The sequence below is a fragment of the Pan troglodytes genome, chromosome 1, assembly GCF_028858775.2.
Source record: "Pan troglodytes isolate AG18354 chromosome 1, NHGRI_mPanTro3-v2.0_pri, whole genome shotgun sequence".
NCBI lineage: Eukaryota > Metazoa > Chordata > Mammalia > Primates > Hominidae > Pan > Pan troglodytes.
Window position 1 is genome coordinate 195,849,979 of NC_072398.2, and position 60,948 is coordinate 195,910,926.

Genomic DNA, 60,948 nt, shown 5'->3' on the forward strand with positions numbered 1-60,948 from the left:
AGCGGATGTGTGGTGGTATTGTGGTGGACCTTTACTGGGCACTCTGCCAAATAACTGGAGTGGCACTTGTACTTTAGTCCAATTGGCTTTCCCTTTCACCCTGGCATTTCATCAACCAGAAGGAAAAAAATAAAGCATCGTAAAGCGAGAGAAGCCCCTTATGGGTCTTTCGACTCTCACATCTATTTAGATGCAATTGGAGTCCCATGAGGAATACCAGATCAATTTAAAGCTTGAAATCAAATAGCTGCAAGATTTGAGTCAATATTTTGGTAGGTGACAGTCAATAAAAATGTAGATTAGATAAACTACATCTATTACAACCAACAGCAATGAGATTTTCATGAGTTAAAAAAAAACTCACGTTGGCCCCAGCCCTGAGGCTACCTGACCTGACAAAACTCTTTACACTCTATGTGTCAGAAAAAGAAAAAATGGCAGAGTTTTAACTCAGACTGTGGGGCCCTGGCCAAGGCCAGTGGCCTATCTCTCAAAACAACCAGACAAGGTTTCCAAAGGCTGGCCCCCAGGTCTAAGGGCCCTAGCAGCAGTGACCCTGTTAGCACAAAGCACAAGAAGCAGATAAACTAACCATTAGGCAAAACCTGAATATAAATGTCCCCCATGCTGTGGTAAATTTAATGACTACCAAAGGACATCATTGGTTAACAAATGCTAGATTAACAAGTACCAAAGCTTGCTATGTGAAAATCCCCACATAATCATTGAAGTTTGCAACACCCTAAGCCCCACCACCTTGCTCCCGGTATCAGAGAGCCCAGGTGAACATAACTGTGTAGAGGTGTTGGACTCAGTTTATTCTAGCAGGCCCAACCTCTGAGACCATCCTTAAACATCAGTAGACTGTGAGTGGTACATGGACAGGAGCAGCTTCGCCAACCCCTGCAAAGTGACTCTGAAGAAGACGACAAGCCCTGCTCCAGTCACACCCGGACGCACGACCGAAGCATGAGAAAACTCATCGCGGGACTCATTTTCCTTAAAATTTGAACTTTTACAGTAAGGACTTCAACTGACCTTCCTCAGACTGAGGACTGTTCCCAGTGTATACATCAAGTCACTGAGGTAGGACAAAAGGTTGCTATGGTCCTATGATATTATGGTTATTATAAGTGTACTGGAACTCTGAAAAGAACTTGTTTGTATAATGTTATTCTATACAAGGCATGTAGCCCAGGAAATGACCAACCTGATGTATGTTATGACCCATCTGAGCCTCCCATGACCACAGTTTTAAAAATAAGATTAAAGACTGAGGACTGGTGGGGGCTCAAAAACGATATGAATAAAGTGTTAGGCAAAACAGAAGAAAAAGGGGTGCCCAAACAAATCACCTTAAAATTTGATGCCTGTGCTGTCATTAATAGTAATAAGTTAGGAATAAGGCGTGGTTCTCCTAATTAGAAAAGAGGCTATATGGCAGAAAATAAGTACATCTGTCATAAATTAGGACTGTGTGGAAATAAATGTAAATACTGGTTTTGTGTCATTTAGGCCACTTAGATTAAAAAAAAAAAAATGAAAAGGATCCAGTCCACCTTCAGAAAGGAAAAAAAGGCCCTTCCTGTACTAAGGAACAATGTAACCGTCAGGCCTCTGAGCCCAAGCTAAGCCATCATATCCCTTGTGACCTGCACATACACATCCAGATGGCCGGTTCCTGCCTTAAATGATGACATCCCACCACAAAAGAAATGAAAATAGCCTGTTCCTACCTTAACTGATGACATTATCTTGTGAAATTCCTTCTCCTGGCTCATCCTGGCTCAAAAGCTCCCCTACTGAGCACCTTGTGACCCCCTCACTCCTGCCTGCCAGAGAACCCCCCTTTGACTGTAATTTTCCTTTACCTACCCATATCTTATAAAACAGCCCCACCCCTATCTCCCTCCACTGACTCTCTTTTCAGACTCAGCCTGCCTGCACCCAGGTGATTAAAAGCTTTATTGCTCACACAAATCCTGTTTGGTAGTCTCTTCACATGGACGTGCATGAAATTTGGTGCCGTGACTCGGATCAGGGGACCTCCCTTGGGAGAACAATCCCCTGTCCTCCTGCTCTTTGCTCCGTGAAAAAGATCCACCTAAGACATCGGGTCCTCAGACCCACCAGCCCAAGGAACATCTCACCAATTTTAAATCGGGTAAGTGGCCTCTTCTTACTCTCTTCTCCAACCTCCCTCACTATCCCTCAACCATTTTCTCCTTTCAATCTTGGTGTCAGCCTTCAATCTCTCCCTTCTCTTAATTTCAATTCCTTTCATTTTCTGGTACAGACAAAGGAGACACGTTTTATCTGTGGACCCAAAACTCCGACGCCGGTCACGCACTCGGGAAGGCAGCCTTCCCTTGGTGTTTATTCATTGCAGGGATGCCTCTCTGTTTATTCACCCGCATTTCAGAGGTGTCTGACCACGCAGGGACGCCTGCCTTGGTCCTTCACCCTTAGCGGCAAGTACCGCTTTTCTGGGGGGCAAGGACCCCCCAACTCCTCTCCATGCCTCTACCCCTTCTCCACTTTTCTGGGAGGCAAGAACCCCCAACCCCTTATCTCTGCACACCGATCCCTTATTTCCATGCCCTGACCCCTTATCTCTGCACCCCAATCCCTTATTTCCATGCCCCAACCTCTTATCTCTTTGCCCCAACCCCTTATTTCCACACCCCAACCTCTTATCTCTGTGCTCCAACCCCTTATTTCCATGACCCAACCCCTTTCCCACTTTTCTAGAGGATAAGAACCCCCGAACCCCTGCCCTCTGTGTCTCTACTCTCTCTTTTCTCTCGGCTTGCCTCCTTCACTATGGGCAACCTTCCACCCTCCATTCCTCTCTCTTTTCCCTTCGCCTGTGTTCTCAAGAACTTAAAACCTCTTCAACTCACACCTGACCTAAAACCTAAATGCCTTATTTTCTTCTACAATGCCGCTTGACCCCAATACAAACTTGACAGTAGTTCCAAATAGCCAGAAAACAGCACTTTCGATTTTTCCATCCTACAAGATCTAGATAATTCTTATCATAAAATGGGCAAATGGTCTGAGGTGCCTGACATCCAGGCATTCTTTTACACATTGTTCCCTCCCTAGTCTCTGTTCCCAATGCGACTCATCCCAAATCCTCCTTCTTTCCCTCCCGCCTGTCCCCTCAGTCCCAACCCCAAGCATTGCTGAGTCTTTCTAATCTTCCTTTTCTACAGACCCATCTGACCTCTCCCCTCCTCGCCAGGCTGAGCCACGTCCCAATTCTTCCTCAGCCTCTGCTCCCCCACCCTATAATCCTTTTATCACCTCCCCTCCTCACACCTGGTCCAGCTTACAGTTTCCTTCCTCAACTAGCCTTCTCCCACCTGCCTAGCAATTTCTTCTTAAAAAGGTGGCTGGAGCTAAAGGCATAGTCAAGGTTAATGCTCCTCTTTCTTTATCCAACCTCTCCGAAAATCAGTTAGCGTTTAGGCTCTTTTTCATCAAGTATGAAAAACCCAGCCCAGTTCATGGCTCATTTGGCAGCAACCCTGAGACGCTTTACAGCTCTAGACCCTAAAAGGTCAAAAGGCCGTCTTATCCTCAATATACATTTTATTACCCAATCCACTCCCGACTTTAAATAAAGCTCCAAAAATTAAATTCCAGCCCTCAAACACCACAACAGGACTTAATTAACCTCGCCTTCAAGTTGTACAATAATAGAAAAAAGTTGCAATTCCTTGCCTCCACTGTGAGACAAACCCCAGCCACATCTCCAGCACACAAGAACTTCCAAACACCTGAACCACAGCAGCCAGGCATTCCTCCAGAACCTCCTCCCCCAGGAGCTTGCTACAAGTGCCAGAAATCTGGCCACCAGGCCAAGGAATGCCCGCAGCCCGGGATTCCTCCTAAGCCATGTCCCATCTGTGTGGGACCCCACTGAAAATCAGACTGTTCAACTCACCTGTCAGCCACTCCCAGAGCCCCTGGAACTCTGGCCCAAGGCTCTCTGACTGACTCCTTCCCAGATCTTCTCAGCTAAGCTGCTGAAGACTGACACTGCCTGATTTCCTCAGAAGCCCCCTAAACCAGCACGGATGCCGAGCTTCGGGTAACTCTCACATGGAGGGTAAGTCCGTCCCCTTCTTAATCAATATGGAGGCTACCCACTCCACATTACCTTCTTTTCAAGGGCCTGTTTCTCTTGCCTCCATAACTGTTGTGGGTATTGACGGCCAGGCCTCTAAACCTCTTAAAACTCTCCAACTCTGGTGCCAACTTAGACAATACTCTTTTAAGCACTCCTTTTAATTATCCCCACCTGCCCAGTTCCCTTATTAGGCCGAGACACTTTAACTAAATTATCTGCTTCCCTGACTGTTCCTAGGCTACAGCCACACCTCATTGCCGCCTTTTCCCCCAGTTCAAAGCCTCCTTCACATCCTCCCCTTGTATCTCCCCACCTTAACCCACAAGTATAAGACATCTCTACTCCCTCCTTAGCAACTGATCATGCACCCCTTACCATCCCATTAAAACCTAATCATGCTTACCTCGCTCAATGCCAATATCCCATCCCATAGCATGCTTTAAAAGGATTAAAGCCTGTTATCACTCGCCTGCTACAGCATGGGCTTCTAAAACCTGTAAACTCTCCTTACAATTCCCCTATTTTACCTGTCCAAAAACCGGACAAGTCTTACAGATTAGTTCAGGATCTGCGCCTTATCAACCAAATTGTTTTGCCTATCTACCCTGTGGTGCCCAACCCGTACACTCTTTTGTCCTCAATACCTTCCTCCACTACTCACTATTCTGTTCTTGATCTTAAAGATGCTTTTTTCACTATTCCCCTACACCCCTCATCCCAGCCTTTCTTTGCTTTCACTTGGACTGACCCTGACACCCATCAGGCTCAGCAAATTACCTGGGCTGTACTGCCGCAAGTCCTCACAGACAGCCCCCATTACTTCAATCAAGCCCAAATTTCTTCCTCATCTGTTACCTATCTTGGCATAATTCTCATAAAAACACACGTGCTCTCCCTGCTGATCATGTCCAACTGATCTCTCAAACCCCAACCCCTTCTACAAAACAACAACTCCTTTCCTTCCTGGGCATGGTTGGATACTTTCACCTTTGGACACCTGGTTTTGCCATCCTAACAAAACCATTATATAAACTCACAAAAGGAAACCTAGCTGACCCCATAGATCCTAAATCCTTTTCCCACTCCTCTTTCCATTCCATGAAGACAGCTTTAGAGACTGCCCCCACCCTAGCTCTCCCTGACTCATCCCAACCCTTTTCATTACACACAGCTGAAGTGCAGGGCTGTGCAGTCGGAATTCTTACACAAGGACTGGGATCGCGTCCTGTAGCCTTTTTGTCCAAACAACTTGACCCTACTGTTTTAGGCTGGCCATCATGTCTCCGTGCATCAGCTGCTGCTGCCCTAATACTTTTAGAGGCCCTCAAAATCACAAACTATGCTCAACTCATTCTCTACAGTTCTCATAACTCCAAAAATCTATTTTCTTCCTCACACCTGACACATATACTTTCTGCTCCCCGGCTCCTTCAGCTGTACTCACTCTTTGTTGAGTCTCTCACAATTACCATTGTTCCTGGCCTGGACTTCAATCCGGCCTCCCACATTATTCTGGATACCACACCTGACCCTCATGACTGTATCTCTCTGATCCACCTGACATTCACCCCATTTCCCCATATTTCCTTCTTTCCTGTTCCTCACCCTGATCACATTTAGTTTATTGATGGCAGTTCTGCTAGGCCTAATCGCCACTCACCAGCAAAGGCAGGCTGTGCTATAGTATCTTCCACATCTATCATTGAGGCTACCACTCTGCCCCCCTCCACTACCTCTCAGCAAGCCGAACTAGTTGCCTTAACTCAAGCCCTCACTCTTGCAAAAGGACTACGTGTCAATATTTATAGCGACTCTAAATATGCCTTTCATATTCTGCACCAGCATGCTGTTATATAGGCTGAAAGAGGTTTCCTCACTACTCAAGGGTCCTCCATCATTAATGCCTCTTTAATAAAAACTCTGCTCAATGCCACTTTACTTCCAAAGGAAGCTGGAGTCATTCACTGCAAAGGCCATCAAAAGGCATCAGATCCCATTGCTCTAGACAACGCTTATGTTGGTAAGGTGGCTAGACAAGCAGCTAGCTTTCCAACTTCTGTCCCTCATGCCAGTTTTTCTCCTTCACCTCAGTCACTCCCACCTACTCCCCCGCTGAAACTTCCACCTATCAGTCTCTTCCCACACAAGGCAAATGGTTCTTAGACCAAGGAAAATATCTCCTTCCAGCCTCACAGTCCCATTCTATTCTGTTGCCATTTCATAACCTCTTCCATGTAGGTTATGAGCCGCTAGCCCATCTCTTAGAACCTCTCATTTCCTTTCCATCCTGGAAATCTATCCTCAAGGAAATCACTTCTCAGTGTTCCATTTGCTATTCTACTACCCCTCAGGGATTGTTCAGGCCTCCTCCCTTTCCTACACATCAAGCTCTGGGATTTGCCCCTGCCCAGGACTGGCATATTGAGTTTACTCACATGCCTCGAGTCAGAAAACTAAAACACCTCTTAGTCTGGGTAGACACTTTCACTGGATGGGTAGAGGCCTTTCCTACAGGGTCTAAGAAGACCACCGCAGTCATTTCTTCCCTTTTGTCAGACATAATTCCTCGGTTTGGCCTTCCCACCTCTATACAGTCTGATAGCAGACCGGCCTTTATTAGTCAAATCAGCCAGGCATTTTTTCAGGCTCTTAGTATTCAGTGAAACCTTTATATCCCTTACGGTCTTCAGTCTTCAGGGAAGGTAGAACGGACTAATGGTCTTTTAAAAACACACCTCACCAAGCTCAGCCACCAACTTAAAAAGGACTGGACAATACTTTTACCACTTTCCCTTCTCAGAATTCAGGCCTGTCCTTGGAATGCTACAGGGTACAGCCCATTTGAGTTCCTGTATAGACGCTCCTTTTTATTAAGCCCCAGTCTCATTCCAGACACCAGACCAACTTGGACTGTGCCCCCAAAAACTTGTCATCCCTACTATCTTCTGTCTAGTCATATTCCTATTCACTCTTCTCAACTACTCATACATGCCCTGCTCTTGTTTACACTGCCGGTTTACACTATTTCTCCAAGCCATCACAGCTGATATCTCCTGGTGCTATCCCCAAACTGCCACTCTTAACTCTTGAAGTAAATAAATAATCTTTGCTGGCAGGACTATGCTGAATCTCCTTAGGCACTCTAATTAGATGTCCTGGGTCCTCCCAATTCTTAGACCTTTAATACCTGTTTTTCTTCTTCTCTTATTGTGTTTAGTTTTTCAGTTCATACAAAACCATATCCAGGCCATCACCAATAATTCTAAATGACAAATGTTTCTTCTAACAGTCCCACAATATCACCCCTTACCACAAAATCTTCCTTCAGCTTAATCTCTCCCACTCTAAGTTCCCATGCTGCCCCTAATCCCGCTTGAAGCAGCCCTGAGAAACATTGCCCATTATCTCTCCATACAACCCCCCAAAATTTTTGTCATCCCAACACTTTACCACGATCATATCACACGGGATATGATGGCTTAGCTTGGGCTCAGAGGCTTGACAGTTACAAGCTGTCTTAAAAATAATCACTAATAAAACCAGCAGAGCTTTGACTATTCTGGCCCTGTAAGAAACTCAGATGAGAAACGCTATCTATCAAAATAGATTAGCTCTCAACTACTTGTTAGCAGCTGAAGGAGAGGTCTGTAGGAAATATAACCTTACTAATTGCTGCCTACACATAGATAATCAAAGGCAAGTAGTTGAAGACATAGTTAGAGAGATGACAAAACTGGCTCATGTGCCCGTGCAAGTGTGGCATGGATTTGATCCTAGGGCCAAGTTTAGAAAATGGTTCCCAGCACTAAAAAAAAATTTTAAACTCTTATAAAAAAGAGTTATAATAGTAATAGAAACCTGCTTACTGCTCCCTTGTTTGCTACCTGTACTTCTTCAAATGATAAAAGGCTTCATCGCTACCTTAGTTCACCAAAATGCTTCAGCACAAGTGTACTATATGAATCACTATCAATCTGTCTTGCAAGAAGACATAGGTAGTAAAAATGAAAGTGAGAACTCCCACTGTTGAGTGAGAGTCTCAAAGGGGGGGAATAAGGGAGGAGACCACCCCTCATATTGTCTTATGCCCAATTTCTGCCTCCAAAGAAAGAAAAAGTAAAAACTAAAAGGCAGAAATGAAATCCACAAGCAGACAGCCCGGAGCCACACCCTGGTCTTGGTAGTTAAAGATCGACCCCTGACCTAATCGGTTATGTTATCTATAGATTACATTGTATAGAAAAGCACTGTGAAAATCCCTATCCTGTTTTGTTCCCATCTAATTACTGGTGCATGCAGCCCCCAGTCTTGTACCCCCTGCTTGCTCAATCGATCACGACCCTCTCACGTGCACCCTCTTAGAGTTGTGAGCTCTTAAAAGGGACAGGAATTGCTCACTTGGGGAGCTTGGCTCTTGATACAGGAGTCTTGCTGATGCCCCTGGCCGAATAAACCCCTTCCTTCTTTAACTCGGTGTCTGAGGAGTTTTGTTTGCGGCTTGTCCTGCTTCAGACAAATTCATAGAGACAGAAAGACGAGACATTATCAGATGTTGCGGTAGGTATGAATGGGAGATTTCTGTTTGGGGTGATAAAAAAATGTGTAAATGGATTGAAGTGATGGTTGGATAATATTGTGAATGTAATTAATGCCACTGAACTGTATACTTCAAATGGTTAAAGTGGCAAGTTAAAAAAAAAACATTCAATAAAAGAAGAGCTCCCCCAACACCTTAAGGAGATTAGAGGGCAGGCATACATGCAAATAATTACAATACAACGTGCTAATGTTATAATTGTGATGTATACAGAGTGTGAAGAGTTATAGGAGAGAGCTCATATGTTTGTGGGTGTTGGGAATTTGGAATAACCATGGTGGGTGCCGGAACCTCTCTCAGCTCAGTGTTAACAGGGTGTGGAAGGAAAATATCTTGGGTCCCCAAAATCACTGAGCTACAGGGAAAAGTCAAGCTGGGAGCTGCTGAGGGCAAACCTGCCTCCCATTCTATTCAAAGTCACCCCTCTGCTCACTGAGATAAATGCATATCTAACTGCCTCTTTTGGAGAGGCTGATCAGAAACTCAAAGGAATGCAACCATTTGTCTCTTATCTACCTATGACCTGGAAGGCCCCTCCCCACATCGAGTTGTCCTGCTTTTGCTTTGAGTTGTCGCACCTTTCTGACCCAAACCAATATTCATTTTACATATGTTGATTGCTGTCTCTTGTCTCCCTAAAATGTATAAAACCAAGCTGTGCTCTGACCACCTTGGGCACATGTCATCAGGACTTCCTGAGGCTGTGTCACAGGCATGCGTCCTCAACTTTGGCAAAATAAACTTTCGAAATTAACTGAGATCTGTCTCAGATTTTCAGGGTTCACATTTTGGTAACCATGAAGGGATTCTGAGTGGAGGTGCCCCTGACCTTGACAAACCTCCTATCGGTGCTTGGTACCAGCTTGAGCTATCTTTATGGCTCAAACAAATAGGACAACTTGCTGAGGCCTGGATCACCCCCTCCAGAGAATCCCTGATTTCCCAAGATTTGGTTGAGATCTAAAGTTGATTTTGCTGTACAACTTCCTTTTTTTTTTTTTTTTTCCAGTTTCACTTGCTTCCAACAAGGAAGGCAAGTTTTCCAGCTTCCATGATGATGGAAAGCAGGTTAACTCCTTTGCCGGGTTTGAGCTTGCTTCCAATAGGGAAGGTGAGTTTTTTTTTTTTTTTTTTTCCTGCTTCTAGGATGGTAGAGAGCAGTCTTCAGCCTGAGACCCATCCCTAAGTAAGTAGCTGAATTGGGATTTTGTCTAGGCTAAAGTTAACAACCAGCTGGTCTTAATTTCTCTTTACTATTAGAGCACTCAGTAATCCATGTAAGTTGTGGGGTTGTTTGTTTTGCTTAACTGTTTTTTGTTGTTGTTTGTGTCCATTTTTGTTGGTGCTTTGGTCCTTTTCCCATTGGGTTTGACCAACTTTATCTGACTTGATCAAATCCAAAGGAAAGTTCCAAATTATGGGGAACAAGGCCCTGAAATGGTTAAATTCTCCCCCACCCCCCCACACAAAGGTGGTATCGTGGGGGAGAAAAAACAGCCAGCAAAAGGAAAAAAAAAAAAGAGGAAAGATTTTTTTCTTTTGACTACTAAGGGGTTTATTTACATAACAAGGTCATGTTTTTGCCAGCCAGGCCAAACTGAAAGAGCAATAGCTGTACTTCTGAAATAGCAGCAAGTTGTCCTAGCTGAAATATGGTAACGAGGTTAAAAAAATTTTTTTTTAAAGGAGCTCAATGGTTAAAAGTCAGCTTAATTAAAAGCTAACATCCAAGATGTGTGTGTGATGGCTGGGTGCATTGGCTCACACCCGTAATCCCAGCAGGAGAATCTCTTGAAACTGGAAGGTGGAGGTTGCAGTGAGCCGAGATTGTGCCACTGCACTCTAGCCTGGGCAATAAGAGCAAAACTTCGCCTCAAAAACGAAAAACAAAAAACAAAAAAAACCAACCAAACAAAAAACGTTGCTGATTCTTTTTTTTTTTTCATAGTAGTAAAATTTTTCTTTTAAGCTATTTACAGCTTTTAACAATCGAGTAAAGTATACTCCTATGAACAAAATTAGGAGCATATTTGTTTCTCTCTACCTGATTTCTACAGAATTTGGAAACTATTTGTGAGTATTCTTAACTTATGACAATACAATTGTTTGCATAAGTGCAATAAGAATCTGTTTTTGACTGGGTGTGGTGGCTCATGCCTGTAATCCCAGCACTTTGGGAGGCTGAGGCGGGCAAATCATGAGGTCAGAAGATCGAGACCATCCTGGCTATGGTGAAACCCTGTCTCTACTAAAAATACAAAAAATTAGCCGGGTGCAGTGGCGGGTGACTGTAGTCCCAGCTACTTGGGAGGCTGAGGCAGGAGGATGGCATGAACCCGGGAGGTGGAGCTTGCAGTGAGCCGAGATCGTGCCACTGCACTCCAGCCTGGGCGACAGTGCAAGACTCCATCTCAAAAAAAAAAAAAAATCTGTTTTCATTTGTAACAGGACACAGTTGGAGAAACTGGATATTTTACCAAGGCTTTGACTTGAATGGTGTGCTTTCCTTTAAGGAATTGAACGTGACTTATGTAGCCAATAAAAGCCCCTTGGAAAAAACTGGCCTCATACTTTCATCTACACAGTCCCTGTACAGGGTTCCTGACCTGTGGTAAGTAAAGAATGTCACTTTCTGACAGGCCCAGGAGCCCCAGATATATCTTGGAACCTCAGAGGAGACGAATTCACCCAACTTGTAGGTATTTGATGATACAAATGCATGGCTGGGCTCACCTTTAAAAAAGTCTTATCTGAGATTCCTTCTACTGAACAAAGTTCCATCAAAGCCACTTTAAAAGCCTATGGAAAAAAATAATTATTCTTGCTGCAGTGTATACAAATAATCAGGCCAAGCATAATAAAGCAAATCAGTCCTACCATGATTTGTCTTTAGTAAAAATGGGAAACTGGAGACAGAAAAATTATGTTTCAAAAACTTTAGTACACCTGTTGTTAGATTCTAGTCTTGCCTAATGTTTACCAATTTTTATTTTTTTCTACACTTTGGACCGAATTCTAATTGTCTTGGCTACGAGCCTGCAAAATATTATTTTCAATTTTTTTTCTCCTCCTTTTTCTCCATTTTCCCTAATTTGGAGTCACTGAAAATCAAGCTGTGCTTTCTTTTCTTTTCTTTTCTTTTTTGAGAGAGTTTCGCTCTTGTTGCCCAGGCTGGAGTGCAATGGCACGATCTCGGCTCACCGCAACCTCCGCCTCCCAAGTTCAAACGATTCTCCTGCCTTAGCCTCCCGAGTAACTGGGATTACAGGCATGCAACACCATGCCCAGCTAATTTTGTATTTTTAGTAGAGATGGAGTTTCTCCATGTTGGTCAGGCTGGTCGTGAACTCCCAACCTTAGGTGATCTGCCCACCTCAACCTCCCAAAGTGCTAGGATTACAGACGTGAGTCACTGAGCCTGGCCTAAGCTGTGCTTTCTTAAAGCCCTGCGAACTGAAGCTAGACAACTTAAATTTCAGAAGAAAATAACAACAACCTATTTACATAGATAAGCAGCTTTCATACCTGCCTACTGATGTATTGACTTCAGAGTATTGTGGCCTATATTGATTTTTCAGGATTGTTCTTTGTTTGTTGTTTTCTCCCTTCCTCCTCTATTTTGTCTTTATAGTACATGAGACTTCACAACCTTCTAAAAATGAGCTTTCTGGCCAGGTGCAGTGGCTCATGCCTGTAATCCCAGCACTTTGGGAGGTCTAGCAGGGTGGATCACTTGAGGTCAGGAGTTCAAGACCAGCCTAGGCAACATGGCAAAACCCTGTCTCTACTAAAAATATAAAAATTAGCCAGGTGTTGTGGCATGAGCCTATAGTCCCAGCTACTTGGAAGGCTGAGGCATGAGAATTGCTTGAGCTTGGGAGGCAGAGGTTGCAATAAGCCAAGATTGCACCACGGCACTCCAGCCTGGGTGACAGAGCAAGACTCTGTTTCCAAAAACAGGTTGGGGGGAAATGGAATTGTCATTTTATTTCTGAAAGGATATTATATTAAACAAAGAAAAGGGGATACAGAACTGCTGTACAGCCTCCTTAGAGGACTGAACAATAAGAAATATCATAGGCAACAGGAAGAGCTGAGATTTAAACAAAGAAAGAACTTCCCCAGGCCCTGGAACCAGTGGACAGGGAGATTTGAAGCATCTACTTCCCCAGGACATTTCAGTTCTTCTTTTACATACTATGAATGGAAACGGTATTTTTTTAATAAGCAGCCAGATGGATCATCTGAGGTCAGGAGCTCAAGACCAGCCTGGCCAACATGGTGAAACCCTGTCTCTACTAAAAATACAAAATTAGCCAGGTGTGGTGGCTAGCACCTGTCATCCCAGCTACTTGGGAGGCTGAGGCAGGAGAATCGCTTGAACCTGGGAGGCAGAGGTTGCAGTGAGCCAATATCGTGCTATTGTACTCTAGCCTGGGCGATAAGAGCAAAACTCCGTTTCCAAAAAAAAAAAAAAAAAAAAAAAGAAATAGAAAAAGCAGACAGAGAAAAAAGACACAGCATGTAGAGAATAAAGATAAGAATGACAGCCAAGTTCTTGAAGAAAATAATGCAAGCAGAGGTAGTAAACTCCTTCAAAGTACTGAAAGAAAAGAAAACAACTATTAACCTCTAATTCTATACCCAGCAAAAATATCTTTCAAAACAAAATGCAGGCCATTTGCAGTGGCTCAAGCCTGTAATCCTAGCACTTTGGGAGGCCGAGGCGGGCAGATAACCTGAGGTCAGGAGTTCAAGACCAGCCTGACCAATATGGCAAAACTCTGTCTCTACTAAAAATACAAAAAGTAGCTGAGCGTGGTAGCTCATGATTGTAATCCTAGTTACTCAGGAGGCTGAGGCAGGAGAATTGCTTGAATCTGGGAGGCAGAGGTTGCAGTGAGCTGAGATCACGCCACTGCACTGCAGCCTGGTGACAGAGTGGGACTCCATCTCAAAAAAAAAAAAAAAAATTAGCCCAGCATGGTGGCACATGCCTATAGTCCCAGCTACTTGGGAGGCTGAGGCAGGAGGATCACTTGAGCCCAGGAAATGGAGGTTGCAGTGAGCTGAGATTGAGCCACTGCACTCCAGCCTGGGGAACAGAGTGAGACTGTCTCAATTTAAAAACAAAAGTAACTATGAGGGTTAACATAAAAGACTATTTAAAAAATTATTTACATGTCTTTAAAAGATAATTGCTTAAAGCAAAAAAAATGAGTTATGGGAGTTAAAACATATGTAGAAGTATTGTATGATGAGTTCAAAAGTTGGGATGGCAGAAGTAGAAGTATATTGGTACAGGATTCTCATCCTATACGTGAAGTAGTGTAATATCAATTGAAGGTGAATATGTATACTACATACCTGAAAGCAACCACTTATAAAACAAACAAACAAACAAAATGAAGTGTTATACTAATGGTAAGTCAAGAAAGGCGATAAATATATTTATTTATTTATTCATTTTTGGAGATGGAGTCTTGCTCTGTCACTAGGCTGGAGTACAGTGCCACAATCTCAGCTCACTGCAACCTCCGTCTCCCGGGTTCAAGTGATTCTCCTGCCTCAGCCTCCCGAGTAGCTGGGACTACAGGCACACGCCACCACGCCCAGCTAATTTTTTGTATTTTTAGTAGAGACGGGGGGTTTCACCATGTTGGCCAGGATGGTCTTGATCTCTTGACCTCGTGATCCACCCGCCTCAGCCTCCGAAAGTGCTGGGATTACAGGCTTGAGCCATCGTGCCCGGCCAGAAAGGAGATAAAATGTATTTTTAAATACTTATTCCAAAGAAGCAAAAAAAAAAAAAAAAAAAAAAAAAAAAAAAAAAAAAAGAGAGAGAGAAAGGGGAACAAAGACAGATTGGTCGAATAGAAAACAAATAGTAAAATGGTAGATTTGAGCCAGGTGCAGTGGCTTACGCCTGTAATCTCAGCACTTTGGGAGGCTGAGGCAGGCAGATCACCTGAGGTCAGGAGTTCAAGTCCAGACTGGCCAACATGGTGAAACCCCATCTCTACTAAAAAACCACAAAATTAGCTGGGATTTGTGGTGCATGCCTATAATCCCAGCTACTCAGGAGGCTGAGGCAGAGGATGCAGTGAGCCGAGACCACACCATTGCACTCCAGCTTGGGTGATAAGAGTGAAACTCCATCTCAAAAAAAAAAAAAGATGGTAGATTTGAACTTGATCATATTAATAACCACATTTTTTTTTTGGGACAGCATCTTGCTCTGTCACCCAGGCTGGAGTGCAGTGACACAACCTTGGCTCACTGCAGCCTTGACCTCCCAATCTCAAGCGACCCTCCCACCTCAGCCTCCCAAGTAGGTGGGACTACAGTGCATGCCACCACACCCAGATAATTTTTTGCTTATTTTTTTTGCAGAGACTAGATCTCACTATGTTGCCCAGGACAGTCTTGAACTCCTGAGCTCAAGGGATCTGCCCACCTTGGCCTCCTGAAGTCCTGGGATTACAGGCATGAGCCACCACGCCTGGCCACATTAGATATAAATGGTCTAAATACCCCAATGAAAAACCAAAGATTGTCAGATCATACTGAATAAAAAAAGACCCAATCATATGCCACCTACATAAAGGCCACCTTAAATATAAAAATAGACATAAATTAAAATAGGCTTATATTTTGATAATATAATAATTAGGTGTGTACCGTTATAATAGGGGACAGTGGCTCATACCTATAATCCCATGTTTTGGGAGGCCAAGGTGGGAGGATTACGTGAGGCCAGGATTTTGAGGCTAGCCGACGCAACCCAGTGAGACCCCGTCGTTACAAAAGTTTAAAAATTAGCCAGGCATGGTGGCACATGCCTATAGACCTAGATAGGAGGCTGAGAAGGGAGGATCACTTGAGTCCAGAAGGTTGAGGCTGCAGTGAGCCATGATCATGCCTCTGTACTCCAGGCTGGGTGACAGAGCAAGACCCTGTCTCCAAATAATAATAATAATGTTGGCTGGGCGCAGTGGCTCACGCCTGTTATCCCAGCATTTGGGAGGCTGAGGTGGGTGGGTGGATCACCTGAGGTCAGGAGTTCGAGACCAACCTAGCCAACATGGTGAAACCCCATCTCTACTAAAAATACAAAATTTAGCTGGGCGTGACGGTACGTGCCTGTAATCCCAGCTACTCAGGAAGCTGAGGCAGGAGAATCGCTTGAATCCAGGAGGTGGAGGTTGCAGTGAGCCAAGATTGTGCCACTGCACTCCAGCGTGGGCGATAGAGTGAGACTCCGTCTCAAAAAACAAATAAACAAAAAGACATACCTGTTCTAAACACTGCACACTTAATAAAGATTCAAAATACACAAAGCCAAAACTGCTAGAACTGCAGGAAAAATAGAGAAGTTCATAATTAAGTTTGGAGATTTCAGTATCCCTTCATAATCAATATACATTTAAATAACTCATAAAGGAGGAATCAAAAGGAAAATTAGAATTTTTTATTTTTTTGAGATGGAGAAATGGACAATTAAAAAAATTTTATGGTTAAATATTACTTTTATGTTTTAATTAATGAATTAATTTTTTTAAATTGAGATGGAGTCTTGCTCTGTCACCCAGGCTGGAGTGCAGTGGCGTGATCTCGGCTCACTGCCAAACTCTGCCGCTGGGTTCAAGCAATTCTCGTGCCTCAGCCTCTGGAGTATCTGGGATTACAGGTACATGCCACCAGGCCTGGCTAATTTTTTTAATTTTTAGTAGATGAGGGTTTTGCCCTGTTGGCCAGGCTGGTCTCAAACTCCTGACCTTGGGTGATCTGCCCACCTCGGCCTGCCAAAGTGCTGGGATTACAGGCGTGAGCCACCATGCCCAGATACTTTTATTTTTCTACCTATTTTGGTTTAGGACAGATGCCTCTGACTTGAACAGACCATCAGAGATGTGTAACATTAATTTTAGAAAACCACTCAGAGAGCTCCCTTAGGAAACAACACAAGTTTCTGCTTTCCCACCACCCATGCTTCTGGACCTGTGCTCGCAGAGAAGTCCTCTGTTATCAGGCTGGCTTCATAAGTCAGTCCCAGAATCTTTGAAGGCATGTTGATGCTGAAATGGAAAGGGTTTCAGTGCAATCTCTTCCAGCTTCATAGATGAAGCCCTAGGACAGAAGTAAACTTTCCTATTTACAGCAGGTCCTTGAATAATGTTTTGTTCAACGTCATTTGGTTATAACATTGATGAGAAAAAAATCTGACTCCTGGCCGGGCCACTGTCTGTTTGCATGTTCTCCCCATGTTGGCGTGGGTTTTCTCCAGGTACTCCCACATCACAAAACTGTGCATGTTTGGTTAGTTGGCATGCGTAAATGGTCCCAGTCTGAGTGTGAGCGTGTGTATGAGTAAGCCCTGCGATGGGATGGCTTCCTGTCCAGGATTGGTTCCCGCTTTGCACTCTACGCTGCCAGGATAGGCTCTGGCCACTCATGACCCGACCCTGCACTGCTTATTCATTTCCGTGATGTTTATCCAGACTTTGTTCAAACTCATCTCTCCAGATTCAATCTTCTCAAGTTTTTTTGCTTGCTGAATAGTTCTTCATTAAGTTTGGGGATTTCCTGGAATGAGCTTTTCTGATTAGATTCCATTGTTCGAAATTTTTCCTTGAGGGCATCCAGATCCTCCTTGAGAGCAACCTGCATCCACACCAAGCCAACACAGGCCACAACACAGGCAGCGAGGGTGACAAAACCACAGAGCGGATAGCAGATCTTGCAGCATCGTCAATAGCCTCCCTTGGCAAAGCGAGAGCGATTTCCAACCACACCGAATTCCTCTTCCTCCTTGGAGCTGGACTCAGAGTCTAAGTCAGGAGGCTCAGGGCGAAGCAGGCGGTGACTGCTTGGGCTTCTTTCTCCGGCTGTCCCCAGCCAAACCAATCAATACATTGAGCTCTTTGGGCATTTTCATCTTCTTGTGTGGGGTGAGTGGAGCCCCGACTCCTGAGCTGCCAGGTGCGCACCCGACGCCCAATTCTCTTCCTGCGTTGGAGCTGCCTTCCAGGGTTGGGGATCCTGGGCCAGAGCCCCCTGGTCACTCTGCCAGGGACTAGAGATTGGAGCCCAGAGGAAGCTGGAACTCAGATGGGTGGGGGAAGTCACATAGAAATGGCCAAGGAGCTGATGACCCCAAGGATAAGGGCTTGTGGGCAGAGCGTTAGTAAAGAGGGTGGAAAGGGACCTTTATCTCCCAAAGGGCGAAAAAAGCCAAGTCAAAAATGAAGGATTCTCAGCCCTGATGAGTAGGCAATACTTCTAAGGGTGCTGCTCCAGGAGCTGGGGAAGGGCACACAAAATAGATGTTTTGGACCTCCGGGGCAGAATTTTCAATGGGGAGGGAAGAGAAACTTATTTATTTATTTATTTTTTCTTTGAGACGGAGTCTCGCTCTGTCGCCCAGGCTGGAGTGCAGTGGCACGATCTCCACTCACTGCAAGCTCCGCCTCCCTGGTTCACACCATTCTCCTGCCTCAGCCTCCTGAGTAGCTGGGACTACAGGCGCCTGCCACCACGCCCGGCTAATGTTTTTGTATTTTTAGTAGAGACGGGGTTTCACTGTGTTGGCCAGTATGGTCTCGATCTCCTGACCTCGTGATTCGCCTGCCTCGGCCTCCCAAAGTGCTGGGATTACAGGTGTGAGCCACCGCGCCCGGCCGAGAAACTTATTCTTGAGTGGGAAGAGTGGGGAGGTGCAGAGCAAGAACGTGGGAACGCGTCAGTCTCTTCCTAGCAGAAGAGGTGGCGGCAGGAGGGAGCTCCCAGCAGCTACAACCCCAACACTGCTTGGCCGCGGAGAAAATGCCCAGGCCAGGAAGCCGGCTGGGGTGTGTGATGATCACCGTTCTCTGGCCTCTGTCCTGAAAGTGAAAGGGGCCCGAGGCTGAGGAAGATCCGGAGCCCGGCTCTAAGGGCTCATCCTGAGAGAAGCCAGTCCCGCGCCTGCGAGACCTCCGCCCCGCTGTCTGGGCCTGGGGGTCGCCGTGCCGCGGGCGACGGGTGCTCAGCCAACCGATAGCGCTTCCGCCTGGAGTTTGAGGTCTCAGGCAGGGGCAACTCTCAGCCTCTCAAACGCGCAGGCCCTACTCTAGCCCCAACTCTGGCTCCTGCTCCGGCTCTGGCAGCGGCTGCTCCCTACACGTTGTTGTTATTGTGGGCGGTGGAGGCCGCGGGCTCCAGACCCAGGCCATCGCTCCGGCCCCGTATTTTTAAAAATTTATTTATTGAGACAGTGTCTTACTCTATCATCCAGGCTGGAGTGCAGTGGTACAGTCACAGCTCACTACAGCCTCGACCTCCTGGGCTCAAGCAATCCTCCCACGTTTGCCTTCTAAGTAGCTGGGACTACAGGTGCGAGCCACCACGTCCAGCTTTTTTTATTTTTTGCAGAGACGGGGTCTCACTATGTTGCCCAGGCGCTTTTAGCTTGTTTTGAAACATCATGTTAATTTTCACCTGTTTGGTAGGGATTTACTTTGCTGTTTTCTATGCAATTTTGTATTATATTTCATAAATCCTTTTCTGTTGCTTACTTTCACGTGAAATGCATTTTCCTGTACTTATTGGGAGAGACAGGACAGAATAGCTTTTCTAGCCTCAAGGCTCATGAAGTTCTATTATTTTCAGAAAGTGACTAAAATAGCCTAATACTTTGAGATGTTTCCTCTGCTTCTCTCTGTCTATACCTTTTCTTTTACCTCTTATTGTTACTGTCCTGCTCAATTTGGAATCTACAACCTCAGAGGGGTTTTGTTTTGGAATGAAGCTCAAATTTGTTAGTTTCAAGAGTTCATGAGAACCTAGACCACTACATCTTCAGAACTTAGCACCATCCCCACAAACTCACGGGCAAATTGGAGTCTATAGAAACCTTCTGTGTTTTGACTGTTGCTAGAATTTTTTTTTTTTTTTTTTTGAGATGGGAGTCTCATTGGTTCTGTTGCCCAGGCTGGAGGGCAGTGGCAGGATCTCAGCTCACTCCAGCCTTCACCTCCTGGGTTCAAGCGATTCTCCTGCCTCAGCCTCCCAAGTAACTTGGATTACAGGTGCCTGCCACCACCACGACTGGCTCATTTTTGTATTATTAGTAGAGATGGGGTTTCACCAGTTGGCCTGGCTGGTTTCAAACTCCTGACCTCAGGTGATTCACTGTCTCTGCCTCCCAAACAGCTGGGATTACAGGCGTGAGCTACCACACCTGGTTCCAATTTTTTAAATTTTATTTTTGGCCTACCATGCTTTCCAGTGAAAACATGTTGAGTTGAGGGCTCTCCTATTCTTAATGCCATTAGATGTCCCATTGCCTTTCCTCCATGGCTTTCCACACAGATGTCCCAAGCAGATCTTATAGCTGCTTTTGAGTTTGTCACTATCTGATCATATTTTGGGACTGTGGAGATACCTTGTCACAAAGATTAGCAGTAGATGCTGTGCATGGATTTCTGCTTTAACTCTCCTAGTTGCTGTTTTTATGAAGGGATTTGGGGAGATTAACAAAAATGACACAACTATTTCTGACTTTTTTTTTTTTTTTCTGTGACAGAGTCTCACTCTGTCACCTAGGCTGGAGTGCAGTAGCACAATCTTGGCTCACTGCAACCTCTGCCTCTCACGTTCAAGCGATTCCCGTCTCAGCCTCCCAAGTAGCTGGGAATACAGGTGTGCACCACCATGCCTGGCTCATTTTTTTGTATTTTTAGTAGAGATGGGGTCTCACCATATTGGTCAGACTGGTCTCGAACTCGTGGCCTCAGGTGATCCACCTGCCTCGGCCTCCCAAAGTATTGGGATTACAGGTGTGAGCCACCATGCCCAGCCATCTATTTTTTAATGGACTTCTGATAATCTTTTATTTAGGAATATTTATAAGTGATAATGGTTGTCTAAGAGGTAGTAGAGCATGGTGATTGACAGCATGGGCTTTGGAGTCAGACTACCTGGGTACAAATCCAGTTTCACCCCTATTAGTTGTGTAATCCATAATGTGTTTTTTTAGTTTCTTCTGTAAAATAATAGGTTGTTGTGAGAACTAAATGAAATAATATATGTAAAACACTGAGGGAAGTACTAGGTTACTTAATAGGCTAATAGGCATTCAACAAAGATAGCTGTTATACTTAATGTAAGTTTATTTTTTACATTATTGGCTGTATAATAGACTACAAGAATAGAAAACACTTGAAAATGAAAACAAGAACACCAACCTCGATTTTTTTTTTTTTGAGATGGAGTCTTGCTCTGTGGCCCAGGCTGGAGTGCTGTGGTGCGATCTCGGCTCACTGCAAGCTCCGCCTCCCAGGTTCACGCCATTCTCCTGCCTCAGCCTCCCCAGTAGCTGGGACTACAGGCACCCACCACTGCGCCCGGCTAATTTTCTTAGTAGAGACGGGGTTTCACCATGGTCTCGATCTCCTGACCTCGTGATCCGCCCACCTCGGCCTCCCAAAGTGCTGGGATTACAGGCGTGAGCCACCGTGCCTGGCCCAACTTCTTGATTTTATGACAAGATAGAAACTACAACTAAAAACAGCTAGAAAATGATGAAAATGAAAAAACACATGGTTGACCAAGCTGACTTTAGAGGAAAGTTCATAGCCTTAAGCACTTCCATTAAAAGAATGAAAATACATGCAACACACATTCAATACTAGAGTTAACTTCTATTTTCTTTTTTTTTGAGACGGAGTTTCACTCTTGTCTCCCAGGCTGGAGTGCAATGGCACGATCTTGGCTCACTGCAACCTCTGCCTCCTAGGTTCAAGTGATTCTCCTGCCTTAGCCTCCTGAGTAGCTGGAATTACAGGCACCCACCACCACACCTGGCTCATTTTTTTGTATTTTTAGTAGAGATGGGGTTTCACCATGTTGGCCAGGCTGGTCTTGAACTCTTGACCTTGTGATCCGCCTGCCTTAGCCTCCCAAAGTGTTGGGATTATAGGCGTGAGCCACCGTCCCCAGCCTATTTTCTCTCTTTTTTGAAACGGAGTTTCTCTCTTGTTGCCCAGATTAGAGTGCAATTGTGCGATCTCAGCTCACCGCAACCACAGCCTTTGGGGTTCAAGCTATTCTCCCGTCTCAGCCTCCCGAGTAGCTGGTATTACAGGCATGTGCCACCACGCCCGGCTAATTTTATATTTTTAGTAGAGATGGGGTTTCTCCATGTTAGTCAGGCTGGTCTTGAACTCCCGACCTCAAGTGATCTGCCCTCCTCGGCCTCCCAAAGTACTGTGATTACAAGTGTGAGCCACTGCGCCAGGCCTGTTTTCTCTTTTTTAAGGTGGAAATCAATTAATTAGGGCCGGGCATGGTGGCTTATGCCTGTAATCCCAGCACTTTGGGAGGCCAAGGTGGGTGGATCACCTGAGGTCAGGAGTTCGAGACCAGCCTGGCCAACATGGTGAAACCCCATCTCTACTAAAAATACAAAAAAATGAGCCAGGCGTGGTGGTGGGCACCTGTAATCCCATATACTTGGGAAGCTGAGGCAGGAGAATCACCTGAATCCGGGAGGTGGAGGTTGCAGTGAGCCGATATCACGCCACCGTACACTCCAGCCTGGGCAACAGAGCGAGACTCCATCTTAAAAAATGAAAGAAAGAAAGTAAAACAGGTATATAGAAGATACTGAGAATATTTTCTACAACTCTAGGCAAATGCATTTGAAAGAAAGCCTCAATGAAATGGATGTTCTCCTAGAAAAAGTACAAGTTATCAAAATTGATGAGAGGGTAAGGGAGAAACAGCTGGAGAAAAGTGCCAGAGAAATAGTCTTTAAAAAAAAAAAAAATTCCAGGCCTAGATATATATACCACTTAATTCTTTCAAATCTTTGAATATCACATTTTCTTTGTTATTTAAACTTTTCTGGCTGGGCGTGGTGGCTTATGCCATAATCCCAGCACTTTGGGAGGCCCAGGCGGGCGTATTACCTGAGGTCAGGAGTTCAAGACCAGCCTGGCCAACATGGTGAAACCCCATCTCTACTAAAAATACAAAAATTAGCCAGGCATGGTGGCGTGCGCCTGTCATCCCAGCTACTTGGGAGGCTGAGGCAGGACAATCACTTGAACCTGGGAGGCGGAGGTTGCAGTGAGCCGAGATCATACCATTGCATTCCAGCCTGGGCAACAAGAGCAAAACTCCATCTCAAAACAAAAACAAAACTTTTTTGAAGTATAAAGAAATAGTCTTTTCTTTGCAGGTTACTTAAATATAGTTATATTTTCATAACATGGCTTAATAATTTATTGTGCCATCCAGCTGAGATGTATAAATCAAAAACACAGCAGTGATTTTAACGTTTAAAGAGGACAGTCTACAAAAAAGGAAATACAAATGGCTCAAACAAATAAACAGATACCTAACTTCATTCTTGTTTGTTTTAAAGAGATAAGGTCTCACTCTGTTGCCTAGACTCTGGAGCATAGTGGTGCAATCATGGCTCACTGCAGCCTCAAATTTCTGGGCTTAAGCAATCCTCCTGCCTCAGCCTCCCAAGTAGCTGGGACTTCGGGTGTGCAGTACCACACTTCGCTAATTAAAAAAAAAAATTGTAGTGATGAGGTCTTACTATGTTGCCAACCTCATCTTGAACTCATGGCCTCAAGTGATCTTTCTTCCTGCGTAGGCCCTCAAAGGGCTGAGATTATAGGTGTGAACCACCATGCCCAGTCCCCAACCTTATTCTTAAGTGAATATACAAAATTGTACTGAGATTAAAACGCCATTTTTAAAGTAAGAGATTAGGAAAGATCAAAACATTTGATAACACAAAGATTTAATAGGCACTCTCATGCATTGTGGGTGGGACTGTAAACTGGCACAATCCTTATAGACGGCAACTTGCCAATATCTATCAAAAGTAAAAATGCACATATCTTAACCTAGTAATTCTAACTTTAGATTTCCAGCTTACAGTAACTCACTCATGTGCAATGTGACCTATATAAAAGGTTATAAAATGAATCATTATTTATAATAGCAAAAGGTTAGGAAAAAAATGTCAGCAGGGACTGCTCAAATATATTATGGTACATTCATACAATAACATCTGCAGTTATAGACCAAGAATCAAGAAACTCTTCATGTAACGACATGGGACAATCTCAAAAATATGTTACACAGAGAAGACAAGCTGAAGAACAGTATACACCATACAATACCACTTAGGAAAAACATCTCTAGAGGGATATTTAAGGAAAAGATAACACTTTTTGGGAAGAGAAAATGAGTTCTAAAGGAGGGAAGGAGACTTCACTGTTTATCATTATGTGTCTTTTGAATTTTGAACAATTTTGAAATGAAAACATCCCAATGGAAATACAAGTCTTTTAGGTAAGTTCAAATGAGCATGTATTATATTTCTTTCATCTGACTGATAAACTTTTCCACAATTTCATTGAGTCTTTCAGGCTCCATTAGTTTATTTACCAACTCCTGCTCAACAGCCATTAGGGCTGGGCCAGTAAGCTTCTCTTGTCCCATGGTATTACATAAATATGTCTTAAGACGAGGCAGGGTAGAAAATGAGTTCTCAGTACTTGCTGAAGTAATTGGCCAAGACAAAGCAATATATAATAGCTTTGAGAGACAAGGAATATTACTGTGAAGACCATGCTGAATAAACAAACAGCCGAGACTGACGAAGTTTATGCAACTATCATCTATGACAAAGTTAAGCTTTGCATAATGTCGATAAAATCTAAGTTCTGGGATAATGTCCTCATCAAGTTTATAAAATTCCTGAACATGTTTTGCTGTTGTTTCATTTAATGGTTCATTCCATTTAAATAACAGTTCTGAAATTTGCTTTATTTTGCAATAATCAAACTCCGAAAAACATAACTTTAAATTTTGTAATATAGTATCTAATCCTTGGTAATAGATATTAATTTTATATTGTTCTTCTGTTGAAGTAGGAAAAAACATATTATCTGAATTGCCAAGATCTACTGATTTCTGAATTTTTCTTCTTTTCTGAAGAGAAGGTTTTTCAACTTTAAAACCTTTACAGGTTATTTTTTGACATATTTCCTCTGTTCCATCCCAGATTGTTTTAAAGTATACGTCATTTCTTTCAGATGATAAACATTCCAAAATTGCTTCTATTTTTGAAGACAAAGAAAAAATGTCTATGGTTTTATTTTGAAGCTCTTTGGAAAGAATTCCTGTAACACTCAGCACTCGATACAGGAATTTCAAACAAAAGACAAATTCAAATTTGGAAACCAATGTCAGCAAATGACTCAATTCATCGGCAAAACTTGTATTTGAAGAATGGCTTGCTATAACTTCCAATGTTTCAATAATCTCTGGAAGACTGTCAATCACAGATAGTAATGTACGATCATGGACTGTCCAACATGATTGTGATATATGTTTCTTGCATGTTTTGTTTTGACTTAGCCTATAAATGTTTCGAAAATTTGCCAACATTTCCCCAGACATACAAATAGTGTTGAACAAAGAACTGAGAGTTTTTAGAGCACTTCGGAGTTCTTTTACTTCTTTACAAAACCTAATTATTGATAAATCCAAAAAGTGTGCATAACAATGTATGTATAAAGCTCTTGGTTCTTCTTTCTTGAATTCTGCTGCTACTTTATTAAATTTTATCCTCAAATTAGTGGTGCTATCATAGGCCTGGCCATGTATTTTATCCATATCAACTCCAATTTGCTGCAGATAAGTTTTGATAGTCCTATGTAAGTGGGTCCCAGTCATCTCCTCAGTATCAACAAAACCCAAGAATCTTTCCTTAATTAAGATAGCCTTTGATGATTTTTGTGGGTATCTTACACAAATTGAAAGCTGTTCTTTCATGGCACTATTGATTGTCTCATCACATATGATTGAAAATGCTGAGGAGTCATTGATCTCATTCACAATATCCTGCAACATTTCAGTCTTTATTATTTCGATAATATCACTTTGAATTTGTGTACTGTTATAGAAGTCAACTTGTGAATTCATAAGTCGAAATGTTTCTTCTCCTTTATCTTTTGCTCTCATTTCTAACAATTCTAAAAAATTGCCTTTATTCACAGATGAAACTGACTGGTCGTTTCCTCTTAAGGGTAAACACTGCTTTCCAAGAAATAAAATATTTTCAATTATAAGCTTTAGGTACTTTTTATTTCCCTCAATCTGTTTCGAATGAATAGATAAATCGTCACTGACAGCTCCGTCACAAAATTGGTATTCTCTCCAAAATTCCAATGACTTCAAATGCATTTCACTTTTTTCATGCTTTCTGAATTTTTCCAGGGTTTTTTTCCAATTAGAAGTTCCGTGGGTTGCAAATGACTCTCTTCCACAGCTAAAATATTTTTGGCAGAACAACTGGCATGAATAACAGAATACCACATCTTTTTTACTGTTTTCCAAACACTCAAAATCTGCACAACAAGATTTTTTAATACTTCGTGATTTACCTTTAACTTTTTGTACTTTGGATGTACATTTTGGGTGACATAGTTCATCACTTATTTTCATAGATTTCATATTGTCTTTTTGTACTTCTATACTGGAACCAATTGCATGCTGACTAAATACTGATGAAGATGGTGAAACGCTTGGCTGTTCCGTACTACTACTAGCAACAGCATTACTGGGTTCACTAGGTGAACTCTTAGAAAGCTTTGGGAGAAAATGAGAAAAGAACATTTAACAGTTTTCAAAAATTAATTAAAATATCAAATATATCTACTCTAATAACATAGTAAAATAAATGGCTGAGTTACAGTATGAGCTCCACTAGGGGGAAACGTTAACAATTACGTATAACTTATTTATTTGCAATCTAGATTCAGCATTAAATGTTTGAAGGACCTTTTGGTATGTAATTGTTATAAAAATAATTTTTATTGCTCAGATGACTCAAATTGTGTAGTATTTTTTTAAAAGAAGAACCCAGAGGAAAAAAATACTTCTGTTTAAACAATCTACAAACACACACACACACACCATATATGAATACATAATACATAAAATATATATTAAATATATAAATATAATATATAATAAATAATATACAATATATTATATTTATATTATATACAATATATTATAATATATTTATATTATATATTATATATTTATATTTTTATATATTATAGTATATATATTATATATATATATAAAATCTGGGCCAGGTGTGGTGGCTCATGCCTGTAATCCCAGCACTTTGGGAGGCCAAGGTGGGCAGATCACCTGAGGCCAGCAGTTTGAGACCAGGTTGGCCAACATGGTGAAACCCCTCCTCTACTAAAAATACAAAAATTAACTGGGCATGGTAGCAGGCGCTGGTAATCCCAGCTACTCAGGAGGCTGAGGCAGGAGAATCGCTTGAACCCAGGAGGCAAAGGTTGCAGTGAGCTGAGATCACGCCACTGCACTCCAGCTTGGGTGGCAGAGCGAGACTCTGTCTCAACAACAACAACAAAAATCTGCTTATTAAAAAAAGACAGTGGTAAAAAAAGTTAAAACTTACATCCACAATGACATCTGCTGTTGCTGTTACTGAAGAAACTGTATCTGTTAAAATAGAGCATAAATTCAAGATCTTATATACTATAACTTATAAAATAGCATCATAAACTATATTTGCTTATTTCATATAAGAAACAAAAAGAAAATTTAGCATATAGACAGATTTATCAAGTATGACAAAACAATATTTATGTCAAATATCTTAACATCAACTTTTACCTTGTAAGACATCAGTATTCATGATGGGCAAGGCAACATCGGTGTCTGCCAATGACACTATATTGCTTATAACTGGAGTCGTATCTTTCTTTGGAGAAAGAAGCTCTGTTGAAGTATCATGCACCACAGAAACAACACTTACTGACAAAAATAAAAAGATTTCTTATAAACAAGGCAAAATCAATAATCAGAAAGTACTGTTTAGTAATACTGTTTCAAGAAATAATGCAAGCATCTAATAGCTTAAGGAATTGGTAGGTACTGAAGTAATTTTTATTAGGGCTTAGGAATAGCCAGGTTCTTTAGTATCGTATTTATAATTACAACACTACACTGAAAATTTACACTTCTCCAACATTTTATGTCTTTTACCTTTGTACACAATTTCCCAGTCCTTTTAAAGAATTTGTTTAAAATTATGAGCAAATTTTTCTGTGAAATTACTCATGAAGAAAAGAGATTCTCATCGAATCTCCTAATGGGCATCTATTTCAAACTCTTCCAGGATTCATAAACCTTAACATCAATGGAGCGCTAGGTTGCTGCCCAAGCTACTATTGCAGAAATTTCTGTAACAAGCCAGTTTGTATGACTTACAAATCCCAGAGGCATTAGTCACTCTATGGTCTATGTAAATAGCACCACTGGTCCTACATGAGGCTTTTTGATGGAATACTTAGTTGGCTCAGATTATTTGTGCTTTTTTATTATTGAGTCTTAAAGCATTTACAATCACTTCTATTTCATGTGAAAAATGTAATGAAAACTTGTTTTTACAAAACAGGGCTAAGTAAAACATTCTATATTCTAATAAAAGCAGTCTTGTAAATGTATTAAACTCTATATTGATCAAGTGCCTCCTATGTACCATGTTTTGCAGTAGGTGCTCAATATATATTGATGTAAACATACATATATTCATTTACTAAATAATCTAAAAAAAGACATGTATCTTTTAATTTTTATTATTATTATTTTTGAGATGGAGTCTCACTCTGTCGCCCAGACTGGAGTGCAATGGTGCGATCTCGGCTCACTGCAACCTCCACCACCCAGGTTCAAATGATTCTCCTGTCTCAGCCTCCTGAGTAGCTGGGACTACAGGGACCCACCAACACGCCCAGCTAATTTTTTTTGTATTTTTAGTAGAGACGGGGTTTCACCATATTGGCCAGGCTGGTCTCAAACTCCTGACCTCAGGTGATCTGCCCACTTTGGCCTCCCAAAGTGCTGGGAATACAGGCACGAGCCACCATGCTTGGCCTACAAATATTAAATCTCTGGTGGTAAAGTAGCCTTCCTTTTATACAAAAATACTGAAAAATAGTTCTTTGCAACAAGTTTAGATTGTTTTGACTTTTAAAAGTCAGTTTAATTTGAAAATGAATCAAGGTTATAAATTAAAGTCAAATAATATTATTTATTAATAATTACTAAACCCCTACAATTGCTAAACAAACATTACCTGAAGAAGATTCCATCTTAGCTTTACTGTATGCAGAGAAACAATTAATAGAGCAGAAAAGCTCTGTCTTCCCCAAATCACTTGTAGTCTCAATCATTTCATCTGAGGGCTTCAATGGTTTGCAAGGAACAGATATAAGTGGTTTGGCAGGTTTCTGTTTAGAGATTAAAATAATATTCATATTCCTGGTATATGATATGTTGTTAATGAAGAAGAACCTATCTATTACCACTGCTTTTAGTTGGAATATTAAAAAGAATAACAATTAAGACAGTTTTTACATTTTCTTAAAAAGACACTACAGATTGCAATAACTAAAAGAATACTGGCAAATTTGAAAATGATTTTTATTATTTATCAGATATATTTAACAGCAATAATAATAATACCTATGAAAGCAATAAGGCCAGGTGCAGTGGCTCATGCATGTAATCCCAGCACTTTGGGAGGCCAAAGCAGGCAGATCACCTGAGGTCAGGAGTTCGAGACCAGCCTGGCCAACATAGTGAAATCCCGTCTCTACTAAAAATACAAAAAATTAGCTAGGTGTAGTGGCGAGCGCCTGTAATCACAGTTACTCAGGAGGCTGAGGCAGGAGAATCACTTGAACCTGGGTGGCAGAGGTTGCAGTGAGCTGAGATTGTGACACTGCACTCCAGCCTGGGCAACAAGAGTGAAACTCCTTTTCAAGGGAAAAAAAAAAAAAAAGCAATGAAGAAAGTGGTCACAGAAGTTCATTTCAGGCAGTCAAAGCCTACTGGATAAACAAAGGCCTTATATAGTTATAGATCTGTCCTCAATGGTAGCTTGGGAATTAACTTGTGAAGATGTCTACTGATGCTGAGGAGGAGCCAGGAAGGAGTGCTTAACTTAAATACCTTACAAGATACTGTGGGAATCACTGTTTTTCTAGGCTAACTTCATGGTAAAAATTACAAGCATATTGTAAGAAAGCAGCATACAAGCAATAGAAAGTATAGAGTACTGTGAGTTCAGTAAGTAGTAACCGTGCAAAAGAAAGGATATAAACTTTGAAAGGCAGGCATTACTGTAAAGATTATGCTCACCACCTATTCTTTCTAGTCAAACAGGAACCAATATTCCTGGATTTCAGAATATGTCAGAGCCTAGGCACAGTGGCTCACGCCTGTAATCTCAACTTTCAGAGGTTGAGGCGGGGGGATCACTTGAACCCAGGAGTTTCAGACCAGACTGGTAAAATAGTGATACCTCATCTCTAATAAATAAATAAATAAAAATAAAAAATTAGCCTAGTGTGGTGGCGTGCGCCTGTAGTCCCATTTACTTGTGAGGCTGAGGTGGGAAGGATCACTTGAGCCCAGGAAGACAGAGGTTGCAGTGAGCCGAGATCATGCCACTGCACTCCAGCCTGGGTGACAGAGTAAGACTCTGTCTCAAAAAAAGAAAGAAAAAATAATACATCAGGCTCAGTGTGGTGGCTCTTGCCCGTAATCCCAGCACTTTGGGAGGCTAAGGCAGGAAGATCACTTGAGCCCAGGAGTTCGAGACCAGCCTAGGCAGCAAAGTGAGACCCATCTCTACAAAAAACACAAACATTAACCAGGTGTGGTGGCGCATGCCTGTGGTCCCAGCTACATGGGAGGCTGAGGCAGGAGGACTGCTTGAACACCTGAGGTTGGGCCTCCAGTGAGCTTTGCTCACATCATGCACTCCAGCCTCCATCCTGGGTGGAAAAGCAAGACTCAGTCTAAAATTAAAAAAAAAAAAAAATCACCGATGGAACAAAACTGCTTTTGGAGATGCAAAGTACACAGACAGGCTGGGCACGGTGGCTCACACCTGTAATCCCAGCACTTTGGCAGGTCGAGGCGGGCAGATCATCTGAGGTCAGGAGTTCAAGACCAGCCTGGCCAACATGGTGGAACCCCGTCTCTACAAAAATACAAAAATTAGCTGGGTGTGGTGGTGTGCACCCAAGTAACCCCAGCTACTTGGGAGGCTGAGATGCAAGAATTGCTTGAACCTGGGAGGCGGAGGTTGCAGTGAGCTGAGATCGTGCCATTGCACGCCAGCCTGGGCAACAGAGCAAGACTGTGTCTCAAAAAAACAAAAACAAAACAAAATAAAACCCACCAAAGTACAAAGACAAAAAAATACATATACGTTTTATTTTTCTGTGAGAGAACAGGATATTGGCAAAGGCACAACAAAACAAAAAGGATAATTTCAAAAATTTCTATTTTTATCCTTTATTAGTATGAAAAACTTTTATATTTTGAGAAATCTTAACAATTCACTAATCTTTAACGTTAAGCAACAATAGTGGCATAATTTATTTTTATTTCTTTATTTATTTTTGAGACAGAGTCTTGCTCTGTTGTCCAGGCTGGAGTGCAGTGGTATGATCTTGGCTCACTACAACCTTTACCTTCCCCAGGTTCAAGCAATTCTCCTGCCTCAGCCTCCCGGGTAGCTGGGATTATTAGGTGTGTGCCACTATGCCCGGCTAATTTTTGTATTTTTAGTAGAGATGGAGTTTCACCATGTTGGCCAGGCTGGTCTTGAACTCCTGACCTCAAGTGATCCTCCCGTTTGGCCTCCCAAAGTGCTGGGATTACAGGCGTGAGCCACCGCACCTGGCCCAATAGTGGTACCATTTATAATTAAGTTAGTTTAATATTCATAAGGGAAGGCTAACTTAATATATTCTATTAACATATGGCCAAAATAATTACAATTACATCTAATAATCCACTTTTTAAAAATAAAAAGCTACCCCATTTTTAGATTCACATATTTGGACATTTTTCTAATTCTGGATTATAGTTCACTAACATTGTAGATTTACTCCATTATCACTGTCACATGATGTCTTACATTCAGATGCAAGGGGAAAGTGTTAGGCTGTGCTTGTTAACTAACTCGTTTACCCAAATCAGTCTTGCCCCATCACATAAGCTGAACAACTGGGTACTCAATACAGGTTTTTTTTTTTTTTTTTCTGAGACAGAGTCTCGCTCTGTCGCCCAGGCTGGAGTGCAGTGGCACGATCTCGGCTCACTGCAAGCTCTGCCTCCCGGGTTCACGCCATTCTCCTGCCTCAGCCTCCCGAGTAGCTGCGACTACAGGCGCCCGCCACCACACCCCGCTAATTTTTTTTTTTTTTTTGTATTTTTAGTAACGATGGGGTTTCACCATGTTAGCCAGGACGGTCTCGATCTCCTGACCTCGTGATCCACCCGCCTCAGCCTCCCAAAGTGCTGGGATTACAGGCGTGACCCACCGTGCCCGGCATATAGGCTTTTAAAAACAGAACAAGGCCGGCCAGGCGCGGTGGCTCACACCTGTAATCCCAGCACTTTAGGAGGCCGAGGCGGGTGGATCACGAGGTCAGGAGATTGAGACCATCCTGGCTAACACGGTGAAACCCTGTCTCTACTAAAAATACAAAAAATTAGCCAGACGTGGTGGTGGGCACCTGTAGTCTCAGCTACTCGCGAGGCTGAGACAGGAGAATGGCGTGAACCCGCAAGGCGGAGCTTGCAGTGAGCTGAGATTGCACCACTGCACTCCAGCCTGGGCGACAGGGCGAGACTCCATCTCAAAAAACAAACAACAACAACAACAACAACAACAAAAACAACCCAGAACAAGGCCTATTGAGTGTCAAAAAGAAAGAAAGAAAAAAAAAAAGGAATATTATTTCCTGCCTTTGGGAGAAGTCTTCTGTGCTTTCCGTTCTGGTCCCAAGGCAGGATACTCTCAAGATGGGGGCCATAGAAAAGATGTGAGTCACAAATGATCTATTTGAATTATGGCTTGTTTTGACTCCCATCTTCAACTGCTTTTTTTTTTTTTTTTTTTTTTTGAGACGGAGTCTCACTCTGTCGCCTAGGCTGGAGTGCAATGGTGCCATCTCGGCTCACTGCAACCTCCACCTCCCAGGTTCAAGAGATTTTCCTGCCTCAGCCTCCCAAGTAGTTGGGATTACAGGCGCCTGCCACCATGCCCAGCTAATTTTGGTATTCTTAGTAGAGGCAGGTTTTCGCCATGTTGGCCAGGCTGGTCTCCAACTCCTGACCTCAGGTGATCGGCCAGCCTCGGCCTCCCAAAGTGCTGGGATTATAGGCATCAGCCACTGCACCCGGCCAACTGCTTGTTTTTAAGGAAGTCTGTATAGGGATAGAGTTGGGTCTCAAAATATGATATGAACAAGCAACATATCTAAGAAGTCCCACCTCATCTCATTTGCTCTTTCTCTGCTCTCAGAAGCACCCACCCAGAGCTTGTCTATCAGAAATACGGACAAATAATACTAATCTCACTGGATTATTTCCTCCTATGACTGATTCAGAGAAAGCATGTGATATTTTTTGTTTGTTTTTTTAAAGACAGGTTCTTGCTATGTTGCTCAGGCTGGTCCTGAACTCCTGGCTCAACTGAACCTCCCGCCTTGGTCTCCCAAAGTGCTGAGATAACAGGTGTAAGCCACCATGACTGTCCACATGTGACATTCTTGATTCATCTTTGCATTGTTTGGTGTAAGAGTTAAACACATGGAATTAAAAACAAAAACATGGCTAGGCTCACATCTGTAATCCCAGCACCTGAGGAGACCAAGGCAGGAGGATCAGCTGAGTTCAGGAGTTGTAAGACAAGCTTGGGCAACATAGTAAGAGCTTGTCTCTACAAAAAAATTAAAAATTAGCCAGGTGTGGTGGCGTGTGCCTGTAGTTCCAGCTACTCGGGACGCTGAGGTGGTAGGATCACTTGAGCTAAGGAGGTCAAGGCTACAGTGAGCCATGATTGCCACTGCACTCCAAGCTGGCTGAGAAAGACCTTGTCTCAAAAAAATCAAAAAAAAAAAAAAGCTGGGCACAGTGTCTTACGCCTGTAATCCCAGTTCCTTGGGAGGCTGAGGCAGGAGAATTGCTTGAACCTGGGAGGCGGAGGTTGCAGTGAGCCAAGATTGTGCCACTGCACTCCAGCCTGGGCAAGACAGCGAGACTCCGTCTCAAAAAAAATAAATAAGGTCAGGTGTGGTGGTTCATGCCTGTAATCCCAGCACTTTGGGAGGTCAAGGCAGGCGGATCACAAGGTCAGGAGATCGAGACCATCCTGGCTAACACAGTGAAACCCCATCTCTACTTAAAATACAAAAAATCAGCCAGGCGTGGTGGTGGCGGGTGCTTGTAGTCCCAGCTACTTGGGAGGCCGAGGCAGGAGAATGGCATGAACCCGCGAGGCAGAACTTGCAGTGAGCCGAGATCGTGCCACTGCACTCCAGCCTGGGTGACAGAGGAAGACTCCATCTCACCAAAAAAAAAAATAAATAAATAAAATAAAATAAATACATAAAAATAAAAACAAAAATACTTTTGTGTTTGGGTTTTATTGACCAGCAGACTATTGTTATTTTTGCTATACTTATTTCTAGTTTATAAACCGGCTCCAGCCTGCTTGCCTTTTCTTTAAGGTGAGATAATCGATCTGAGATTATTTAGGAAAATCTCCATATAGCATTTATCATGAATTCTTATGCAAGAAGAAACCGTTAAAAGCCTTCTATTTCATCTTCATCAACTTATCGACATTATTCCAAAGGGTACCAAAAACTACTTCCCACATTTTCCTAGAGTGAAACCATTCATAGGCCAGTTAATAGAAGAAACAATAGGTCTTTATTCATACCTGCTTATATGCTGTAATACTCTTTGAACTATTAAAGTAATGAGACTGTCCTTCCATCTGAAGTATGTGGGACAGACTAGAGCTGGTGTAACAGTAAGTGCCACAGTTCTCACAGCAGTTCATGATGAAGTTGTTAGCAGAGTGAAACTTTGAAAGGCAGGCATTACTGCAAAGATTATGTTTCACATTTTGGTATTTTACTTCATACTGAATCTAGGATTTAATAAAAAGATTCAGTAAAAACTCTGATATTTAAGCAGAATCATCAGAATCCCTGTAAAGGTTATAATTGCAACTTACAATAGCAGTCTTCTGGCACATGCTGCACTTGGTCAAAATGCTATTAGTACATATGGTAACAAATGGTTTTCTTTTTTCTTCATATGATGAAAGACAAGATAGGCTGCAAAAAGTTTTGCAAGAGGTAGTGTCTTCCAGCTGGACACTGATCACATCCTTTGGATTTAAAATGTCTCTAAGAACAAATAACAAGGACATCATTAAACAGTTTAAACACAATTATAACTTCTCTTTATAAATGAAATGACCTCTCAAATTAGAGTAAGAACATTAGCCTTGAAATAAGAAAACCTGAATTTGGTACCCAGTTCTGTCACATTTATACTCCCTAAATTTTAATTTTCTCATCTATACATTACAGATTATAAAGCACATCTAATAGTGCAGTTTTGTTTTTTAAGAGATAGGGTCTTGCTGTGTTGCCCAAGCTGGCCTCAAATTCCTGGGCTCAAGAGATTCTCCCACCTCAATCTCCCACATAGCTAGGATTACAGGCACATAATCCCACCATGCCTGACTTTGAAGATGTAGTTTTGGAGACTAGCCAGCCTGTATTATTAGGTGGTGCTAGTGAAAACCGAGGGATGATGAGAGATCACATATTCACACGAGCAACTCGAGAATCTATAGGACAGAGAATCTTAAAATATGGTCTTCAAATCCCTGGGGGAGTCCCCAAGATCAAAACTATTTTCATAGTAAGATGTTATTTGCTTTTTCACCGTGTTGATGTTTGCAACATCACTTTGCAACTGATGTTGCAAAGCTAATGGTAGGACCCTGCAATCCCACTCCTTGGTAAACACCCAAAAAAACTGAAAACAGGTACTCAAACAAGCATATGTACGTGCATATTCATAACAGCACTATTCACAATGGTCAAAAGATGAAAACAGCCCAAATGTTCATCAGTAAGTGAATGAATGAATAAGCACATTGTGTTACATACATACAGTGGAATATTATTCGCCTATTAACAAAAAGAATAAAGTACTGATACATGTTACAACATGGACAAACCTTGAAAATATTATGCTAAGGGAAAGAACCAGACACAAAAAGTCACTGCACTCTAGCCTGAGCAACAGAGTAATAATACCCTGTCACAAAAAAGTCATATATGATTCCATTTACATGAGATATTCAGGATAGATAAAATCTATAGATATAATGCATACTGGTGGTTGACAGGCACTGGGGGGAGAGGGAAATTAGGAGAAACTGCTTAGTGTTTAAGGTGTTTTACTTTGAAGTGATGGAAATGTTTTGGAACAAGATAAGAGGGGATGGTCACACAACATTATGAATATACTAAATGCCAATGAAATGGTTAATTTCTTGGTATACAAATTTCACTTCAATGAATTTGGAAAAGAAAAAAGGCAATGGTGGGTAAAACCGTCAGAGCCTTAGCAGAAATCAAGGCAGTGGCACCAAAATGTGCTAATATTCATGTTATTCCCTGCTATACATTCACTGCCAAAAAAAATTCTTTTTAAAGTATCAGTTTCACTTAAGGAAGTACTCAATGAAACAGCAAAATATTTTAAATTATTTAAACTTCATCCTTAAGTACATTTAAAAAATATTCTGTCTTGGCCAAGTGGTAGGGTGAGAAAAAAAAATTCCGTGTGACAACACAGGACATAAGCATAAAGTACTCTTGTACACCAAAGGATGATGGTTGTCTCAAGGAAAAGCCCATATGGAAATGTTGAGTTATAAATGAATTAGCCACTTTTTTCATGGAAAACATTTTTACTTGAAAGTACTGTAAACAGTTTACTGTAAATAAAGACAAACTATTATCCAGAAGTGGGTATCTGCAGATATTTTCTTGAAAATGAAAAAAATGAGACTGTCACTTCAAGTAAAACGACTGACAGTATTTATCGCCAACAATAAAATTTTGGCTTTCAAGTGATAATTAGAATTTTGGAAAACTTGTATCTTCCAACTTCAACTTGATCGATACCCAAAACTTAACAACTTTTCTGAGATTAGTGGTGATTTTTAAAATACTGCATAATAAAATATGAGAACATCTAGAAGATCTGCAGAACTCGGTGAACCAGTATTTTCCAAACTACAATAGCATATTACAAAAATCATTCACGGGTAAAAGATCCATTCAAAGTACAAGATAGATTAATGAATTTTAACATAACAGTGCAAAAAGTTCACTGATCCACATGGTACAAAAAGTTTGATCCCACATTGCAACTAGCCTTTAAGAAACTACCACTTGATTTTTGGTTGTAGTATCAAAGAACACCCACAACGATCTAAAAGGCTACTAAAATACTCCCCCCTTTTCCAATCACCTATTTATGAGGCCAGGTTTTCTTCAGACTTCAACCAAAACAACACTTTGCAATAAAGTGAAGGCAGAAACAGATACAAAAATCCAGCTAGATGTAAAGTGATTTGCAAAACTGATAAAACAATGATACTTATCAATTTTTAAAAATATGGGTATTTTTCATTTAAAATGTCATTTAATTTTTGATACAGTTAATATTCATAATCTACATAACTAAAGCTCTTTGGGTGTTCAATAATTTTTAAGGGTACAAGAAGTCCTGAGACCAGAAAGTTTGAGAACAGCCACTATAGAAAATATCAATATACCTAATAGCAGGCGCAGTGGCTCACACCTTTAATCTTGGGAGGCCAAGGTGGGCAGATCACTTGAGGTCAGGAGTTCGAGACCAGCCTGGCCAACCCCGTCTCTACTAAAAATATTTAAAAACATTAGTATTTTGTGATCAATGTTTTGGGAGTTATGAACACAACACTGTAAAATCACAGACCACAGAAGAATTAATTTGGGGGGCGGGCGGTTGTAAGAGGAGAGTGAGGAATGGTGTGGGAATAGACAAAAGGTAAAGATATTTGAGGCATACCTTTCAGACAGAATAAAGACACCAGCCAGATGGGAAGGGAGGAAGAAGAAACTACATCAGCGACGCATGGAAGTCTGAAAATGCTTCTTAGTTTTTATTGCTATCAGCATACTAGATTGCTGGCTTCTAAGAATCTACTAAAGCTTTATAAAAAATTGAAAAATGAATGTTGGCCGGGCACGGTGGCTCACATGTGTAATCCTAGCACTTTGGGAGGCTGGGGCAGGCAGATACCTGAGGTCAGGAGTTGGGAGACCAGCCTGGCCAACATGGTGAAACCCCATCTCTACTAAAAATACAAAAATTAACCGGGCATGGTGATAGGCACCTGTAATCCCAGTTACTAGGGAGGCTGAGGCAGCAGAATCGCTTGAACCTGGGAGGCAGAGGTTGCAGTGAGCTGAGATCCCGCTATTGAACTCCAGCCTGGGCAAAACGGTGAGACTCCGCCTCAAAAAAAAAAAAAAAAAAAAGAATGTTGGCTGGGTACGGTGGCTCACGCCCATAATGCCAGCACTTTGGGAGGGCAAGCCAGGAGGATCACTTGAGCCCAGGAGTTCAAGACCAGTCTGGACAACATGGTGAAATCATCTCTACAAAAAAATACAAAAACTGGACAGGCAGGGTGGCATGTGCCTGCAATCCCAGCTACTTGGGAGGGTAAAGGTGGGAGTATTGCTTAAGCCCAGGTGGTCGAGGCTGCAGTGAGCCAAGATGGTGCCACTGCACTCCAACCTGGGTGACAGACAGGGACCTTGTCTCAAAAAAAAAAAAGAAACGCCAACAAATTAGGAACAACTTTCCGATAAATAAATCAAACCTTAGTGCAGGGGCCTATTTTGGACTTTATTGATTGCATTCAGGATTTGCGGTTGGTTCCAACTGAGATACTAAAGTGAAGAAATGACACTTCTTAAATACAAAGTTCCCAAGAACAAGTCACATCTTTTTTTTTTTTTTTGAGTCAGGGTCTCACTCCGTTGCCCAGGCTGGAGTGCAGTCGTACAATCTCAGCTCACTGCAACCTCCGTCTCCTGGGTTCAAGCAATTCTCCTGCCTCAGTCACTGGTGTAGCTGGGTTTACAGGCACACACCACCATGCCTGGCTAATTTTTATATTTTTAGTAGAGACAGGGATTTGCGGTGTTGGCTAGACTGGTCTCGAACTCCTGACCTCCAGTGATTCTCCTGCCTTGGCCTCCCAAAGTGCTGGGATTACAGGTGTGAACCACCTCGCTTGGCCCACAAATCGCATCTTTCTAATAAGATTTAAAATGTCATCTTCAAAGTGATCTTCCATTTGGTCCATGAAATAGAATAAAAAGTGCATTGACTCAAAACAGATATTAAATCATTCCTATAAAAGAAATCTTAAAAAGTAACTAAAAATCAGGCAGGGTGTGGTGGCTCATACCTATAATCCCAGCACTTTGGGAGGCCGAGGAAAGCAGATCACCTGAGGTCCGGAGTTCGAGACCAGCCTGGCCAACATGGCGAAACTGCATCTCTACTGAAAATAAAAAAACTAGCTGGGCACAGTGGCACACGCCTGTAATCCCAGCTACTTGGGAGGCTGAGGCAGGAGAATTGCTTGAACCCAGGAGGTGGAGGTTGCAGTAAGCCGAGATTGCACCATTGCACTCTGGCCTGGGTGACAGATTGAGACGAGACTCCATCTCAGACAAAACAAAACAAAACAAACAAACAAACAAAACTGAAAATCAGCACGGTGGCTCACACCTGTAATCCCGGCACTTTGGGAGACCAAGGCAGGAGGATCACTTGAACTCAGGAGTTTAAGATCAGCCTGGGAAACATAGTGACTCTGTCTCTGCAAAAATAAATAAATAAGTAACTGAAAATTATTTTCAGTTCAGGATGGTTTCACTGGAAGATAAAAAAACCCCAGAAGAATAGCTAAAATTTATGTAAAAGGCTAATTAATGTGGAATTTTTAAGTTTTGAAAAAAGCAGTCTACTCTGAATCATGGATGGCCTTTTCCAGCCTAAAATTTACTACCATCTTTCTACCTACTACAATATAATATTTTTTATAAAAAAATTTTATTCTAGAGGAAGTAAAACTTATCTCAGATTTTTACTCATATTGGATTTCCATGCCTAGGAGAACTTACACACTAAATCTTTCCTGCTTCAGCCTTTTTCAATCTGTCTGGGACATCTGCTGAAGATGTGTAGTGAGTCTCTAAGGTCCCTTCCAGTTTTATGATTCTGCAGGGAGAGAAAGCAGGCTGAAGAGAGTACTATATGGCCCATAGCAAAAAAGTAAAAAGACAAAAGACTAGTATAGTATTGAAGGGTTGAAAAGCAAAAGAGAATGGTAAGTAACGTGCCATGGAATAAGACCTGAAGCAACAGATAATAACTGAAGCAGCAGCCAGAGGAGCTGAAACAAACCCATCAAAAGGGTTTGTGAGTTTGTTAAGAGAATAATAATAGTTAACATTTATTGAGTTCTTACTACATGCTGGTATCGTTCTGACCACTTAAATATACTATTTAATGCTCATAATTCTTTTGTACATTTATCAAAAACAGATACGAATACTAAGTAACAAAGAAGTTCTCAATACTGCTCCAACTTTAGCATGTATAGGAATCACATGGGGATAAATGCAGTTCTGAATCAGCAGGTCTGGGTAAGACCTGAGAAAGTGCATTTCTTTTTTTTTCTTTTTGAGACAGAGTCTCACTCTGTCGCCCGGACTAGAGTGCAGTGGCCTGATCTCAGCTCACTGCAACTTTAGCCTCCCGGGTTCAAGCAATTGTCCTGCTTCAGCCTCCCAAGTAGCTGGGATTACAGGTGCATGCCACAGTGCTCAGCTAATTTTTTTGTATTTTAGTAGAGACAGGGTTTCACTGTGTTGCCCAGGCTGGTCTCAAACTCCTGAGCTCAGGCATTCTGCCCACCTTGGCCTCCCTAAGTGCTAGGATAACAGGCGTGAGCCACTGCTCCCAGCCTGAGAAAGTGCATTTCTAACAAACTCTTGGGTGATGCTGATCTAGCAACTCAGGGATGAAACTTTGAGTAGTAAAATATAACTAAACAGAAGAAGCAAAATTCAAATTATGGCAACCTGAGTCCAAAACAAGTATTATTTGAAAGAAACTTGTTATATTTAGAAGCACTGTGGTTGCCTATGGATTTTCTTGTTCTGAACAAGAACATTTAAAAATTAGCATATCCTAAGTGCTAACAACCATAATTATACAGCCTTAGGACTCTCAAAGCCAAAATGACACTGATTCTTCACACATTCTCACATAAATTTTTAAAAGATTACATAGAGACATGTAGGTTTATCTATGGCCAACAATTTTTCAAAAGAATCACTTCATTTACCATTATAAAAGAAATATAATATTATTCCACATCTTGGAAAATCCAAACTAACTGTCATAGGATTAATTTTTTAGTAGGTTGCTCCCTATACAGTTAAATAGAACAGAATGGATAAACAATAATCCCATTTACAGAGAATTTCAAATGAAAAGAGTAAAGGTGAAGAGAAACAGTACTTTTCACATGGTAATTTCTGCAAAAAAAAATATTTCTAGAGAATCCATCAGAGGAACTAAAAGTAGAAAAAACTTCTTTTTACTAAACCAAGACGACACGTCTTCAAAAGAAATGAAAATGGCTGAGCGCAGTGACTCACACCTGTAATCCCAGCACTTTGGGAGGCCAAGGCAAGCGGATCACCTGAGGTCAGGAGTTCAAGACCAGCGTGGCCAACATGGCGAACGAAACCCCATCTCTACTAAAAAATACAAAATTAGCCGGGCGTGGTGGTGCATGGCTGTAATCCCAGCTACTTGGGAGGCTGAGGCAGGAGAATCGCTTGAACCCAGGAGGTGGAAGTTGCAGTGAGCCGAGATCGTGCCACTGCACTCCAGCCTGGGCAACAAGAGTCAAACTCAGTCTCAAAAAATAAAAAAAGAAAATGTAGAAATTACAACTAAGACTATGATCAAGAACAAGGTAGGGAAATAAAAGGGGGCATAATTTAGAATTATATACTTTGAGCAGTTTGAACAAGTTCTCTTAGAAGGAACTGGTGAACTGGCAGATGAAATGTATTCAGTGATGCATGGTATGGAGCAGAAAAGTTGAGCAGATCCTTTCCTCTGATAAGCAGTTTGCCCCTTCTGGAGAATTTTTTTACAACCAGCACAGGAAACCTGAATAGCTGTGGTTGAAACTGAAGGAAGCATTTTATTCATGCCAGATGATGCCAGAGAAAGCTGAATGCCTGCAGTCAACTGTGAAGCTATAAAAACACAAGAGGGAGAAAAAAAAATTGTTATTTACACAAAATTAACTAGGCATTCTTTTATTTTCTTTCTTTTTTTAGAGACAGGGTCTTGCTCTGTTGCCCTCTTTTGCACTCTAGGCAGTGTAGTGATACGATCATGGCTCACTGCAGCCTTGACACCCTGTACTCAAGTGACCCTCTCACCACCTGGTGCGGTGGCTCACGCCTGTAATCCCAGCACTTTGGGAGGCCAAGGCAGGTGGATCACCTGAGGTCAGGGTTCAAGACCAGCTTGGCCAACATGGTGAAACCCCATCTCAATTAAAAATACAAAATTAGCCAGGTGTGGTGGCTAACGCCTGTAATCCCAGCATTTTGGGAGGCAAGGTGGGTGGATCACAAGTTTAAGAGATTGAGACCATCCGGGGCAACATGGTGAAACCCCGTCTCTACTATAAAAATTAGCTGGGCATGGTGACACATGCCTGTAGTCCCAGCTACTCAGGAGGCTGAGGCAGGAGAATCGCTTGAACCTGAGAGGTGGAGGCTGCAGTGAGGCGAGATCATGCACTGCCCTCCAGCCTGGCAACAGAGCGAGACTCCGTCTCAAAACAAACAAAATTATCTGGGTGTGGTGGCACGGGCCTGTGATCCTAGTTACTTGGGAGGCTGAGGCAGGAGCACTGCTTGAATCTGGGTGGCAGAGGTTGCAGTGAGCCAAGATCGTGCCATTGCACTCCAGCCTGGGCAACAAGAGCGGAAACTCCATCTCAGAAAAAAAAAAACAAACCTCCCGCCTCAGCCTCCCAAGTAGCTGGGACTATAGGCATGCACCACCACACCTGGTTTTTAAATTTTCTATAGAGACAGGATCTCGCTATGTTGCCCAGGCTGGTCTCAAACTCCTGCCCTCAAGCTGATCCTTCCACCTTGGCCTCCCAAAATGTTGGGATTACAGGCATGAGGCACCATGCCCAGCCTCTTTGATTTTCTTCTCTGTTTTTTTTTTTTTTTTTTTAGATGGAGTCTCACTCTGTTGCCCAGGCTGGAGTGCAGTGGTGCAATCTTGGCTCACCACAACCTCTGCCTCCCAGGTTCAAGCAAATCTCCTGCCTCAGCCTCCTGAGTAGCTGGGATTACAGGCATGCGCCACCACGCCTGGCTAATTTTGTATTTGTAATAGAGACGGGGTTTCAGTATGTTGGCCAAACTGGTCTCGAATTCCTGACCTCATGATCCGCCTGCCTCGGCCTCCCAAAGTGCTGGGATTACAGGCGTGAGCCACTGTGCACGGCCTCTCTTTCATTTTCTTACAGGTTACTTCTCCTGGACTTAAAACCCAACACAAACAAAGCAATATTCAAAGGCATTAAAAAGGAATGAATCAGCTGTCATATTGGTCTGAATAAACATAATTAACTTAAATAATTCTATTACCACTCTCTGAAAACACAGCATTTATTTTCAGTTCATTCTCCTGAGTTCTGGACTGTTGCCTATGACAATACTCCTAAAAAGAAAAAATAATAATAATTAAAAATAGTGAATACAATGAATTTAAGACAACCAGTCATTCAACAGAAAATGATAAATTGTGGTCAAGTCTGGTCAACGAATTGTATAACTGAATTGAACCAAAATACACAGGTATGCACTACCCTTTTGGTGCTCTTTGGCTGACAACACTAATCACCCAATACATTATTTCCTATGGTATCCAGGTGTGACATCAAAATCTTTGTCAACAAAATCCCTCCATTCACTATCAATAGGGAGCAGACATATTGAATTACAACTATTTTCCCTACTTGTTTTTTTTTTTTTCTTTTTTTTTTGAGACAAGATCTCACTCTGTCACCCAGGCTGGAGTACAGTGACGCGATCTCGTCTCACTATAACCTACTTCTGGGTTCAAGTGATTCTTCTGCCTCAGCCTCCCAAGTAGCTGAGACTACAGGCACATGCCTCCATGCCCAGCTAATTTTTTAATTTTTAGTGGAGATGTTGCCCATGGTCTTGAACTCCTGGCCTCAAGTGATCTGCCTGTCTCACCCTCCCAAAATGCTGGGATTACAGGAATGAGCCACCACACCCAGCCTTCCCTGCTTGCTCTAATCATTAACAGCTAATTGTCTTCATAAAGACCTTAACCCCAGAAATTGTTAATTGGGCAGAATGATTCTTACAAAGGACAATTTTTTCAGAGCAGGAGGCAATTTCATAGCCACCATATCTAAACTTGATCTATGCCTGAATGTCCATGGCATGAAGAAGCAATAGATAGTTCCTAAATGAGTAACATTCCCCAGTGTTAACAACTCAATGGTAAGCATACCCTTATTTAATATTAATCTACTTTAGGCTATTTCTAAATAGAATACTACAAATAAATTACCCTTTTTAGTGATTTTTTTCTTTCATTAGAACTTTCAGCTGGTTCACAGTTCATATACAACATTCCTTTTTTTTTTTTAAGAGACAGGGTCTTGCTTCGTTACCCAGGCTGGAGTGCAATGGCACAATCATAGCTCATTGCTTCCCTGAATTCCTGGGCTCAAGCGATCCTCCTGCTGTAGCCTCTCAAGTAGCTGAGACTACAGGCGTGCACCACTATGCCTGGCTAATTTTTGTATTTTTTATAGAGACAAGGTCTTGTCATCCGGTTGGTCTCAAACTCTTGGGCTCAGGTGATCCTCCCACCTTGGCCTCCCAAAGTTCTGGGATTACAGGTGTGAGCCACTGTGCCTGGCCATATATACAAACATCCTAAGGAATGTTTTCCCTACTTAAACAATACTCACAGTTCAAGTCAGTTCATCCTTTATAGGTTCTTTAGTGATATGTCTAAAAAAATTTTTTTAAATTTACATAAATTAATTTAGATTAAAAAATGTAATTTGTATTAAGTTAAGAAAAACAAAAACAAAATGTGTTAACCTTCTCTGGAAGTAGAATCTGGCAAAAGAAAAAAAGTGTTAACCTTAGCTAGGCCCACAACACCCTAAACAATCCTTTTACCTATGCAAAAACCCAATTCCAAACAGTCTAATCTTTCCTCAAATAATTTTCTTACATATACTTGTAGTGGCACTTAACACCATATACCTTGTATTATTTAATTAACTGCTTTGGAGGAGATAAGGATTTGAGTTTTTCAATGAATCATTTCAGCACCTTTGTAACTAAAATTTATAGTTAAATGCTGCTCTAGAAATAATGGAAATAAGGGAAAATATTTACTTGAGCATTGTCGGGTTCTGTCTTAATTTCATCTAGCAGCCCCAGCTGTGATGCCACTGCCTTGTCACACTCACCACCTAACAGTGGTTCTTTCATTTTAGTATCTGATGCAAAGGAATTCTCCAGTTCCAAACTAATGGGTTTCTTCCTGAAGAACAGTTTCCAGATTCCTAAAATAAAATATTGATAAAGAGTTTGATTTTAAAATTAGTCCTTTTAAATATGGTAATTTTCTAGAACCACAAAAGGGTCTTTAGACAGCTTGGCATCAAGGTTCCTTCATTGAAAGAACACTGGCTTCTTTCCTTTCATCCATTATTCTTCAATATAGTTTTGCTCTATACTTCTCTGGTAGCTACTACCAACTCTGTGCCTTCTTCTGGAAAGTCTCCGTTTCTGTTCCCCCAAGACTGAATGCAGCATAAAACCACCAAAACTTACAAGTTTATTTTTAACTTTTCCATAGGAGAAAATGTAAAGCTTTCGGCCAGGGTCGGTGGCTCACGCCTGTGAACCCAGCACTTTGGGAGGCCAAGGCGGGCAGATCACTTGAGGTCAGGAGTTTGAGACCAGCCTGGCCAACATGGTGAAACCCCATCTCTACTAATACAAAAATTAGCCGGGTTGTGGTGGCACATACCTGTAATCCCAGCTACTCGGGAGGCTGAGGCATGAGAATCGCTTGAACCTGGGAGGTGGAGGTTGCAGTGAATGGACATTGAGCCACTGCACTCCAGCCTGGGTGACAGAGTGAGACTGTGTCTCAACAAACAAACAAACAAACAAAAAAGAAATGTAAAGCTTTCTATCTGAGGTTAACCCAATCTGTACTCACTACCCCTCTCTGCCCTCCAGTTATCCTTCTCATTTGCTTCTTCAGTTCCTCTTCCCCTCCTATTGATTCCAGGATATAAGCATTTAAATACATTCTAGAATCTAAAGCTATCCGCCCTCTCTCTGACCACCCCTTTCCCCATTCTTGAAATTCCTTTCATTTTTCTTACTCCGAGGTCTCCTATTTCTCATTTTACCTCTTTGCCAGTATTTTTCACAAATACTTATTTTACCTGCTTCTAAAATGTTTGTGTTCCACAAAAACACAATTCCCCAGTACTCTCCTTGCCTGTTCTATGATCTTGAACTCCTGGCTTTAAAAAAATAACGAAGTTGGCTGGGCACAGTGGCTCACGCCTGTAATCCCAACACTCTGGGAGGCTGAGGTAGGTGGAGCACGTGAGATCAGGAGTTTGAGACCAGTCTGGTCAACATGCTGAAATCCCATCTCTACTAAAAATACAAAAAATTAGGCTTGGTGGCGTGTGCTGGTAATCCCAGCTACTCGGTAGGCTGAGGCAGGAGAATAGCTTGAACCTGGGAGACAGAGGTTGCAGTGGGCCAAGATCGCGCCATTGCACTCCAGCCTGGGTGACAGAGCAAGACTCTGTCAAGAAAGAAAAGAAAAGGAAAAGAAAGGAAAGAAAGAAAGAAAGGAAGGTAGGAAAGAAAGAAAAGAAAGAAAGAAAAGGAAAAGAAAAGAAAAGAAAAGACCTGTTGGCCGGGCACAGTGGTTCACGCCTGTAATCCCAGCACTTTGGGAGGCCAAGACGGGTGGATCACCTGAGGTCAGGAGTTTGAGACTAGCCTGGCAAACAAGGCGAAACCCCGTCTCTACTAAAAATACAAAAAAAAAAAAAATCAACCGAGTGTGGTGGTGTGTGCCTGTGATCTCAGCTACTCAGGAGGCTAAGGCAGGAGAATCACTTCAACCCAGGAGGCGGAGGCTGCAGTGAACTGAGATCGCACCACTGCACTCCAGCCTGGGCAACAGAGCGAGATTCTGTCTCAAACAAACAAAAAAACCAAGTCTTTGGCCGGGCGCAGTGGCTCATGCCTGTAATCCCAGCACTTTGGGAGGCCGAGGCAGGTGGATCACCTGAGGTGAGGAGTTCGAGACCAGCCTGGCCAACATGGCAAAACCCCATCTCTACTAAAAATACAAAAATTAGCTGGGCATGGTGGCAGGTGCCTGTAATCCCAGCTACTCTGGAGGCTGAGGCAGGAGAATCACTTGAAAACGGGAGGCAGAGGTTGCAGTGAGCCAAGATTGTGCCATTGCACTCCAGCCTGGGAGACAGAGCGAGACTCCATCTCAAAACAAAACAAACCAAACAAAAACCAAGTCTTTTTCTTTTTTTTTTTTTTTTTTGAGACAAGGCCTCGCTCCGTCACTCAGGCAGTGGCACTATCTCAGTTCACTGCAGCCTCACCCTCCTGGGATCAAGCAATTCTCCCACCTTAGTCTCCCGCGTAGCTGGGACCACAGGCATGTGCCACAGTGCCCAGCTAATTTTTTTTTTTTTTGTAGAGAAGGTGTTTCCCTATGTTGCCCAGACTGATCTCGAACTCCTGGGCTCAAGTGATCCTCTCACCTCAGCCTCCCAAAGTGCTCGAATGACAGGTGTCCATCTGCGCCCAGCCTATGATCACAACCTCAGATTCAACTATCACCTATGGGCTGTTTTTCCCCAACATTCCTGAGCTGTGGCCCATATACCTAATTGCCTATTAAATATCTCCACTTGGCCGGGGCAGTGGCTCACGCCTGTAATCCCAGCACTTTGGGAGGCTGAGGCGGGTGGATCATGAGGTCAGGAGATCAAGATCATCCTGGCTAACACGGTGAAACCCCGTCTCTACTAAAAATACAAAAAAGATTAGCCAGGCGTGGTGGCAGGCACCTGTAGACCCACCTACTGGGAGGCTGAGGCAGGAGAATGGTGTGAACCCGGGAGACGGAGCTTGCAGTGAGCCGAGATCGCGCCACTGCACTCCAGCCTGGGAGACTCCGTCTCAAAATAAATAAATAAATAAATAAATAAATAAATAAATAAATAAATATCTCCACTTGAATGTTCCACAGGTCCCTCAAACTCAAGGGATTTGAACTCTGGTCTCAAGCAATCCTCTTGCCTCAGTAAAACTATATTCTTTTATTACCCCCACAAACCTGTTTTACAGATATTCCTTTTTTTGGTAAATAGCAGTGTCATATACCTAATTTCCCATGCCAGAAATCTAGGATTAACCTGGAATTATTATTCTTCTCCCTAAATCTAATTATGAAATTAGATCAATCTACCTTTTAATTAAGTCTTTTTTTTTTTTTTTTGAGACAAGAGTTTTGCTCTCGTTGCCCAGGATGGAGTGCAATGGCGCGATCTCAGCTCACTGCAACCACAGCCTCCCAAGTTCAAGTGATTCTCCTGCCTCAGCCTCCGGAGTAGCTGGGATTACAGGCATGTGCAACCACGCCTGGCTAATTTTGTATTTTTAGTAGAGACAGGGTTTCTCCATGTTGGTCAGGCTGGTCTCGAACTCCCGACCTCAGGTGATCCGCCCGCCTCGGCCTCCCAAAGTGCTGGGATTACAGGTGTGAGCCACCACACCCAGTCAAATAAGTCTTAAGTCTATTTTCCCATCACACATGCCTGCCTGCTTCTCCTCACTATCCAAATCAATAGATTCCTTTTTGGTCAATCTTACAACTTTTGAGGAACTACGAAAGCAAGGTCTCTTTTTCTTTTTTCATTAAAGTTCTGGGGTGTATGTGCAGAACGTGCAGTTTTGTTATATAGGTATACACATGCCATGGTGGTTTGCTGCACCCATCAACCTGTCACCTATATTAGGTATAGCTTCTAATGCTATCCCTCCCAGCAAGGTCTCTTTTTCAAAGACAGACTGGTTCCTTGTTTTCTCCTTTTTCCTTGACTGAGGCCTACTTTCCACTTATCTGGTAGCTGTTACCTCTGATTCTAAATCCTTTGGAACCCCTTCCCTTCCTGCCACCCTAGCTTGGCTTCAGAGTGCAAGTCTTCCTGTCTCCTAGATCCTTAAAAAAGAGCCTTATAGGCCAGGCTCGGTGGCTCACGCCTGTAATCCCAGCACTTGGGGAGGCCGAGGCGGGTGGATCACGAGGTCGGGAGATCGAGGCCATCCTGGCTAACATGGTGAAACCCCATCTCTACTAAAAATACAAAAAAATTAGCCGGGCATGGTGGCGGGTGTCTGTAGTCCCAGCTACTCCGGGAGGCTGAGGCAGGAGAATGGCATGAGCCCGGGAGGTGGAGCTTGCAGTGAGCTGAGATCGCGCCACTACACTCCAGCCTGGGCGACAGAACGAGACTCTGTCTCAAAAAAAAACAAAAAAAACAACAAAAAAAACAAAGCCTTATATCGGGCACCTGTAGTCCCAGCTACTCGGGAGGCTGAGGCAGGAGAATGGCGTGAACCTGGGAGGCAGACCTTGCAGTGAACCAAGATCATGCCACTGCACTCCAGTCTGGGTGACAGAACAAGACTCCATCTCAAAAAAAAAAAAAAAAAAAAAAAAGCCTTACAACTAATCATTATGGAGGGCAGATGATAACTAACACAAATGTGGAGAAGTTGAAGTTGTTACAGGATCACGTAGAATAATGGGCTCAAAAAAAGAAAAAAAAACAAAAAACCTCTTACAGGAGTAATTCCAGGACTATGGTTTTATTCTGGGTTAGTACATGAAAGACCCAAGTAATTCTGCCATTATTTTTTATTTCTGTGATTGGGGCTCAACCACCTTCCCTCATTTCCATCTTTAGCTCAGCTTTTGTTGAAAGTTCCTATCCCAATGCAGAAAGTTAAATAAGGCCTGAGAGTCAAGTGCAATAAATAGCTCATACAGCCTCTGTCCAGCCCATTTGAGCATTATACACAAACAGTAAAGCAAAACTCACTAAAAATTAACTATTTGTCATTAGGTAGATTCCCTTCACCTGAAAGTACATATGCCATGCAAGTCTAAACATCAATTAAAAACAAAGCACCGAGTTTTGTGCAGTGGTGGTATCACAGCCAATGAGGTTTACGTGAGGTACAATTATTGTTATTTGTAAGACAAAACAAAACAAAGTACCTATGAGCTTTGGCATCTTGCAACTCCTTCAAACGTGTCACCATACAAACATAAAAATAGTGGAGGCTGGGTGCAGTGGCTCATGCCTGAAATCCCTGCGCTCTGGGAGGCTGAGGTGGGTGGATCAGGAGGTCGGGAGTTCAAGACCAGCCTGGCCAACACAGTGAAACCCCATCTCCACTAAAAAATACAAAAAATAAGCCGGGCGTGGTGGTGGGCGCCTGTAATCCCAGCTACTCGGAAGGCTGAGACAGTAGAATTGCTTGAATCTGGGAGGCAGAGGTTGCAGTGCGCCGAGATCATGCCATTGCACTCCAGCTCAGGCAAGAGTGTGAGACTCTGTCTCAAAAACAAAAAAAAAAAAAAAAAGGAAAGCATCCTGAAAATTTCTGAGGCAAGGGAAAATCCTATGCAACATTTGTTTGGCTATAAGAAGAGCAAAACACGTATTAGTGACAGATCCATTACTTCCTTTTCCAACAAGATGCACATTAGAGTAAAATAAGTCCTACAGACTTTCTTTTAATATAGCCCTACTCATCTTTCCAAACTAGGGCTAAATCATAGTATGAAAGAGTACAGGTATTAATAGTCAAAGGATGAATGTTGCACATCTTCCTGCTGGGCAATACTACTTGGTAGTAATATAAAATATATATACATATATATATATATACACACACACATAAACACATTTTTGAGATGGAGTCTCACTCTGTTGCCCATGCTGGAGTGCAGCGGTACGATCACGGCTCATTGCAACCTCCACCTCCCGGGTTCAAGCGATTCTCCTGCCTGAGCATCCTGTGTAGCTGGGATTACAGGCACGTGCTACCAAGCTCAGCTAATTTTTGTATTTTTAGTAGAGACGGGTTTTCACCATGTTGGCCAGGATGGTCTCGATCACCTGACCTTGTGATCCGCCTGCCTCGGCCACCCAAAGTGTTGGGATTACAGGTGTGAGCCACCGCGCCCAGCCATAAAATATTTTAATTTAAACCAAAGAGAGAAATATGATAAGAGCAGACAACAAAATTCACATTCATTTTTTTTTCTTGAGATGGAATCTCTCTCTGTCACCCAGGCTGGAGTGCAGTGACATAATCTCAGCTCACTGCAACCTCCGCCTCCCAGGTTCAACCAATTATCTGCCTCAGCCTCCTGAGTAGCTGGGATTATAGGCACCAGCCAGCATGCCTGGCTAAGTTTTGTATTTTTAGTAGAGACCAGGTTTCACCATCTTGGCCAGGCTGGTCTTGAACTACTGACCTCATGATCCACCGGCCTCAGCCTCCCAAAGTGCTGGGATTACAGGCATGAGCCACTGCACTCAGCCCATATTCATTCTTAAAGTAAAACACGAGATCACAAAGAAACTGCAAGTTTCGAGGCCAGGCGTGGTGGCTCACGCCTGTAATCCCAGAACTTTGGGAGGCCAACGCGGGCTGATCACCTGAGGTCGGGAGTTCGAGACCAGCCTAACCAACATGGAGAAACCCTGTCTCTACTAAAAATACAAAAAATTAGCCAAGCGTGGTGGGACATGCCTGTAATCCCAGTTATTTGGGAGGCTGAGGCAAGAGAATCACTTGCACCCAGGAGGCAGAGGTTGCAGTGAACTGAGATTGCGCCATTGCACTCCAGCCTGGGCAAGAAGAGCGAAACTCCATCTCAAAAAAAAAAGAAAATGCAAGTTTCAAGAGTTATTTCCAGATACACATATAGACCTCCAGGGGATATCATCCAGATTCCTCCTGGAAAATTAGTACAATAGTATTTATATAACCCTGATGGTTCAAACTACTGTTAAAAAATGAATTTTTGGGCGGGCACAGTGGCTCACCTCTGTAATCCCAGCACTTTGGGAGCCTGAGGCAGGCAGATTACCTGAAGTCAGGAGTTCGAGACTAGCCTGGCCAACATGGTAAAACCCCATCTCTACTCAAAATTCAAAAAATTAGTCAGGTGTGGTGGCACACACCTGTAGTTCCAGCTCTTGGGAGGCTGAGACAGGAGAATCTCTTGACCTGGGAGATGGAGGCTGCTGTGAGTGGAGATCGTGCCACTGCACTCCAGCCTGGGTACAACAGAGCAAGACTCCATCTCCAAAAAAAAAAAAAAAAAAAAAAAGGCTGGGTGTGGTGGCTCATGCCTGTAATCCCAGCACTTTGGGAGGCTGAGGTGGGTGGATCACAGGGTCAGGAGTTCAAGATCAGCCTGGCCAAGATGGTGAAACCCTGTTTCTACTAAAAATACAAAAAAAATTAGCCGAGCGTGGTGGTGGGCGCCTGTAATCCCTGCTACTCGGGAGGCTGAGGCAGAGAATTGCTTAAACCCAGGAGGTGGAGGATGTAGTGAGCTGAGATCAAGCTCACTGTCGCTCAAGCCTGGGCGACAGTGCGAAACTGCATCTCAAAAGAAAAAAAAAGAATTTTTTAATTGAAAAAAAAATTGCATGAGATTTCAATGAAATATAAGGCAGTTACAATAATGAAAGGAAACTGCATGACGATGAATAAGATTCACAGACATATAATCTCAAAACTAATTTATATAGAGACTATTTTTTTACTGCTACAGATTAAGTTATAATCTTGATTGGAGACAGAGTTGAACAAATTTAGCAACAAACAGTCATTTTCTGCTTTTTATAAATAGCCCAGACTGTAGTCCCAGCTACTCAGGAGGCTGAGGCGGGAGGAACACCTGAACCTGGGAGGCAGAGGTTGCAGTGAGATATGATTGCGCCACCACACTCCAGCCTGTGTGACAGAGTAAGATTCCATCTCAGAATAAATAAATAAAATAAACTAATAACCCAATATTGAAAATTTTGGGAAAAAACCTTAAAATTCTGTATATATTGAAAATTTTGGGAAAAAACCTTAAAATTCTGTATGAATATAAATATGACTTGAAGAAATGATTTTAAAAAGCCACATTATGAATGACAGTGATTTATATAATGAAATTCAAATCTTCTATATTTTCTGTGATAACAATTTACCATGAGTAACCCAAATACAATGTTTAAACGTAATACATAAAATTGAATTCTGTCATCATTGATAATTTGCTTACTTTCAGTCCTGAAAACCACAGCTTTACACGTGTTTTTCTATTTGGTCATTACAAAGGTGTATTTGTCATGGCAGGAGGATAGAACTCATTTTATTCCACGATGTGTTAGCTTTATTTATAACTTTTAAATATTTAGACACAGAGTATGTGGGCTTCCATTCATACTCTTAGCAAGGACCCCACAAATGCTAGGGGCCAGTGTGAACCTAGCACTCCAACCACAAGTACATTTCAAAACTAGGCTGGGAATGAGGGGTACAGAATACTGATTTAACAATAATTCCCTATTAGAGCTAGGTGGCTGGCATGTGCCACACCAAAGGCAGGAAAGGGCAGGCCCAAGAGAGCTCTAGGAATGACTGTTCAAGGAAGGAGGCTATTGTCCCTGAAGCTGAAATGTAGTCAAGGAGGTGGTTTCAGGGTCAGCAAAGGACAGCTGCAGCCGAAGGGAGATCTACAACAACCACAGGAGAAAACACTATCCTCCTCTTTGGGCCAGAGGGAAAGGGAGACAGATGTCAAGGCAAAGAATCAGCTGCACCTTAACCTCCTCACTTTACTTGTCCTCATACTGCTTTCCTTCCTGCCAAAGTCATTTCTGCCTAATCAGATCCTATGCAGTTTGGAAACCAACTGAGCTCCAGATTTTAACAGACTAGCATGAAGTAAAAATAATATGGGGGCCGGGCGCGGTGGCTCATGCCTGTAATCCCAGCACTTTAGGAGGCCGAGGCGGGTGGATCACAAGGTGAGGAGATCGAGACCATCCTGGCTAACACGGTGAAACCCTGTCTCTACTAAAAATACAAAAAATTAGCCAGGCGTGGTAGTGGGCACCTGTAGTCCCAGCTACTTGGGAGGCTGAGGCAGGAGAAGGGCGTGAACCCAGGAGGCGGAGCTTGCAGTGAGCTGAGACAGTGCCACTGCACTCCAGCCTGGGCGACAGAGCGAGACTCTGTCTCAGAGAAAAAAAAAAAAAAAAAAAAAAAAAAATGGGGCCAGGCATGGTGGCTCACACGTGTAATGTAATCCCAGAACTTTGGGAGGCCAAGGCGGGTAAATCACCTGAGGTCAGGAATTTGAGACCAGCCTGGCCAATATGGTGAAACCCTGTCTCTACTAAAAATACAAAAAAAAATTAGCCAGGGCTGGGCACAGTGGCTCACACCTGTACCAGCACTTTGGGATGCCAAGGTGGGAGGATCACTTGAGGTCAGGAGTTCAAGACCAGCCTGTCCAACATGGTGAAACCCCATATTTACCAAAAATACAAAAACTAGCAGGGCATGGTAGCACGTGCCTGTATTTCTCAGCTACTAGGGAGGCTGAGGCAGGAGAACTGCTTGAATCCAGGAGGTGGAGGTTGACGTGAGCCGAGATCACATCACTGCACTCCAGCCTGGGTGACAGAGCGAGACTCTGTCTCCAAAAAAAACCAAACCAAAACAAAACAAAAAACGGATAAATCCAGGCATAACAGAGTAGCCTTTAGCATACTAAATCCTTTCACTGGAATTAATTACAAAATTTAACAGACTTTACTGGTAAGGGGACTTTCCATGACAAAATAGTGGAAACCCAAGCAGAAAACAGCAGGAGACAGTTAGAAGTACTGGATTCTAAAGTAGCTGGAACTCAAGAGGCACAATCTGGGAGAGGAGGGAACTACAGAAAAATAATATGCATAGAAATCTCCCCTCCTCCAAGTCATTGGCGGACTCCTAAACTGCACATTTACAGAGTGAGACTTCAAAAACTTAACAGAACACAGCAGTTAAACGTCAAAGAGCTAATAAGATTATAGCAGCTATGCTGAGTTGAGAGTTGAAATTTAAGACCAGCAAGATAGAGGGGTTTTGGTAAAGACCTGGATTTCGGGTTGAGACTCAAGGAGGGCCTTGCCCTAGGAGTAACGGCTATGCCCCAGGAGGAAAAGAGACCACTTCCAAGAAGAAAGGACAAACTGAAATAGACCAGTCTTAACAAGACCTATAATCAATCCTCAACAGGATCAATGTCATCTGCTACTACTATCCATGTGCCTAATGGCAACCTTAGTCTGCTTTGAAGGAAGTACATCCGGATGCTAATAATGTTCATCCAAAATTTCCAGAATCCAGTAATAATTTATGGACTAAGAGGAATTTTTAAAATCCCAAAACTGACTGGAAAAAAATGGCAATAGAAACAAACCCACAGGTGACTCAGATATTGTTCTTGTCAGGCAAGGACTTGGTTATGTTTGAGAAAACAGAGGAAAGATGGAGAAGTTCTGTAGTGACCTGGCATCCATCAAAAAAAAAGTTAAATGGAAAATCTAGAATTGGAAAACACAGTGAGGAAATTAAGAATTCAATCGATGAATATCAAATTAGTGAAGAAGACAAGCTAGAAGGTACACTGATGCACAGAGATAAAAGGATGGAAAATTGAAATAATGTGCCATGTGGGATTCCTATTCAGTTCTAGAATAAGAATCTAGAATAATGTGCCATGTGGGATCTCTTATTCAGTTCTAGGATAAGAGAAAATAGACAATGCAAAAGAAGCAGTATTTGAAAGAAAATACCAGGCAAGGTGGCTCACGCCTATAATCCCAGAACTCTGGGAAGCCAAGGCAGGAGTTTGAGCCCAGGAGTTCGAGACCAGCCTGGGTGACATAGTGAGACCCTCACCTCTACAAAGAAATTAGAAAAATTAGCTGGGCATGGTGGTGGATGCCTGTAGTACAGGCTATGTGGGAGGCTGAGGCTGGAGGATCACCTGAGCCCAGGAAAGAGTTCCAGGTTACAGTGAGCTATGATCGCACCACTGCACACCAACCTAGGTGACAGACTGAGACACTGTCTCGAAAAAAAAAAAAAACCTACAATTTTTTAGGACAATTTCCTAAAACTGAAGAAAAACATCAAACCACATGAATTCAAGCTCTGTGAATCACAAATTAGATACAAAGAAAAACACGAGTAGGCATGTCATAGTTACACCGGTGAAAACCAAAAAGAAAATCTTAAAAGCACTAAGGTTGGGTGTGGTGATTCACACTTGCAATTTGAACATGTCGGGAGGTAGAGGACAGAGGACTGCTTAGCCCAGGAGTTCGAGGCCACCCCCTGGCAGCATAGTGAGACCCCCATCTCTAAAAACAATTAAAAGATTAGCTGGGTATGATGGTATGCATCTGGAGTCCCAGCTACTCGGGAGGCCGAGGTGGTAAGACTGCTTAAGCCGGGAGGGTGAGGCTACAGTGAGCTGTGATCAAGCCACTGCACACCAGTCTGCGGGACAGAGTGAGACCCTGTCTTAAAAAAAAAAAAAAGAAAAGAAACAATGAAACCCCAGAAGCCAATGTAATATCTTTAAAGTGCTGGGGAAAAATCTACTTAAAATTCTATATTCAGTAAAAATATCCTTCAAGATTAAAAGCAAAATAAAGACATTTTCAGACAAATGAAAACACTGTAGAAATGCTACAGGAAATTCTTTTTTTATTTTTGGAGACAGAGTTTTACTCTTGTTGCCCAGGCTGGAGTGCAATGGCACAATCTCAGGTCACTGCAACCTCCACCTCCCGGGTTCAAGTGATTCTCCTGCCTCAGCCTCCTGAGTAGCTGGGATTACAGGCATGCACTACCACTCCCGGCTAATTTTTTGTATTATTAGTAGAGATGGGGTTTCACCATGTTGGCCAGGCTGGTCTGGAACTCCTGACCCCAGGTGATCCACCCGCCTCGGCCTTCCAAAGTGCTGGGATTACAGGGGCGAGCCACCACCCCCGGCTACTAAAGGAAATTCTTTAAGCTAAAGCAAAATAGTAGATGGGAATTTAGCATAAAAGTTGGAAAGCAGGCCAGGCGTGGTGGCTCACGCCTGTAATCCCAACACTTTGGGAGGCTGAGGCAGGCGGATCACTTGAGGTCAGGAGTTCGTGACCAGCCTGGCCAACATGGTGAAACCCCATCTCTACCAAAAATACAAAAATTAGCTGGGTATGGTGGTGCACGCCTGTAATCCCAGCTACTCGGGAAGCTGAGGCAGGAGAACTGCATGAACCCAGGAGGTGGAGGTTGCAGTGAGCCCAGATCATGCCACTGCACTCCAGCCTGGGTGACAGCGCATGACTCCATTTAAAAAAAAAAAAAAAAGTTGGAAAGGAAGAAAACTTTTTATTTGTAGACATGACTGCATATAGAAAACTCTAAGGAACCTCCCCCAACTCACTCCCCACAAAAGAAACTATTAGAATAAGTGAATTCAGCAGAATTATAGGATAATACAAGATCCGCATTTTAGAATTTTTCTTATCGCTTATCTTCAACATTGTAGTAGAAGTTCTAGTTAGATCAATAAAGCAAGAAAAAATAAAAGACAAACTTTGAAAAGGCAGTAAAATTGTTATTCATGGATGACATGATTCTATACAAAGAAAATTCAAAAGAATCTCCAAGTTATTAAGCTTAGCAAGACATTCGAAAATAAATTTTGGCCAGGTGCAGTGGCTCACGCCTGTCATCCTAGCAATTTGGGAGGCAGAGGCAGGTGAATTACCTGAGGTCAGGAGTTCAAGATCAGCCTAACATGGTGAAACCCGTATCTACTAAAAATACAAAAGAATTAGCTGGGCATGGTGGTGGGCACCTGTTTCAGCTACTCAGGAGGCTGAAACAGGAGAATCACTTGAACCTGGGTGTCAGAGGCTGCAGTGAGCCGAGATTGTGCCACTGCATTCCAGCCTGGGTGACACAGCGCGACTCTGTCTCAAACAAACAAACAAAAAATCAATTTTATTTCTTTATACTAGAACAGAAATTTTATTTCTTTATACTAGAACAGAAAAATATAAAAATAACCATTTTCTGCAGCATCATAAATATCAAATATAGGAATAAATCTAATGAAAGCTATTAAAGAACTCTACAGTGAAAACAAAACATTGCTGAGAGAAATTAAGGAAGATCTAAATAAATGCTCATTGATGGAAAGAGTCAATATTAAGTTAATTTTTCTCCTAATTAAGCTGTAGATGAAAATCCCAGCAGGGGTTTTTGTGGAATTTGTAAGGTAATTCTAATGTATATACAATGTGCATACAGAGCCTAGCATAACCAAGACAATCTCAAAAAAAAAAAAAAAAAGTTGGAAGGGCTTATAAAGCTACAGTAAATTAAGATAGTGTGGTATGGACACAAGCAAAAACAAAACAGAGTCTGGAAGCAGATATACTCCTATCCCTTATTTCTTCGCATTATACCACTTCTTTATACATTACACTTTGCTAAGATTTATTTTATTCGGCCGGGCACGGTGGCTCCTGTCTGCAATCCCAGCACTTTGAGAGGGTGGATCAGCTGAGGTCGGAGTTCTAGACCAGCCTGGCCAACATGGTGAAACCCTGTCTCTACTAAACAAAAATTAGCCAGGTGTGGTGTAATCCCAGCTACTTGGGAGGCTGAGGCAGGAGAATCACTTGAACTGGAGGTGGAGGTTGCAGTGAGCTGAGATCGCGCTACTGCACTCCAGTCTGGGAGACAAGAGTGAAATGCTGTCTCAAAAAAAAAAATTATTTTATTCAACTGAGTTCTGCAAGGTCTTTTACTAGCCTGATGGGAAGGCTGGAGGCAGAAGGCTATATGTTTTTCAAACCAAACTAAAATGTCCATGGTTAATTCTGCAGGCAATGAAGAGCCATCATTTCCGAAGTGCCTTGGTACTGGGTTACACTGATGAGTAGGATGTCCCAACCAGTAAGTATATACAAGGTACTGAGAAGAAATGAAAAAAGAAGACGGTCAGTCTTCTGGGAGGTGAAATTTGAGCTGGGTTTTAAAGTGTCTACCAACCAATGATGGCGGATATTCCTGGTATAGAGACAGCATGTACAAAACCACAAATAGCCGGGCACAGTGGCTCAAGCCTGTAATCCCAGCACTTTGAGAGGCCCAAGCAGGTGGATTGCTTCGATTCAGGAGTTCGAGACCAGCCTAGGCAACATGAAGATAACCTGTCTCTACAAAAAATACAAAAATTAGCTGGGCGTAGTGGGGAGCACCTGTTGTTCCACCTACTCTGGAGCCTGAGGTGGGAGGATCGCTTAAGCTCGGAAGGCTGAGGCTGCTTGTGAGCCGTGATCGTGTCACTGTACTCAGCCTGGGCCAAAGAGCGAGACCCAGTCTCCAAAAAAAAAAAGAAGCACAAATATATGGGAGCTAGAAGGAGTGGGACTGTTGTTGCAGATAAAGTACAAGTGCAAGAGTGCTAGTAGAAGGAACTGGAAAGTTTGAAAAGTAGACATGGGTCATGTCAGGAAGGTCCCTGATACCAAATACCTTAAAATTAATCTTGTAAATCAGCAGCGTTCAAACTGTGCTTTTGGGGTTCAGCAAACATTTCATTTTTTTTTTTTTGAGACGGGGTCTCGCTCTGGAGTGCAGTGGCACGATCTCGACTAAATGCAACCTCTGCCTCCCGGTTCAAGCGATTCTCCTGCCTCAGCCTCCTGAGTAGCTGAGATTACAGGCGCCTGCCACCAAGCCCAGCTAATTTTTGTACTTTTAGTAGAGACGGGGTTTTGCCATGTTGGCCAGGCTGGTCTCTAACTTCTGACCTCAAGGGATCCGCCCGCCTGGGCCTCCCAAAGTGTCGGGATTACAGGCGTGAGGCACCACGCCCGGCCAGGAGTCAAACTCTTAAAAAATCACTGCTCAGTGAAGGAGAGCTACAGGTGTGATGGGGCTTCTGAAACGGAGGCTGCGGAGCGAGACTAAAGTCTGAAGGCCCAGTTACTACACAGGAGCAGGAGGCGGCGAGAATCGCTGGAAGCGGGGAGCACTAACCCCCCCAGTCTATGAGGGCAAGGTTAAAGGAGGCGACAAACACAATCCAGGTCAGGGCCTGGCCCGGAGTTCCCGACCCCCATCTGGCGGAATCCGCACTCAAAGCTCCGTCTCTAAAACCCCGACCCGGCGCGTCATCCTCCCTCCGACCGACAGCAGAAACCCTGCCCCTTTCGAGTAAGGCGCAGGAGTAAAGACCGAAACCAGAGCCGCATGAGGAGGCTTACTAATTTCTCTCAGGGACGCCCGCCGCCCAACGCTTCTGAAACAATCTTCGAAGCGAAACGGCCCCGCCGACCCCGCCCCTCTCCCGTCGTGCTCTGCGGTTGAGCATGCGCAGGGCCGTTGGCTCAGGGTGGTCCCAGCTCCCTGAATTGGGAAGAGCGACTTTGGGATAGAAAAAGTGGGAGAGGGGGAGGGGAAGAGTCCTTACGGCCCGCATAGGATCTTACCCTTGAAGTCGTCGCTGGCTGGCAGCCAAAGTAGGACCCTTGACTCAGAGCTCAGGCAGGGCAGTTAGATTTCCTGGATTTGAGAGATGGCTTTACTACTTATTAGCTGTGTGCTAGTAAGCGATTTGACAACTTCTATAAATCTCCATTTCTTCGACCTTGAAATGGGGATAATTGTAGTGGCTGCATCGTAGGTTTGTAAAGATTAGGCAGGCTTCTGCAGAAGCTGGACTCAAAAAAAAAAATGACAGGCAATGTTAGCAAAGTGCCAGTTGCAGAGTAAATTCCTAGTAAAAGGAA

The 60,948-nt window shown here is 42.8% G+C and overlaps 1 protein-coding gene across 16 annotated transcripts; it reads right to left on the reverse strand.

Moving 5' to 3' along the window:
• Positions 1–23,514: 23,514 nt before the first annotated feature.
• Positions 23,515–60,520, reverse strand: ZMYM1 (zinc finger MYM-type containing 1). 16 transcript variants are annotated; one of them, XM_063803579.1, is made up of 12 exons: positions 60,424–60,506; positions 50,283–50,708; positions 45,329–45,498; positions 43,526–43,598; positions 41,854–42,103; positions 39,947–40,043; positions 34,906–35,080; positions 34,606–34,818; positions 28,933–29,086; positions 27,468–27,608; positions 27,250–27,293; positions 23,515–26,396 (listed from the first exon to the last, which is right to left on the reverse strand). In XM_063803579.1, the coding sequence occupies exons 7-12, from the start codon at positions 34,924–34,926 to the stop codon at positions 24,114–24,116; spliced, it is 2,856 nt and encodes a 951-aa protein (XP_063659649.1). In that variant the 5' UTR covers positions 34,927–35,080; positions 39,947–40,043; positions 41,854–42,103; positions 43,526–43,598; positions 45,329–45,498; positions 50,283–50,708; positions 60,424–60,506; the 3' UTR covers positions 23,515–24,113. The 16 variants fall into 16 exon arrangements, with proteins under 16 accessions (XP_063659649.1, XP_063659640.1, XP_054537173.1 ...); XM_063803570.1 differs by lacking the exon at positions 50,283–50,708 and adding an exon at positions 39,552–39,642 and having other exon boundaries at positions 60,424–60,502; XM_054681198.2 differs by lacking the exon at positions 39,947–40,043 and having other exon boundaries at positions 23,515–26,076; positions 26,192–26,396; positions 60,424–60,491.
• Between the last annotated feature and the right edge of the window lie 428 nt (positions 60,521–60,948).

Coding starts and splice junctions, on each gene's coding strand:
- ZMYM1 (XM_054681166.2), bottom strand. Junction 27,609..28,932: donor TAAGATGGAATCTTCTTCAG/GTAATGTTTGTT, acceptor TATTTTTGTCAG/TAAGTGTTGTTTCTGTGGTG. Junction 27,294..27,467: donor GAATACTGATGTCTTACAAG/GTAAAAGTTGAT, acceptor CTATTTTAACAG/ATACAGTTTCTTCAGTAACA.